At 46.5% G+C, this 72089-nt stretch overlaps 1 protein-coding gene across 1 annotated transcript; it reads right to left on the bottom strand.

Annotated features, from left to right (window-relative positions):
* Positions 1-27213: 27213 nt before the first annotated feature.
* On the bottom strand, positions 27214-71167 carry LOC143793242 (microtubule-associated serine/threonine-protein kinase 4-like). Its single transcript, XM_077280042.1, has 20 exons — positions 70926-71167; positions 58109-58210; positions 57830-57929; positions 57239-57306; positions 56247-56346; positions 55657-55724; positions 52272-52371; positions 51681-51748; positions 32573-32658; positions 32174-32382; positions 30555-30693; positions 30334-30466; positions 29241-29406; positions 29026-29124; positions 28673-28795; positions 28417-28529; positions 28231-28326; positions 27982-28055; positions 27677-27769; positions 27214-27457 (listed from the first exon to the last, which is right to left on the bottom strand). Exons 1-17 carry the CDS (start codon positions 71148-71150, stop codon positions 28231-28233), a joined length of 1995 nt encoding a protein of 664 aa, XP_077136157.1. The 5' UTR covers positions 71151-71167; the 3' UTR covers positions 27214-27457; positions 27677-27769; positions 27982-28055.
* Between the last annotated feature and the right edge of the window lie 922 nt (positions 71168-72089).

Raw genomic sequence — 72089 nt, 5'->3', positions numbered from 1 at the left:
TGGGCCCATCGAAAGTACAACAATCCCCCCCGGCATGGGATGACAGAGACGCGGTAAGGCGGGGCACTGTGTTGGCCTACCATGTAAAAAGGGGGTGGGGCCTCATACACGAGCCGGGACTGGATACAGATGTTTTTGTTGCACACTGTAACGTGAGGGCTCCCTGCTGTGGCCGAAGCGGGGAACCGTTACAAAAGGGGGATCCGGTGACCTACAGCCGCCATTTGAACCCGCTCGGGTGGTATGCACGGAATGTTCGGCGGTGTATGTCTGGAGCCACGGCACCTGCTACCCCGGACCTGGTCCCGGGAGCGCCCGATCTTGTCGCCATCGCAACGGTGCGCCTAGTAGCAGCCCCAGAGTTGGCCAGCCGAGTCCATCTGCACGTTCGAACCGCGGGCACTGGCACCACAGTGGCCGGAGTCCAGGAACCAAAGCCCCCTGAAGAAGAATAAACCTCGATACCATGAGAATGTAAATAGTTGCTATTTTATTGTTTTAACTGTTCCTGTTGCTGCTAAAACCCGTCCAGGGTAAACTTTAAAAAGGTGACCCCTTGTTGACCCGGGGTCACTATTGTTGTTTCCTTGAAGTTTTGTACAAAAGTTACACAAACTGCAGTAATCATGGACTGTGCATGATTCGAACTCTTCTTGTAAATAGTTTGCACCTTCTTAAGGGTGCTTCCTACTGGTTTTAGTTAAAAGACACTTTGCAAAGATACCTTTCCTACTGGTTTTAGTTAAAAGACACTTTGCGAAGATGCCATTCCAGAGCCTTTGCGTGGACTGGTAGGCTGAGAAGACGAGCTACCTCACAAAGGCTTGATCCCCTCTTAAAGGGGATGCGTGGAATTGAACTTGAAAGCGATACTGTTTTAGAACAGTAATATGATGATGCTTTGAAAAGAATGTAACTGTTTTACATGAAAAGTTATATGTGTTTAATTTGTTTGAATTGTGAAATCTAAAAATAATGTTTTGAGAAAGGAAGAGATGCAGAGAGCCCGTAGGGGGAGAAGTAGAGATCTGCATAGCTGAAAGTAAAGAAGTAATGATGAAGGTGAGGATAGAAGGTAAACCCCGCGTCCCCATAGAAAGTTACTTTGTTGCTAAGGACAGAAAGTGAACCCGTAGGGGTTAGAGAGTGAGTCCTTAAAGGGGCCGAGTAGAGCTGGCTCAGAGTTCTCTAAAACGAAAGGAATGTTATGTCTATACTATGTATAGTAGCGAAAGGCAGTAGGCCGCCGGCTGAACGGGGCGGTCCTGTAAAAGAAAGGAGAGGCAGTAGGTCTGGTGCCATAGGGACAGGCGGTCCTGCAGGTTCAAAGTAGGAGAATGTGAAGTTACCTTGCCCTGTAATGTGATTATAGGAAGGCCTTTGATAGACTAAGAGTGTAAGTTTCTTAAAGGCAATGTTAATTTATTGTTCCAGTAATTGCACTAAGTAGAATACCCGGTTGGGTAACAGGAGTTATGTATAGCCTGTAATTTATAAAGTTGACTATGTTTGTAACGTTAAAAGTGTCCTCACCTCCCATAAAGGGAAGCCTGTTCAAGTATGCTTATTGTCTTGCACTCAACAAAATTGTATGTCTTTTTGCTAATCTGTATTGTTGTTTTTCTTCCCAGTCCCGGAGTACTGTGTTTAACCAGGGGGGAGTGCAGCGCCCCAGAGTCCTGGTCGTTGCAGTACTGTGGCTCCGCCACTAAGGGGAGCCATGGTACGTTCGATGGCACTGAAGGAGTTCCTCCAATCAGGTATCACAGACACCAATATGTATCACAGCAGGGCCTCCGGGGGGAGCTAAGGGTGCTATTCATTAGGCCACTCCCCACCATAGTGGGTAAACTGGGGGTCAGGCAGGAAGTTAGAGAGAACGCTGACGGGATTGAATGGAGCAACACCTGGTGGCAGAGGGTGTTGTGAAGGGAGAGACGGTAGGGTCTCTGCCAGGGGTGGGATCCTGGCAGAGGCTTGGCATTGAAAGAACGTAACGGGACCGTGCCTGCTCAGCATAGCGGCGGTGCCCAAGAAAGGACTAGAAGCGAGACAGATTGTGCTGAGTGAGAAACGAGATCAAGCAGAAGGAGAATACCAGCAGGGGTTTTGTTGAAAGAGGCAGCACCTTGCTGAGGCGCATTACCGGTGGCCGGAACGCCGAGGGAGTGGAATAATATACAGCTTTAAGCCATACTCCAAACAGCGGCAGGACAGTCAGTCTCAGGCGGGCTGTCTACCACATATCACCTATGAAGTCTTGGGGGGCAATTGCGGGAGAGGGGCGTCTCTAGGGTCCCGGAAGAACTCCAGGCCTACCTGACAAACGGGTGCCGTTCTTACTGTAACATCAGGAAGGGACGGAAGATTAGCAGAAGACCAGTTAATCGAGTTGTGAGGGAACTTAAGAAACAGACACAACAGTTGTGGGGTACTTTCCGTAAGCACAGCAGGGAAGGACTACAACACTAAGCGCTAAGAAGGAAGGCACAGATTTCCACCTGAGAGGAGAACTCTGGACGTGCCATTGGACCGGCCGGACTTGCGCAGCCTGGTGAACCGTATTCTGGACTGAGGACTCAGAGATCTCCAGTAAAGAGGTAAAGAGACTGCAACCTGGTGTCCTCGTTATTTACCGCGACCTGCACCCCGTAGCTGCACCGCTACACCACCATTAGCACCACTTATTTCACCGGACGTCCCCCACTGACGGACAGGGCCACGGACCGGGTCTAGCCACCGTGACAACCCCAGGACTGAGACCTAGAGGCCCGGCTCCGGGTACCCCTCGGCCCTGCGGCGGTGTGGGGGCGCCGCAGTGTTGTCTGAACAAACACCTGATTTAATGCAATGTGATAGAATTCAGACTAGAAATGAGCGGAAAAATCATAGACGTCAGAATGGGTTGTGTTTTTACTGTGGTGATTCTACACATGTTATATCAGCATGCTCTAAACGCCTAACAAGGGTTGTTAGTCCGGTCGCCATTGGTAATTTGCAACCTAAATTTATTTTGTCTGTGACTTTAATTTGCTCATTGTCCTCTTACCCTGTTATGGCGTTTGTGGATTCAGGTGCTGCCCTGAGTCTTATGGATCTGTCATTTGCCAAGCGCTGTGGTTTTGTTCTTGAGCCATTGGTAAATCCTATCCCTCTTAGAGGTATTGATGCTACGCCATTGGCGGAAAATAAACCGCAGTTTTGGACACAGGTAACCATGTGCATGACTCCTGAACATCGGGAGGTGATTCGTTTTCTTGTTCTGCATAAAATGCATGATTTGGTCGTTTTGGGTCTGCCATGGTTACAGACCCATAATCCAGTCTTGGATTGGAAGGCAATGTCTGTGTCAAGTTGGGGCTGTCAGGGAATTCATGGTGATTCCCCGCCGGTGTCTATTGCTTCCTCTACTCCTTCGGAAGTTCCTGAGTATTTGTCTGATTATCAGGATGTATTCAGCGAGTCCAGGTCCAGTGCTCTGCCTCCTCATAGGGACTGTGACTGCGCTATAGATTTGATTCCAGGTAGTAAATTTCCTTAGGGAAGACTATTTAATCTGTCTGTACCTGAGCATGCCGCAATGCGTTCGTATATCAAGGAGTCTCTGGAGAAGGGGCATATCCGTCCATCCTCTTCCCCTCTTGGTGCGGGATTCTTTTTTGTGGCCAAGAAGGACGGATCTTTGAGACCTTGTATTGACTATCGGCTTCTGAATAAAATCACTGTTAAATTTCAGTATCCTTTGCCTCTGTTGTCGGACTTGTTTGCCCGGATTAAAGGTGCCAAGTGGCTCACCAAGATAGATCTTCGTGGTGCGTACAACCTTGTGCGCATTAAGCAAGGAGATGAATGGAAGACAGCATTTAATACGCCCGAAGGTCATTTTGAGTACTTGGTGATGCCTTTTGGGCTCTCTAATGCTCCCTCAGTGTTTCAGTCCTTTATGCATGATATTTTCCGGAAGTATCTGGATAAATTTATGATTGTTTATCTGGATGATATTCTGGTTTTCTCTGAAGATTGGGACTCACATGTGGAGCAGGTCAGGATGGTGTTTCAGGTTTTGCGTGAGAATGCTTTGTTTGTTAAGGGCTCAAAGTGTCTCTTTGGAGTACAGAAGGTTCCCTTTTTGGGGTTTATTTTTTCCCCTTCTGCTGTGGAGATGGACCCAGTCAAGGTCCGAGCTATTCATGATTGGACTCAACCCACGTCAGTTAAGAGTCTTCAGAAGTTCTTGGGTTTTGCTAACTTCTACCGTCGTTTTATCGCTAATTTTTCTAGCGTTGTTAAACCTTTGACGGATATGACCAAGAAAGGTTCTGATGTTGCTAACTGGGCTCCTGCAGCCGTGGAGGCGTTCCAAGAGTTGAAGCGCCGGTTTACTTCGGCGCCTGTTTTGTGCCAGCCGGATGTCTCACTTCCCTTTCAGGTCGAAGTGGAAGCTTCTGAGATTGGGGCAGGGGCCGTTTTGTCGCAGAGAGGCCCTGGTTGCTCGGTAATGAGACCATGTGCTTTCTTCTCTAGGAAGTTTTCGCCTGCTGAGCGGAATTATGATGTTGGCAATCGGGAGTTGCTGGCCATGAAGTGGGCATTTGAGGAGTGGCGTCATTGGCTCGAGGGTGCTAAGCATCGTGTGGTGGTCTTGACTGATCACAAAAATTTGATGTATCTCGAGTCTGCTAAACGCCTGAATCCTAGACAGGCCCGCTGGTCATTGTTTTTCTCCCGTTTTGACTTTGTGGTCTCGTATTTACCAGGTTCAAAGAATGTGAAGGCTGATGCTCTTTCAAGGAGCTTTGTGCCTGACTCTCCTGGAGTCGCAGAACCAGTTGGTATTCTTAAAGAGGGAGTTATCTTGTCGGCCATTTCTCCTGATTTGCGACGTGTGTTGCAGAGATTTCAGGCTGGTAGACCTGACTCTTGTCCACCTGACAGACTGTTTGTTCCTGATAAGTGGACCAGCAGAGTCATTTCCGAGGTTCATTCCTCGGTGTTGGCAGGGCATCCGGGAATTTTTGGCACCAGAGATCTGGTGGCTAGGTCCTTTTGGTGGCCTTCCTTGTCACGGGATGTGCGGTCATTTGTGCAGTCCTGTGGGACTTGTGCTCGAGCTAAGCCTTGCTGTTCTCCTGCCAGCGGGTTGCTCTTGCCCTTGCCTGTCCCGAAGAGGCCTTGGACACACATTTCCATGGATTTCATTTCAGATCTCCCGGTGTCTCAGGGCATGTCTGTCATCTGGGTGGTATGTGATCGCTTTTCTAAAATGGTCCATTTGGTGCCTTTGCCTAAGCTGCCTTCCTCTTCCGATCTGGTTCCTGTGTTCTTTCAGAATGTGGTTCGTTTACACGGCATTCCTGAGAATATTGTGTCTGACAGAGGATCCCAGTTTGTTTCCAGGTTCTGGCGATCCTTTTGTGCTAAGATGGGCATTGATTTGTCGTTTTCGTCTGCCTTTCATCCTCAGACTAATGGACAAACGGAGCGAACTAATCAGACTCTGGAGGCTTATTTGAGGTGTTTTGTTTCGGCAGATCAGGATGATTGGGTGACCTTCTTGCCGTTGGCTGAGTTTGCCCTTAATAATCGAGCTAGTTCCGCTACTTTGGTTTCTCCATTTTTCTGCAACTCTGGTTTCCATCCTCATTTTTCCTCGGGACATGTGGAGCCTTCTGACTGTCCTGGGGTAGATTCTGTGGTGGATAGGTTGCAGCAGATCTGGAATCATGTGGTGGACAACTTGAAGTTGTCACAGGAGAAGGCTCAGCGTTTTTCCAACTGTCGCCGCGGTGTGGGTCCCCGACTTCGTGTTGGGGATTTGGTTTGGCTGTCTTCTCGATTTGTTCCTATGAAGGTCTCCTCTCCTAAATTTAAGCCTCGCTTCATCGGTCCTTACAAGATATTGGAAATCCTTAATCCTGTGTCCTTTCGCTTGGATCTTCCGGTGTCGTTTGCCATTCACAACGTGTTCCATAGGTCTTTGTTGCGGCGGTACGTTGTACCTGTGGTTCCTTCTGTTGAGCCTCCTGCTCCGGTGTTGGTTGAGGGCGAGTTGGAGTACGTGGTGGAGAAGATCTTGGATTCTCGTCTCTCCAGACGGAGGCTTCAGTATCTGGTCAAGTGGAAGTGCTATGGTCAGGAGGATAATTCCTGGGTGGTTGCTTCTGATGTGCATGCGGCCGATTTAGTTCGTGCCTTTCACGCTGCTCATCCTGATCGCCCTGGTGGTCTTGGTGAGGGTTCGGTGACCCCTCCTTAAGGGGGGGGTACTGTTGTGAATTAGGCTCCCTCTTGTGGTTACTAGTGATATGACTCTGGGATTGTCTTTCCTCAGTTTGGCATCCACCTGGGTCGTTAGTCCAGGGGTGTTGCTATATAAACTTCCTGGGTCCTTAGTCCAGTGCCTGGCATCGTTGTAATCAGATCCTTTCTGTTTACTCCTGTCTGCTGTTCCTGGTTCGTGCAAAATTAAGCTAAGTCCTGCTTCTTTGTTTTTTGGTTATTTGCTTTGCTCTTATTTTTGTCCAGCTTGTACTAAATGTGATTCCTGACTTTGCTGGAAGCTCTAGGGGGCTGGTGTTCTCCCCCCCGGGCCGTTAGACGGTTCAGGGGTTCTTGAATATCCAGCGTGGATATTTTGATAGGGTTTTTTGCTGACCATATAAGTCATCTTACTATATTCTGCTATTAGCTAGTGGGCCTCTCTTTGCTAAATACCTAGCTCATTCCTATGTTTGTCTTTTCCTCTTACCTCACCGTTATTATTTGTTGGGGGCTTGTATCCAACTTTTGTGGTCTTTTCTCTGGAGGCAAGAAAGGTCTTTCTTTTCCCTTCTAGGGTTAGTTAGTTCTCCGGCTGTCGCGAGACGTCTAGAACCAACGTAGGCACATTCCCCGGCTGCTGCTATTTGTGGTGCTAGGATTAGATATATGGTCAGCTCAGTTACCACTGCCCTATGAGCTGGTTTTTTGTGTTTGCAGACTTAGTAGTTATTTCTGAGACCCTCTGCCATTGGGGTCATAACAGATGGCCTCTACTGTCCCCAACACTGTACGATGGCCCCTACTGTCCCCCAACACTGTATAATGGCCCCTACTGTCCCCCAACACTGCATAATGGCCCCTACTGTCCCCCAACACTGTACGATGGCCCCTACTGTCCCCCAACACTGTATTATGGCCCCTACTGTCCCCCAATACTGTATAATGGCCCCTACTGTCCCCCAACACTGTATGATGGCCTCTACTGTCCCCCAAACACTGTATAATGGCCCCTACTGTCCCCCAACACTGTATAATGGCCCCTACTGTCCCCCAACACAGTATAATGGCACCCAAAGTAATCCCCTCCACATACAGTCTGGTGGTCCCTACAGCCAATGAAAAGATTTGCATGTGGGCTGCTTTGTTTGTGTGCCAGGGCTGATTTTCAGTCCCGCCCTGGGCCCTATGGCACAACAAATCCTAAAGAGGCGAATACTACAAAGGATAGTAGGTATACAAGAAAGAATAATATATTGCACATGGCCATGTACATCCAAATACCCCAGCCCGATATAGAATGTCCCCGTTCGCAGTATACAGGCCCCTTTAAGTACGATAGGCACATAAGATAAATGACAGCCATAATCACCAAGATGCACCAACATTTCTCCAATGGGAACAAAGCAGACATCCCCAGCAAAGACTAGGAGGTCATGCGTTACAGAGGTTAAGCGCATGCGCACCACTAAGTGAAGTTACAAGAAGTTCATTGGAGTCAAGACTAGAGCCTATAGCTCCAACCAGGAATACCCAGATGAGTAAACAGGTTCTCGTGTCCCCCAATTTTATTCAATGACAAGGTAAACCATTCAGCCAATTAATTACATATCTCTATATTTCACAGCTGTGAAGGATTAGTTGTGCCTTTGTGCCACTTGTATCCCGGTACTGATGGCGCTCATGATGTAATGCACGGACGCTCCTTTCCAAGCATTACATTTAGGGTTGCTGTATTACAATAAATGCGTGTGTGTACCATAACTCAGCCGGTTTTCTTTATCTTTCTGTCATTGTGGCCAAGTTTTCCCTTGGACTTACACTGGCTGGGGTATGTGGCTGCGTGTGCCCTTTAATTGGGGACATATGCGAGAAGGTGGAATAACCTAGGATTTACGGGCTTGCACATGACGTATATGCCCCACACTTTGCTTTATTGGAGGGCGGGTCATACTATTTGTAAGCAGCGAGAACTACTATGGAGACGGCGCATGCGCATTGTCTATATGTAGCGGTAATAGATTCCCTGTAATGTTAGACCCACAAGTATCTAAAGCGTCATGCGTCTGACCTGCGCACACACTGAATGCCTTGGGCACTATCACAACATAAACAACAACTTGCTTTATTGGTGGTAACTCTGTTTATTCGTCAGCGCATGCGCCCAGGGTGCATTGCAGCTTGTTAGACGTTCTATCTCTATGGTGATTCCTGCGCATGTGCATTACAGCCTGGCCGGCTTGCTAGGTTTTCATGTGCGCAGGCGCTTATCTGGGACCTAACCGGAAATATACTCGGCTTTACACATGGTGGGGTGATCTCACACGCCGCAGCACCCTCACAGGTGATTATCATTGTATCTACTATTTGTTGATATAAAAGAGGCATGATTTGGACATGTCTCTCACAGCTCGCCCCTGATGAAGACGCTCTAGCAGCGTGGATACGCGTGGGCCCTGATCCCCTATGGACGGTAGTTGGTAACCCTTCTGTGCACTTGCAGCCCGGTTATTTGCACATGGCTGATGGGCTCCGACCGCTTGGAGAATCTTACGGGAGCTTTTGTTACATCCTTTCGTTGGATAACATTCCGTAGCGGCTGGGGTTAGGGTAACTGGTTGTTTATTTCATAGTGCATTGGTATTGACTGGGCTAGGATCTGAGTGTACTGTATGGTATACAAATAGGGGTATTTATTCTGACACTTTCTCCTATTCCTCCATGTATATTATGGGTTACTAGTTTACACATGGGCTTATGGGATGTGTCTGAGGTCAGCTGGCAGCACAGGGTAGTCATGCTTTCATTTACCCTTGTGTGTCTGGATTTGCCTTATTGTCAATTGTATATTCTATCTGTATACATTACCTCATGTATTGCCTTGTCACTCCATTTTTTCATCGGTATTTGTCCTGGGGGATCTAAGTTGGTCCATTTTGGCGTTTTAAATGTTTTTAACTGTATGTCCTTTTTTTGCCTCTTTTGTAGTGTTATGTATAATAATATTTAATATGGTTGGTTGATCCCACTAGTGCGCATATCTTTTCTCTTTTTCTGTGTCTTAAAGATACAAGGTAATCGCCACGGCCGCTGGTTATTATCTAATACTTGATAGTATATATAAGAATATTGGGCGGACAACACTCTCAGCCCCTTGTGGGGGCGACACGCGTCGGGCATCTCCTCGGGCCCCCCCATTCCCAGGCCTTTCACACATTATGTGACTTATTGGGTCTGTATCAGCCGCTCAAGTGTCACTAGAGCAGAATGTTTGATTGTTGGGCGCTGGTCTATAGATGTGCTCTCTAGGATGCCGGTTCCTCTAATGTATTATCGAGTGGCCATTTATTTATTCCAGTGATACAGGTGCAGTGGTGCCCCTTACAGATACCGTATTTTCCGGCGTATAAGACGTCTGGGCGTATAAGACGACCCCCCAACTTTTCCAGTTAAAATATAAAATCTTCTTAAAAGTCGGGGGTCTTCTTATACACCGTATGTCGTCTTATAGGGCCGTGACTAATGTGCCTTTTGGGAAGGGGGGAGTGGTCCTGATGACAACGAGGAGGCGTCTCACAGGAAAGTGAGTATCCCCCATTACCTGATCGTAGCGCTGCAGCGTGGGGTCTCTGCTGGGAGCGGCGGCTTCTTCTCCGCTTTGTGCCGCATGGGTGCTGTGGGGCGGCGGCTCCTCTTCTGCAGTGTGGGGCCTCTGTGCTGTGGGGCGGCGGCGTATCTTCATGCAGTCGGGGCTCCTCCGGCATCTCCTTAAAGCCCGGAGGCCCCGCCGGCAGCTCCATCGGTGTAATGCGGTGGCCTCCGGGAAAATGGCCGCTGCTCAGATTCAGATCTCGTCCCGAGATCTCGGGAGACGAGATCTGAATCTGAGCAGCGGCCATTTTCCCGGAGGCAGCTCAATAGGTGTTATGCGGTGGCCTCCGGGAAAATGGCCGCTGGGGGCGGCGCATGCTCAGACTCAGATCTCGTCCCGAGATCTCGGGACACGAGATCTGAATCTGAGCAGAGGCCATTTTCCCGGAGGCCACCGCATTGCACCGATTGAGCTGCCGGCGGGGCCTCCGGGCTTTAAGGAGATGCCGGAGGAGCCCTGACTGCATGAAGATACGCCGCCGCCGCCGCCCCACAGCACAGAGGCCCCACACAGCAGAAGAGGAGCCGCCGCTGCCCCACAGCACAGCCGCCGCCGCTCCCAGCACAGAGACCCCACGCTGCAGCGCTACGATCAGGTAATGGGGGATAGTCCACACACTTTCCTGTGAGACGCCCCCTCGTCGTCATCAGGACCACTCCCCCCCCCACCCACCATATACACCGGCGTACAAGGCGATACCCGGCGTATAAGACGACCCCCGACTTTTAAGAAGATTTTCAGGGGTTAAAAAGTCGTCTTATACGCCGGAAAATACGGTACTTACTGTACAGATCATTCTTTTCTATAGTACAGTGATTGTTTCCTGTATATACGGATCTAATGGTCCTCGGCCTACGCCGGCTGGGTCCTATACACTAATTCTCCGGACCTAGTGCAGTATATAGTCTGTGCACTGGCCTCGGGAGCTCGAAGCTTTAGGAGAAGCTGCTCTGGGTTTCCATTCGTCATGTTCTTTGACTTTTTACTGTTTTTATCATGTGTTGTTGGTCCTGTATTCAATACAATTATTTTGTATCTTTTTTTTGGTGATCCCCAGTTTTTGGTCTGCAGCTTTTTCTCGATATAATTGTTAATGTTTTTGTGTTGACTCTGGGTGTATCCCTTTATATTTGTTGTGGTGCCCTCCCGAACAACTATTGTTTACTGCTATTAATAGGATGCTTAATAGATGCGGGTTTTTTCATTGTTTTATCGCATTTTTATAGCAAAAAAAGTGAAAAATCCGGAACGTGTGCACAGCCTTACAATTCCCTAACAAAAAAAAACTGGTTTCAAAATTGTGCTGATAAACAGGCAACACTCACTTTTAAATCTGCTCCCACCTCTGCTAAACAGGCCTACTTCACAACTCTCATATCTTCCCTATCCTACAACCCCAAACAGTTATTCAAAACCTTTATCTCCCTCCTCCGCCCCCCACTGCCCCCTCCAACCTCCCTCATCTCTGCTGAGGACTTTGCCACACACTTTAAAAATAAGATCGACCAGACAAGGCAAGTCTTCATTGTTCAACCACAACAACCCCTTTGTATACCAGACCAATGCCCAAACCCCATAACCTCCCTATCCAACATCACTGAAGAGGAGCTTAATTGTCTCCTCTCCAAATCACACCTCACCACCTGTGCGCTCGACCCCATCCCATCCCACCTCCTCCCCAACCTCACCACCACACTAATCCCATCCCTAACCCACCTCTTCAACCTATCACTAACTTCTGGCACCTTCCCTTCTGCGTTCAAACATGCCACAATCACGCCTATCCTTAAAAAGCCAACCCTCGATCCAACAGCTATGTCCAGCTATAGCCCAATATCGCTGCTCCCATTCGCTTCCAAACTCCTGGAGCAGCACGTCCATGCTGAACTTTCCTCCCACCTCTCATCTAACTTGTTGTTCGACAATCTACAATCTGGTTTCCGCCCCCATCACTCAACTGAGACAGCCCTGACCAAAATCACTAACGACCTACTTACCGCCAAAGCTACTGAACAATACTCTGTACTCCTCCTTCTAGACCTGTCCTCTGCTTTCGACACAGTTGACCACTGCCTCCTACTACAGATCCTCTCCTCCTTTGGCATCAAAGACCTCACCCTATCCTGGATGTCCTCATACCTTTCCAACCGCACATTCAGCGTCTCCCACTCCCACACTACCTCCTCATCCCACCCTCTCTCTGTTGGAGTCCCCCAAAGCTCTGTTCTAGGACCCCTACTCTTCTCAGTCTATACACTTGGCTTGGGACAACTCATAAACTCCCATGGATTCCAGTACCAGCTTTATGCTGATGACACTCAGATCTACCTCTCTGGCCCAGACGTCACCGCTCTGCTGTCCAGAATCCCAGAGTGCCTATCAGCCATATCCTCCTCCTTCTCCTCTCGCTTCCTCAAACTCAATGTGGACAAATCGCAATCAATGACATCATGCTTTCCCCCGTACCAGAAGTCCGCTGCCTCGGAGTAACCTTCGTCCTTCAAACCGCACATCAAAGCTCTTTCCACCTCCTGTCTCCTCCAGCTCAAAAATATCTCTAGAATCCGTCCTTTCCTCAACCTTCAATCTACTAAAATGCTTGTGCACGCCCTCATCATCTCCCGCCTTGACTACTGCAACATCCTTTTCTGCGGCCTCCCTGCTAACACCCTTGCACCTCTCCAGTCCATCCTTAACTCTGCTGCCTGACTAATCCATCTCTCTCCTCGCTACTCCTCCGCTTCCCCCCTCTGCAAATCTCTTCACTGGCTCCCATTCCCTCAGCATATCCAGTTCAAATTACTAATGCTGACCTACAAAGCCATCCATAACCTGTCTCCTCCATATATCTCTGAACTAATCTCCCGATATCTTCCCTCACGTAATCTCCAGTCCTCCCAAGACCTCCTTCTCTCCTCCACACTTACTCGCTCCTCATCCAATCACCTCCAAGACTTCTCCCGAATATCCCCCATCCTCTGGAATTCTCTGCCCCAACACGTTATCCACCACATTCGGATCCTTCAGACGGAACCTGAAAACTCATCTCTTCAGGAAAGCCTACAGCCTGCACTGACCCCGCTGCCGCCTTATCACTATCGAAGCTACCGCCTCACCAACACCGGAGCTCCTGCTTCCCCCAACCTACTGTCTCCTTCCCCATAATCCTGTAGAATGTAAGCCCGCAAGGGCAGGGTCCTCGGCCCTCTGTATCAGTCTGTAATTGTTAGTTTACTGTAAGTGATATCTGTAACTTGTATGTAACCCCTTCTCATGTACAGACCATGGAATCAATGGTGCTATATAAATAATAATAATAATAATAATAATAATATAAAGTAGACATGTGGGAAATGTTAATTAGTAAGTATTTTGCAACATTTTCGCCAAATTTCCTTTTTTTTCACAAATAAAGGCAAGTCATATCAAATAAATTTTACTACTGTCATGAAGTACAATATGTCACGAGAAAACAATGTCAGAATCATCAGGATCCATTGAAGCTCCAGAGTTATAACCTCATAAAGGGACAGTGGACAGAATTGTAAAAATTGTCCGGTCATTAACGTGCAAACCACCCTTGGGGGTAAAGGGGTTAAAATAGCTGGCATGTAGGTAACTATTTCTCTTTTCAGCAAACTGGTGTCAGTAACTTGTATAAGACACTCCAACAAAATAATTATAAAGAAATAATAATAATAATAATAAAAACAAAATGTTACCGCAGCCCAGAAATGGCAGAATTTCCTGCGCTCTCAGATGTGATCCCTGTGACGGCCAAACCCCTGTATAAAATAGCTGGATTTTCACTCTGTAATACGGAAAGGATCTGGGCTGGTTGTATTCCGCCGGCCAACAATCAACTGGAGCAAAAACCGTGTTCTCGGGATTGGTTGTGAAGAAAATAAACAGGATTAAGATGCAAAAACAAATTATTCTTGGCCCCTAATTTCTGGGGCTCTGCATATACGGTAAATATCTGACAGAACAGGAATGGACCCTCTTGCTATATGCACTGCAGTCTGCCACATACACTGCCTGCCTAGCGCTGATATCTATATACCCACATACACTGCCTGCCTAGTACTGATATCTATATACCCACATACACTGCCTGCCTAGCGCTGATATCTATATACCCACATACACTGCCTGCCTAGCGCTGATATCTATATACCCACATACACTGCCTGCCTAGCACTGATATCTATATACCCACATACACTGCCTGCCTAGCACTGATATCTATATACCCACATAGCCTGCCTGCCTAGCACTGATCTCTATATACCCACATACACTGCCTGCCTAGCACTGATATCTATATACCCACATACACTGCCTGCCTAGCGCTGATCTCTATATACCCACATTCACTGCCTGCCTAGCACTGATATCTATATATCCACATACACTGCCTGCCTAGTACTGATATCTATATACCCACATACACTGCCTGCCTAGTACTGATATCTATATACCCACATACACTGCCTGCCTAGCACTGATATCTATATACCCACATACACTGCCTGCCTAGCACTGATATCTATATACCCACATACACTGCCTGCCTAGCACTGGTATCTATATACCCACATACACTGCCTGCCTAGCACTGGTATCTATATACCCACATACACTGCCTGCCTAGCGCTGATATCTATATACCCACATACACTGCCTGCCTAGTACTGATATCTATATACCCACTTACACTGCCTGCCTAGCACTCATATCTATATACCCATATACACTGCCTGCCTAACACTGATATCTATATACCCACATACACTGCCTGCCTAGCACTGATCTCTATATACCCACATACACTGCCTGCCTAGCACTGATATATATATAACCACATACACTGCCTGCCTAGCACTGGTATCTATATACCCACATACACTGCCTGCCTAGCGCTGGTATCTATATACCCACATACACTGCCTGCCTAGCACTGATATCTATATACCCACATACACTGCCTGCCTAGTGCTGATCTCTATATACCCACATACACTGCCTGCCTAGCACTGATCTCTATATACCCACATGCACTGCCTGCCTAGCACTGATCTCTATATACCCACATACACTGCCTGCCTAGCACTGATATCTATAAACCCACATACACTGCCTGCCTAGCACTGATCTCTATATACCCACATACACTGCCTGCCTAGCACTGATATCTATATACCCACATACACTGCCTGCCTAGCACTGATATCTATATACCCACATACACTGCCTGCCTGCCTAGCACTGATCTCTATATACCCACATACACTGCCTGCCTAGCACTGATATCTATATACCCACATACACTGCCTGCCTAGCACTGATATCTATATACCCACATACACTGCCTGCCTAGCACTGATATCTATATACCCACATACACTGCCTGCCTAGCACTGATATCTATATACCCACATACACTGCCTGCCTAGCACTGATATCTATATACCCACATACACTGCCTGCCTAGCGCTGATATCTATATACCCACATACACTGCCTGCCTAGCACTGATATCTATATACCCACATACACTGCCTGCCTAGCACTGATATCTATATATATACCCACATACACTGCCTGCCTAGCACTGATATCTATATACCCATATACACTGCCTGCCTAGCACTGATCTCTATATACCCATATACACTGCCTGCCTAGCACTGATATCTATATACCCATATACACTGCCTGCCTAGCACTGATATCTATATACCCACATACACTGCCTGCCTAGCACTGATCTCTATATACCCACATACACTGCCTGCCTAGCACTGATATCTATATACCCACATACACTGCCTGCCTAGCGCTGATCTCTATATACCCACATACACTGCCTGCCTAGCGCTGATCTCTATATACCCACATACACTGCCTGCCTAGCACTGATATCTATATACCCACATACACTGCCTGCCTAGCACTGATATCTATATACCCACATACACTGCCTGCCTAGCACTGATATCTATATACCCACATACACTGCCTGCCTAGCACTGATATCTATATACCCACATACACTGCCTGCCTAGCACTGATATCTATATACCCACATACACTGCCTGCCTAGCACTGATATCTATATACCCACTTACACTGCCTGCCTAGCACTCATATCTATATACCCATATACACTGCCTGCCTAACACTGATATCTATATACCCACATACACTGCCTGCCTAGCACTGATATCTATATACCCACATACACTGCCTGCCTAGCACTGATATCTATATACCCACATACACTGCCTGCCTAGCACTGATATCTATATACCCACATACACTGCCTGCCTAGCACTGATATCTATATACCCACTTACACTGCCTGCCTAGCACTCATATCTATATACCCATATACACTGCCTGCCTAACACTGATATCTATATACCCACATACACTGCCTGCCTAGCACTGATATCTATATACCCACACACACTGCCTGCCTGCCTAGCACTGATCTCTATATACCCACATACACTGCCTGCCTAGCCCTGATACCTATATACCCACATACACTGCCTGCCTAGCACTGATATCTATATACCCACATACACTGCCTGCCTAGCACTGATATCTATATACCCACATACACTGCCTGCCTAGCACTGATATCTATATACCCACATACACTGCCTGCCTAGCACTGATATCTATATACCCACTTACACTGCCTGCCTAGCACTGATCTCTATATACCCACATACACTGCCTGCCTAGCACTGACCTCTATATACCCACATACACTGCCTGCCTAGCACTCATATCTATATACCCATATACACTGCCTGCCTAACACTGATATCTATATACCCATATACACTGCCTGCCTAGCGCTGATCTCTATATACCCACATACACTGCCTGCCTAGTACTGATATCTATATACCCACATACACTGCCTGCCTAGCACTGATATCTATATACCCACATACACTGCCTGCCTAGCACTGATATCTATATACCCACATACACTACAAAACAACAGAACGGAGTATACAAGTCCCAATACGCATTTTATTTAAAAATTGTATAATTTTATTTATATTATCAAAATATATAATTCAAACTGAGTAATCAAATATAAATACAATACATATAAATAACAGGATTAGTGGAGGAGGAAACACTATAATAGTGGCGGAGCGGATGACAACACCTATCACATCATATCACAAGGACTGCTATTGTGGGAGCCATAGTATGAAAACAGTCTGTGGCAATAGCCCTAATCATCATAGCTATATTGCTCAAAAAAAAAAAAAAAAAGTTGCAACAGTGCAGGTTATATCACTAGCTAAAGTGCCATAGTGCCTACAGGACTCATCACCTCATATCATATAAAGCAGCTTACCCATTAGGTCTGAGATGTCTCACCACGCTCCACACACCACCCCCTTGACGCACGTTTCGCGGTCGCTTTCTCAAAAAGGGGTTTGTTGCTAGCTCACTCTCTCACCGGTTAAAATAGGGCGCATACAGGAAGTCTCATCAAGCGCATCGGCGCACATGTGTCCAAGGTCCAGATCCATCATACCCGGCGGTCGTCAGAGCCGCACACACAGGGGGCGGAAAACCGCTCAGTGACGTCACATGGTGTGTGTGCGGCATCTAATGATAACCGCCCAGGAAGTCAGGTGCATAGACTCTAGAGCACGTGTGCGCACAGCCTGAGACCCTCCCACCGAAGTCCATGGCGGCCGCCATTTTCTAAATGATATCCAGTATGTTACAAAGTAACATGTGAGTAAATAAAAGAAAGTCTTTGACCAGAGACCATCAGAAGCACGAATCACCGCAAAGTAAGTAATACTACTAAGCCTAAGGGTTTCCTTACTACGGGTTTCCTTACTACAAAACCAATACAGTGGCAATTGTTGACCTCTTTTTTGTGTTAATAAATTTGGCATTTACCTTTTTGCATCATATCAAATTTTGAGTGTGCGGTATTTTCTCCTCTATTAATGGAGATCATACAACCCCTCCTGCTATACTAAATAGAAACTCATACTTGGTGAAAACATAACAGTGTGCACCATGACAGGGGCCCATCAGAAAACATGATAAGTGATATACAAAAACTAAACATAAATTCATGTGTGAATACATAAGTAATTACAGACGTGTACACATACATATAAATGCAGCACAGCAGGAATAAAAAAAAAAAAAAAAAGTAAATATATAATACTAATAAATAGTATGCATAAATAATAATAGAAAAAAATATAAAGATATAATAAGACAAATACGAGAAGGAGGCATTTCGACAGTTGAGGAACAAAACCACTTACTGTGTGTTGCCCCACAGCCCTTTACAATCCTTCACTAATGAATTAGAGGTGATTCTATCCTATGCTGGGGAGTCAGGGATTATTCCAAAGAAGGTCCTTGATGGCCTGCTTCCAAAATTTCCAAAGATAGCCACCTTCTACTTACTGCCGAAGGTGCACAAAGACGCTGTTAATCCCCCTGGCAGACCGATTGTCTCTGGCATGGGAGGGTTGTGCGATAATGTGTGTAAATTTATTGACTACTATCTAAAACCACTCGTGGAAACGCTCCCCTCCTATGTCAGAGACACTACTGATGTTCTAACAAGGGTCGATGGCCTGTCCCTCGAGGCGGGTATGCTTCTGGTTACCATCGATATCGAATCATTATACACGTCAATTCGACACAGCGATGGGTTAAGGGCGGCACGCTTCTTTCTTGAGACAACCAACTGGGATGGACATTTTTCGGAATTTATTTTAGAATTATTGGAATTTATTTTGAAGCACAATTTTTTTGTATTTAAGGATAAATTTTTTTTACAGTTACAAGGTACTGCAATGGGCGCGGCGTGTGCCCCGTCTTATGCTAATCTATTTTTGGGGTACTGGGAAAGAACCATCTTCCAGGGCGACGGGGCACATGCCGCGGACCAGGTGGTGGGCTGGTTTCGTTACATCGATGATGTACTTATGATCTGGAACGGTGACGAGACCAGCCTGACCCAGTTCATGCAGTACCTTAATCAAAATTGTTTTAATTTGAAGTTTACCTATTGCTGGCACAAAACTCGGATTAATTTTTTGGATATCACTCTTTGTGTTGCCGCAGATGGCTCTATTGAGACGGACCTCTATCGCAAAGAGACGGCCGTCAATTCTTTACTTCATGCCTCTTCAGCACATAACTACTCAACTATTAAGGCCATCCCAGTTGGTCATTTCTTGAGGAATAGGCGTGTCTGCTCCACCGAGGCCCGCTTTGAGGGACAGTCCGCGACTCTTTCGGACAGATTCAAGGCCAGGGGGTACAGTCGTCGGTGCATCAAGGCAGGTTATAGACGGGCGAAACAGACCCGGAGAGAGGATCTGTTGGTACCATCTAAAAAGACCAACAAAGCACGGGATCCTGAGATACGGTTTATTTCCACAGCAAATTGCCGGTGGGATCGGATCCGTGATATTTTGACCAAACATTGGTCGGTCTTAATGACGGATAATGTTCTGGCGAAACATTTGTCTCCAGCCCCATGTATGGTACAGCGCAGGGGAAGAAATCTTAAAGACAGTCTGGTGAAAAGCCATTATGTGGCAAAATGTGATACCTTCTTGGCGAAAATAAATCCCAGACTGGGTTGCTTCCCCTGCGGGTCATGTGTCGCGTGTCCTAATATCCTTAGATGTGGGACCTTTTTATCATCTGATGGGAGCAGGGAATATACAATTCGTGATTATATTTCATGCAATTCCACCCATGTGGTATCCCATGTGGTATATTACGCTACATGTCCCTGCTCCCTGATTTATATCGGTCTCACATCTAGGGAACTGAAGGTTAGGACGCGCGAGCATGTTCGTGACATTCTGGCTGCAAAAGAAACAAAGGATATATCAACTTTGAAAACCCTACCTAGGCATTTCCGCATGTACCACGGGTCTGATCCCACCGGTCTAAAAGTGAGGGGAATTGATAGGATTCATGGCGGCATCAGGGGTGGCAATCTGAAGCAACTGCTTGCACAATGTGAATGCAGGTGGATTGCCACCCTTGACACCATGTCCCCCAAGGGACTTAATGAACAATTGAGTTTTGTTCCATTTTTATGACACGCCTTTCCCACCTCTTATGTGCGATTGCTGTTCCACCACGACTTCGTCCTCATTGGTAATACTTTTGTGCTGTCCCAGCACTCAGTACAATTCTGACTATTGTTGTTTATCCTCTTTCCAGATGATTCCTTTCTGTGTTTTTAAGTTTTATTCTAATAAGTTTGTTCTCTTGTCTTTAGTTTTTATTAGTATGGGACGCTGCCGCAATGTGACCTGTTATGCGCTCTCTCACCGGATTCGCCTGAGACCTTCTATGAATGAAACCGGATTTCAATTTTATTATTTTGTTATTTTTTATTTTCATTTTATTTTCTTTATTATTTGATGTGTTTATTTTTCTTCGTTATTATTATTATATTAGATATCGTTCTTGTATTATTTTTTTCGTATTATTCAATTACTCATATATATTTATATATTCATATTCATATATATATTCATTATTGATTTTTTGTCTTATTATATCTTTATATTTTTTTCTATTATTATTTATGCATACTATCTATTAGTATTATATATTAACTTTTTTTTTTTTTAATAATTTTTTTTTTTTTTTTTTTTAATTTTTTTAATTTTTTTTTTTTTTTTTTTTTTTAATTCCTGCTGTGTTGCATTTATATGTATGTGTACACGTCTGTAATTACTTATGTATTCAGATATGAATTTATGTTGAGTTTTTGTATATCACTTATCATGTTTTCTGATGGGCCCCTGTCATGGTGCACACTGTTATGTTTTCACCAAGTATGAGTTTCTATTTAGTATAGCAGGAGGGGTTGTATGATCTCCATTAATGACATTTCACTATTTTAATCGTGCTTATGCACGTTATATCTCACCATTATAATATAGCGATTCCCATGGTTATCCATGGGTGGGTTTTGGATTTATTTATGTAGGCAGTCACTTTGTTTACAGCACTTTAAGCACTTTTCTTGTGGTCCCCGATATGGTGATCTGGGGAGTTAAACTATGTAATTCACAGCAGGCTTAGTAGTATTACTTACTTTGCGGTGATTCGTGCTTCTGATGGTCTCTGGTCAAAGACTTTCTTTTATTTACTCACATGTTACTTTGTAACATACTGGATATCATTTAGAAAATGGCGGCCGCCATGGACTTCGGTGGGAGGGTCTCAGGCTGTGCGCACACGTGCTCTAGAGTCTATGCACCTGACTTCCTGGGCGGTTATCATTAGATGCCGCACACACACCATGTGACGTCACTGAGCGGTTTTCCGCCCCCTGTGTGTGCGGCTCTGACGACCGCCGGGTATGATGGATCTGGACCTTGGACACATGTGCGCCGATGCGCTTGATGAGACTTCCTGTATGCGCCCTATTTTAACCGGTGAGAGAGTGAGCTAGCAACAAACCCCTTTTTGAGAAAGCGACCGCGAAACGTGCGTCAAGGGGGTGGTGTGTGGAGCGTGGTGAGACATCTCAGACCTAATGGGTAAGCTGCTTTATATGATATGAGGTGATGAGTCCTGTAGGCACTATGGCACTTTAGCTAGTGATATAACCTGCACTGTTGCATCTTTTTTTTTTTTTTTTTTTTTTTTTTACTATGGCTCCCACAATAGCAGTCCTTGTGATATGATGTGATAGGTGTTGTCATCCGCTCCGCCACTATTATAGTGTTTCCTCCTCCACTAATCCTGTTATTTATATGTATTGTATTTATATTTGATTACTCAGTTTGAATTATATATTTTGATAATATAAATAAAATTATACAATTTTTAAATAAAATGTGTATTGGGACTTGTATACTCCGTTCTGTTGTTTTGTATTTATTGGGGAGTTTCCTAGACTGTCCTATTGTTTCGGACAGAAATATTGGGAGAGATATAACAATCCTTGTCTCTCGGCCACGCATATGTATTAATTTTTGTGAGTTTTGTATTGATACCCACATACACTGCCTGCCTAGCACTGATATCTATATACCCACATACACTGCCTGCCTAGCACTGATATCTATATACCCACATACACTGCCTGCCTAGTGCTGATCTCTATATACCCACATACACTGCCTGCCTAGCACTGATCTCTATATACCCACATACACTGCCTGCCTAGTACTGATATCTATATACCCACATACACTGCCTGCCTAGTGCTGATCTCTATATACCCACATACACTGCCTGCCTAGCACTGGTATCTATATACCCACATACACTGCCTGCCTAGCGCTGATCTCTATATACCCACATACACTGCCTGCCTAGTACTGATATCTATATACCCACATACACTGCCTGCCTAGCACTGGTATCTATATACCCACATACACTGCCTGCCTAGTACTGATATCTATATACCCACATACACTGCCTGCCTAGTACTGATATCTATATACCCACATACACTGCCTGCCTAGTACTGATATCTATATACCCACATACACTGCCTGCCTAGTACTGATATCTATATACCCACATACACTGCCTGCCTAGTACTGATATCTATATACCCACATACACTGCCTGCCTAGCACTGATCTCTATATACCCACATACACTGCCTGCCTAGCACTGATCTCTATATACCCACATACACTGCCTGCCTAGCACTGGTATCTATATACCCACATACACTGCCTAGCACTGATATCTATATACCCACATACACTGCCTGCCTAGCGCTGATATCTATATATATATATATATATACCCACATACACTGCCTGCCTAGCACTGATATCTATATACCCACATACACTGCCTGCCTAGCACTGATATCTATATACCCACATACACTGCCTGCCTAGCACTGATATCTATATATATACCCACATACACTGCCTGCCTAGCACTGATATCTATATATATACCCACATACACTGCCTGCCTAGCACTGATATCTATATATATACCCACATACACTGCCTGCCTAGCACTGATATCTATATACCCACATACACTGCCTGCCTAGCACTGATCTCTATATACCCACATACACTGCCTGCCTAGCGCTGATCTCTATATACCCACATACACTGCCTGCCTAGCGCTGATCTCTATATACCCACATACACTGCCTGCCTAGCGCTGATATCTATATACCCACATACACTGCCTGCCTAGCACTGATCTCTATATACCCACATACACTGCCTGCCTAGTACTGATATCTATATACCCACATACACTGCCTGCCTAGCACTGATCTCTATATACCCACATACACTGCCTGCCTAGCACTGATCTCTATATACCCACATACACTGCCTGCCTAGCACTGATATCTGTGCACTTTGATTAGTCCTCAGAAGGACTGTTTCTGTAGAAGGGTTTGTGTATGAATGATGGTAGACCCACACTAACTGTCCCAGTCTCGGCAGCACCTCTCCCTACACTGGTGATTCCGGAGCAGACTGTGACGAGCAGGGCGCTGCCAGGCCTGATGCAGAACTGATGATGCTGTGCGGCCAGCCAATCACTGTAATGCCACAACCAACATGGCCGCGGCATTACAGTGTGTGGCAGACAATCCCTGCATGCTGATTGGCTCTCCAAAGACCACCAAACATGCAGGGCGGGGACCCGAGCTCCCACTGAGCAACCCCCGAAATACTCGGTGAGCTCCGGGCATCTCGAGCAGTGAGATGCTTGGGCGAGCACCGACAACTTCCAAGCATGCCCGCTCATCACTATCTGGGAGTCCTTCATGTGTTTTTTTAGCAAACTCTATGTGCAGCGCCCCAGAGTCCTGGTCGTTGCAGTAATGTTATTCATCCACCAGGGGGAGTGATATTACGTCTGAAGGTAATAAAGGAGTTCACCTTTCCAGGTATCACCAAACATACACCACACTTCACACTCCAATCCACCAGGGGGAGCCATCTCCTATCTACTAGGGCACTCCTCACAGAAGGGTAAAACTGGTGGTTTTGGATAGAAAGTGAGAGAGACGCTGCCTGGGTTCTGACCCAGAGAGTTCCTGTCAGGGAGACAGGGGGAAAGGAGGAACATCGGAGCTGCAGACAGAGGTCCCTGACAGGGGTGGGATCCTGACAGAGGCCTAGCGAGACAGAAAGCTACAGAACTACAGGACACGAAGAGAATTGTATTGTAGAGGGTGAGAAACGAAGTCACAACACAAGGAGACAACACCGGGAGGAGTTCTGCCCTGTAAAGGCTGCCTCCTTCTGAGGCGCGTAGCCGGTGGCCGGAACACCGAGGGAGTAATTGACTCTACATATTACTTCAGAGACAGGCAGGACAGTCAATTCCAAGTTGACTGCCCGACCTTAATACCTAAGAAGACACGGTAGCAAATTGTGGGGGTCGGGGCGTCTCTAGGGTCCCTATAAACAAGCCTCAGGCCATCAGTCATACGGGTTTGTCCTATCCATATCATCTGGGGGACAGAGAGGAAGAAATAACATCTAGAATATCTACGAAAGTTGTGAAGACCTTACCGAGTTGCTCAGCAGGGAGGTACTACAACACCCAGGCGCTAGTAGGAAGGCTACTGATTTCCACCTGGGAACTCTGGATTTGCCTTCGGACCGGCCGGACTCTGCCTGCCCTGTGGTCTGTACCCTGGACTGTGGATGCTGAAGCTTCCAGTAAAAGGTAAAGAGACTGCAACCTTGTGTCCTCGTTATTTTCTGCGCCTAGCAACTTCCACCACCACCATCTACACTTCTGGGAAGCCCTGGGGACACACTTCACCTGTGGGAAGGTATGCCATCTGGCTGCCATAACATCACCCCAGCGGACCCCTTATAGCAGCGTTGGTCACCCTGACCGAATACCACAGGTGGAGTCACAAACACTTCCCCTTTTAACACGGAGTCCCTAGGGCCACGGACCGGGTCAGCCACCGTGACATCCTTATCGTGAACCGAAGGGCCCGTTACCGAGTAACCCCTTGCCCTTGGGGCACTCCATATTCAGCTTTCATATGTCTTGTACTGAGGAGAGGTTTCCGTCGGGCCGCTCTGCCATAACGGCCTGACTGGTGGATGCTGCAGTGATAGGTGACTTTGTGGAACTTTCTCCCTACTGCATCTCTGGAGCTCAGCCACAGTGATCTTGGGGTTCTTCTTTACCTCTCTCACCAAGGCTCTTCTCCTATGATTGCTCAGTTTGGCTGGACATCCAGGTCTAGGAAGACTTCTGGTGGTCCCAAAGTCATCCATTTAATTTCTTTTTTTATTAAATTTTCTGGGCTTTTTTAGTCTAGATGGGGTGCAGAGTGAACATTAATGAGAAAAAAAAATAACTTTTCTGAATTTACCAAATTGCAGTAATGAAATAAAGAGGGAAAAATCTAAAGGGGTCTGAATACTTTCCGTACCCACTGTATATGGGCAAGTGACCTAATTGCCCCAACCTGGATTCTCCGAACGTTTCTGAAGGTTCAATGATGGTCAATGGAGCAGATCTGTATTCTTACAGCCAGGGCCAGGGTCCCTTAAGCTGCCATCGACATGGGAACAGAGGCAAATTCCCCTTTTATAGTTCACAGCTCTTATTCGGGCATTTTTCCACATGATTGTCGGTGATGGTTGCAGGGCTCATTTCTCATTGTTTGAGTATTTAATCAACCTGCATAGTTTGTCCTTTGTTTTGCAAGTCCACCAGCTACATGGACTCATACAATGGATAATGAACATATTCGCAAACATTAATTATTGAATGACCCTGCGTCCCTGTCCAGCAAAGATAGTAAATAATGACCATACTCTGATAATATTCGAGTATTAATAGAGCATCTTCATTGTGCTCTGATGTGACGTTCCAGTCGCCGTGGCTGCATGTCTCGAGGCTGTTCGACGGTCACAACACATGCAGGGATTGCCTAACAAACACCTCATCAGAGTACGCTCGCTCATCACTAATAGCAAACAACAACCTGCAGCAAAATACAACTCAAGAGTCAACATCCTGACCCGTATGAACAATAGTCTATGTCTCTTGACCGACGGAAGAAAGACGTGTCTGGCACAGCATATACAAATGTAGATACATATTGTCAACGTATTTTTGCTTTTTATAACAGTAGTGCTAATATATTATTTTTATCAATTGACAAAATGTAGAGTAAAGTTTGATGAATATGTTTCTTTATTAATAATAGGATAAAAGGATAATGGAAAGAATTTAATCAATAGGCGAAATCATAGTCCAGAAGAAAGCCAGGGTTAGATACCAGGTGATCAGTATGGATACCGCGGAGCCTGGTTAGAGGCCATAGATGTCCAGTATGGATACCGCGGAGCCTGGTTAGAGGCCATAGATGTCCAGTATGGATATGGCGGGGCCTGCTTAGAGGCCATAGATGTCCAGTATGGATGCGGTGGAGCCTGGTTAGAGGCCATAGATGTCCAGTATGGATATGGTGGAGCCTGGTTAGAGGCCATAGATGTCCAGTATGGATATGGCGGGGCCTGGTTAGAGGCCATAGATGTCCAGTATGGATACGGCAGAGCCTGGTTAGAGGCCATAGATGTCCAGTATGGACACTGTAGAGCCTGGTTAGAGGCCATAGATGTCCAATATGGATATGGTGGAGCCTGGTTAGAGGCCAAAGATGTCCAGTATGGATACGGCGGAGCCTGGTTAGAGGCCAAAGATGTCCAGTATGGATACGGCGGAGCCTGGTTAGAGGCCAAAGATGTCCAGTATGGATACGGCGGAGCCTGGTTAGAGGCCATAGATGTCCAGTATGGATACGGCGGAGCCTGGTTAGAGGCCATAGATGTCCAGTATGGATACCGGGGAGCCTGGTTAGAGGCCATAGATGTCCAGTATGGATATGGTGGGGCCTGGTTAGAGGCCATAGATGTCCAATATGGATATGGTGGAGCCTGGTTAGAGACCACAGATGTCCAGTATGGATTCTGTGGAGCCTGGTTAGAGGCCATAGATGTCCAGTATGGATATGGTGGAGCCTGGTTAGAGGCCATAGATGTCCAATATGGATATTGTGGAGCCTGGTTAGAGGCCATAGATGTCCAGTATGGATACGGCAGAGCCTGGTGAGAGGCCATAGATGTCCAGTATGGATACTGCGGAGCCTGGTTAGAGGCCATAGATGCCCAGTATGGATATGGTGGAGCCTGGTTAGAGGCCATAGATGTCCAGTATGGATATGGTGGAGCCTGGTTAGAGGCCATAGATGTCCAGTATGGATACGGCGGAGCCTGGTTAGAGGCCACAGATATCCAGATAGAGATATGACAGTCAGAAGGACACAGGTAGAAGGCGAAGGTCCTTCTATGCTTCTCCAGCAGTGATGGTGGATCTGCTGGACTTCAGGGTGCTGGATGTGGAGGTTTCCCATCTTTTAGATGTCTGTAGGGGAGCGGCAACAACATGTAAACACGCGAGCAGCCCTGGATAATCCACGCCGGCAGGATGATAAGATCCGGCGCAAGATGGAACCTATGAGAAGAAAATTAAATATAATGTAAGTGATGGGACTCCATATGACATGATACTACTGTGGGGTCAAGGTGGCCAGACTGCAGAGGAATCTCATCACACAGAGGTCAGGGATCATCGTCAGCCATCATACATGTGACAACCCATCACCGACAGATGACACATGCATTCTTCTCACTGACCGACATCACACAACATGGAGATGATTCTCACACTCACCTTTTCTCTTTCTTCCCTTTTTTACATTTTCTGGGTTTTCTTGTTTGATATTCGCTTTTATTGCAGATTTTCTTTTCTCGTCAGCTGGAAATTCTGATCAGAAAGAATAAAACAACAATTGACTAAGGATATATTGTTATGGGATCTGCTTTGTGTCTCTCCTGTATATAGTAGGATTGTTCCAATCCTCAGATCGGGATCCATGGAACATGGACAACTTAAGAGACCAAAAACAGAGAAACCAAGTGGAAATATTTCAGCCTTGAAGTCAATATTCACATTATTGGTGCTAGACATGTACATACCTGACAATGGGGACGAGGATGGCAAGCGGCTTATAGCATCGTCTCCATCAGATTCAGGAAAAGATTCTTTCTGCCTGTTTGGAAGAAGAAAAATGTGTAAATCACAAGTAATCGCTGTATAAAACGGAATGGCTCAGTAGAAGACCGCCGACTATAAGGACTAATAGGACATATGAAAGTCGTAGTGGGGAAGGTCTCCTGCTTATTTCTACCATGTCCAGAACTCCCAGTATTGACCTTATAACCTACTCATATTGCTGAGATTTTCGTGCTTGAGGCTTTCGTACACTCTGGATGGGACTTTGAATCCTCATTGTTCATCGTGCTGTTAGCGATGGTGCAGATCTAAATACGGGCAAAAATAAGATATTAAATCCTTTTTTTCCTTTTAGAGGTCTTATTTACATATTCTGGATTTATTCATCATATACTTACTTTAGAAAGCCTTTCAGAGGATGAAGTAAAATTTTGGAAGTCGAGGCTTTTGATATCCTCACTTGTGTCCTCCTCATTCTCTGAGACCATATGCATGTCTATATCAGCGTGATCTACAAGACATAGATAATAAAGTGTTATTATGGGTATAGCACAGTCACTATTTGTCCTTGTTATTAGTGGGATCCGAATGTCACATATTAAGGAAGACAAGACAAACAGCCGCTTAGCCTAGATGATGTCTCCTTCTACTTACTGATAAAGAGGCTGGTGTCCAGATCTGACACAAGATGAGGAATGTACATCGGCTTCTGATTTAGAAGATTGTCAAAATCTAAGTTACTCACAAATGGATGATCCTTAATCTCAAATGCTCCACCTGGAAAAGAAAAACAAAAGTGGTGAGGACATTGTTAGAAACTTCTCCATATCTGAACAGTTTATTGTAATCTGTGCTAATGACATAACCGAGCCAACATGAAGGAAATAGAAAGTCACAGTATGGAGAACTAGAAATAGATGAGCAGACAGAGAAGTGTTGATCCTCATGGACATGAACGATATGTCCTCGGTGTAATAAGTAAATATTAATACTATTATATATGTTACCTGTCCCACGTCTATGCTCTGGATTTATTCTGAGCAGCTCAGTGATGAGGTTCTTAGCATCAGGGGGAGGAGAGCGTTTGCTATTCCAACTTATTTTTCCTGTTGTGTAGAAAATTACAGAAAATAAAACCTTTGTATTGGACTGTAAGATAAAGCAAAGGAAATAACTAAACCAATGTAACCAGTCAAAGCAAAGATCGGATCATTCTACTTACCAAGGACAATCTTTTTATTAATCTCAGGTATGGAATCCCCATCAAATGGTACAGATCCCACCAGAAATTCATGGAGGATGATCCCCATTGACCACCAGTCAACAGGTCTTCCATAGCCTTTCTTCAGGATGACCTCTGGGGCCATGTAATGCACGGTGCCACATTTCTGGAAATCAACAGAAGATCCAGATGAGAAGTGATGAAACCACTATTATGACAAGTTCTCACCATAAAATACACAATTGTTATGGTTCTCAATGGCAAGAGAACATAGCCCAGCAAACATAAGAACTAGCTCTTGGAAGGATGGAAACTTAAACTGACCATGAACTAAACCTGCCGCACAACTAACAGTAGCCGGGTAGCGTTGCCTGCGTTTTATCCCTAGACGCCCAGCGCCGGCCGGAGGACTAACTAATCCTGGCAGAGGAAAATATAGTCCTGGCTCACCTCTAGAGAAATTTCCCCGAAAGGCAGACAGAGGCCCCCACAAATATTGGCGGTGATTTTAGATGAAATGACAAACGTAGTATGAAAATAGGTTTAGCAAAATTGAGGTCCGCTTACTAGATAGCAGGAAGACAGAAAGGGCACTTTCATGGTCAGCTGAAAACCCTATCAAAACACCATCCTGAAATTACTTTAAGACTCTAGTATTAACTCATAACATCAGAGTGGCAATTTCAGATCACAAGAGCTTTCCAGACACAGAAACGAAACTACAGCTGTGAACTGGAACAAAATGCAAAAACAAACAAGGACTAAAGTCCAACTTAGCTGGGAGTTGTCTAGCAGCAGGAACATGCACAGAAAGGCTTCTGATTACAATGTTCACCGGCATGGAAGTGACAGAGGAGCAAGGCTAAATAGCGACTCCCACATCCTGATGGAAACAGGTGAACAGAGAGGATGATGCACACCAGTTCAATTCCACCAGTGGCCACAGGGGGAGCCCAAAATCCAATTTCACAACACACAATGACAGAAGATAAAATAGAAGTGGAGAAGTTCTCCAGAAATGAAGAACATAGAGAAGAAACAATAGTGATGGGATTTGTAAAGAACAAGCTAAGTTCCAGTAAGTGATGCCAACCTCACGGTCCTTGAACTCTCTGGAGATGTCCTCTGCTGATTGCTTGTAGGTGTTGGTTTTTGGTATCATGACACCAACTTTTGAAAGCCCAAAATCGGTGACTTTAATGTGTCCTGCTGTTGTAATCAGGAGGCTGTGAAAGAGAAGATGGATTTAGCCTCACAGATCATGTGATCATAAATGATAACTCCCCCCTTTATTACACTATAGGCAGCACTTACTTGTACGGTTTCAGGTCTCGGTGCACCACACCATAGCTGTGCAGGTATTCCACAGCAAGAACTGTTTCTGCAAAGTACAGGCGGGCCAAGGGGACAGATAAAGTGCCCCTTCTGTTTAGGAGGGACCCACAGTCTCCACCTATAGATGAAAGGAAATAAAAGTGATGAGGCGTTTATAGAGCAGATCCCCACGATGTATCATGAGAAGAGAGCTGAGACATTGGGGCAGAAGAGACTATATACAGATATAATGTATAGTGCACAGAATATTGGTCTGAGGTCATGGTGAAATGTCGTCCATATACAGTGATGTCACATCTGGTCTACAGCTGGAGATACTGATGTGCTCAGCGTGGACATACAGGGACACACATAAATGCCTTTCCGTAATATCTACAGTAAATGCTCAGTGGGGATGTATCATGAGAAGTGAGCGCGGAGACATCGGGGCAGGAGAGACTATATACAGATATAATATATAGTGCACATAATATTGGTCTGAGGTCATGGTGAAATGTCGTCCATATACAGTAATGTCACATCTGGTCTACAGCTCGAGATACTGACGTGCTCAGCGTGGACATGCAGGGACACACATAAATGCCTTTCCGTAATATCTATAGTAAATGCTCGGTGGGGATGTATCATGAGAAGTGAGCTGAGACATCGGGGCAGGAGAGACTATAAACAGATATAATATATAGTGCACAGAATATTGGTCTGAGGTCATGGTGAAATGTCGTCCATATACAGTAATGTCACATCTGGTCTACAGCTGGAGATACTGACGTGCTCAGCGTGGACATACAGGGACACACATAAATGCCTTTCTGTAATATCTACAGTAAATGCTCGGTGGGGATGTATCATGAGAAGAGAGCTGAGACATCGGGGCAGAAGAGGCTATATACAGATATAATATATAGTGCACAGAATATTGGTCTGAGGTCATGGTGAAATGTCGTACATATACAGTGATGTCACATCTGGTCTACAGCTGGAGATACTGACGTGCTCAGCGTGGACATACAGGGACAAACATAAATGCCTTTCCGTAATATCTACAGTAAATGCTCGGTGAGGATGTATCATGAGAAGTGAGCGCGGAGACATCGGGGCAGGAGAGACTATATACAGATATAATATATAGTGCACAGAATATTGGTCTGAGGTCATGGTGAAATGTCGTCCATATACAGTAATGTCACATCTGGTCTACAGCTGGAGATACCGACGTGCTCAGCGTGGACATACAGGGACACACATAAATGCCTTTCTGTAATATCTACAGTAAATGCTCGGTGGGGATGTATCATGAGAAGATAGCTGAGACATCGGGGCAGAAGAGACTATATACAGATATAATATATAGTGCACAGAATATTGGTCTGAGGTCATGGTGAAATGTCGTCCATATACAGTGATGTCACATCTGGTCTACAGCTGGAGATACTGACGTGCTCAGCGTGGACATGCAGGGACACACAAATGCCTTTCCGTAATATCTACAGTAAATGCTCGGTTGGGATGTAACTGTCCACATGGACAATCCTAACACTATGAGCCATGATAAGATGTCAGCAGATACGGGCTGAATATAATACATGTACATGTCCTACCTCCGACATACTCCATTACCATACACAGGTGGGATATCGTAGGGAAGGAGCAGAGCATGGAGACCACAAAGGGACAATTAGCGAAGGTCAGGATGTCCCTCTCCAGAAAAACGTCTTCCACATCTTTTGGAGTTTCCAGTTTCTTCTTCGCCATTTTCTTCATAGCGAAGATCTGCTGTGAGTCTTTGTGGCGCACTAAGTAGACGGCCCTGGAGAGAAGGAGAGTCCATGGTTAATAATGAGTCCTTATTAACAGTCCGGCTATAGAAGTAATTGGACAAGATAGTGGGGTGGACTCAGATCATGTCCCTATGACAACACTGCATGGCAGAGCACAGAGGCTGAAGCCTTGTCATATGGAACGCTGAGAAATGTGGTTGATGCCAACAGAAATCTCACCCAAAACATCCACCGCTGATCAGTTTGGATGTCTCGTAGTCGCTCATCTGCGGCTTTCTCGCCGGGATCAATGATTCCATCAAGTTCTAAAAAAGAAGAAGAAGAAATGATATTAAGATGTAGAAGCTGCTGGAGAAGAGCTCCAGATGCAGAAACGTCTCGTCCTGCATCATGTCCCATGGGGGAGCGGATGGTCTGCTTCCTGATGTTCCAAGGGTTAAAGGCATTTGTTGTTCATGTGTGTGTTAAGGTACCTTCACACTAGACGATATCGCTAGCGATCTGTGACGTTGCAGCGTCCTGGCTAGCGATATCGTTTAGTTTGACATGCAGCAGCGATCAGGATCCTGCTGTGATATCGCTGGTCGTTGGTTAAAGTTCAGAACTTTATTTGGTCGTCAGACCGGCGTGTATCGTTGTGTTTGACAGCAAAAGCAACCATGCCAGCAATGTTTTACAATGGTAACCAGGGTAAATATCGGGTTACTAAGCGCAGGGCCGCGCTTAGTAACCCGATGTTTACCCTGGTTACCAGCGTAAAATGTAAAAAAACAAACAGCACATACTCACATTCGCGTCCCCCGGCGTCCGCTTCCTGCACTGACTGAGCGCCGGCCGTAAAGTGAAAGCACTGCACAGCGGTGACGTCACCGCTCTGCTTTTAGGGCCGGCGCTCAGTCAGTGCAGGAAGCGGACGCCGGGGGACGCGAAGGTGAGTATGTAGTGTTTGTTTTTTTACACTTTACGCTGGTAACCAGGGTAAACATCAGGTTACTAAGCGCGGCCCTGCGCTTAGCAACCTGATGTTTACCCTGGTTACCCGGGGACCTCGGCATCGTTGGTCGCTGGAGAGCGGTCTGTGTGACAGCTCTCCAGCGACCAAACAGCTATGCTGCAGCGATCGGGATCGTTGTCTGTATCGCTGCAGCGTCGCTTAATGTGAAGGTACCCTTAAAGGGATGATACCCACTGGGACTGCAGCTAGCTGAGACAGGGTTAACTGTAGTGGCCGGCCCAGTTTTCGATGGGGAACTGAGAGTGGCAACTCCAGGAAGTGACAGTCAGTGTGGACAGCAGCAAGTGAAGTAGCAGGCCGAGGACGAGAGGCTGCTAGGGACAGCGGGGGCCTAATATCGGGGCAGTGGAGAAAATACCCTTCTGTGTGATTCCGTCTAATGGCCTGGGGCAACCCCGAGATGGACATCGGGGGCCTGGGGCAAAGTCAGCCTGTGAAGCTGCAGGGAAAGATGGACTCAGACTACGTGGGGCAGAACGTATTGGAAATACAGCTAGTGGTGGAGAAGGTTCTCTAGGGCTACAAAAGCCAGTGAGGGACGGGCCACCTATGCCGAGAACCAGGGCTGAAGTTGTGTCCGGAACCTGTAGAGAGATGACAACACGCTGGGCCTCATCCTCTGCATCTGCTCGTACATACTGCCATTCACACTGCGAACGTTTGGGTGTTTTTATGAACCTCACGTCTCCTGGATTAATGGCTGCCCTGGTTCCAGAGGAGGAATGCCTCGTCTCAGAGGAAGAAGCTGCCAATCACTGGTGTGGGCGGGGTTATACACAGGAAGCTGCCAATCACTGGTGTGGGCGGGGTTTGTTATGATCCTTAGTGGCTGAGGATCACAAATAGACCAGCAAGTGAATACACTTAGGACAAGCTCTAGGGAGATGGTAACTGGACTGATCGCAAATCTGAACCTATCCAACACAACTAGAGGTAGCCGGTGAACGTGCCTAAAAAATTCCTAGACGTCTCGAGCCAGCCTGAGGAACTAGCTACCCCTAAAGAGAAAGAAAGACCTCGCTTGCCTCAGAGAAATAATCCCCAAAGATATAGAAGCCCCCAACAAATATTAACGGTGAAGTAAGAAGAAGGCACATACATAGGGATGAAATCAGTTTCAGCAAAAGAGGCCCACTAGTACTAGAAAGCAGAAAATAGAGCAGGGGTCTATGCGATCAATAAAAAACCCTTACAAAATATCCATCCTGAGATTTCAAGAACCCACGCACCAACTAACGGTGTGTGGGGAGAAACTCAGTCCACTAGAGCAACCAGCAAGTGAGGGAATCACATTTTAGCAAGCTGGAAAAGAAAACATGATAAACACTGCTGATCAAAAAATGAGCCAACAAAACTTAGCTTGTCCTGGATGGACTGGGAGCAAGGTAGTCAGACGGAATCTGAGTAGCACTGATTACATCGACAGCCGGCAACAAGTGAAAGAGAAACAGAGCTATATAGGAACCTCCCAGAGGATAACAAACCAGCTGATAGCCAGAGACCAGCAGGAGAACAAACAAAGCCACCAGGGGGAGCCCAAAGCAAAAGTCACACCATACCACCAGTGACCACAAGAGGGAGCCTGAAAACAGAGTTCACAACAGTACCCCCCCCCCTTGAGGAGGGGTCACCGAACCCTCATGAAAACCCCCAGGGCGATCAGGATGAGCCACATGGAAGGCACGAACCAAATCGGCCGCATGAACATCAGAGGCGACAACCCAAGAATTATCCTCCTGACCATAGCCCTTCCACTTAACCAAATACTGGAGCCTCCGTCTAGAAATACGAGAATCCAAGATCTTCTCTACCACGTATTCCAATTCTCCCTCAACCAGCACCGGGGCAGGAGGCTCAACCGGAGGAACCACAGGCACCACATACCTCCGCAACAACGAGCGATGGAACACATTATGAATAGCAAATGATGCCGGGAGGTCCAGACGAAATGACACAGGGCCAAGGACTTCCAGAATCTTATAAGGACCGATAAACCGAGGCTTGAACTTAGGAGAGGAGACCTTCATAGGAACGAAGCGAGAAGACAACCAGACCAAGTCCCCAACAAGAAGTCGGGGACCCACACAGCGACGGCGGTTGGCAAAGAGCTGAGCCTTCTCTTGTGACAACTTCAAATTGTCCACCACATGATTCCAAATCTTATGCAACCTATCCACCACAACATCCACTCCAGGACAGTCAGAATGCTCCACCTGACCCGAGGAAAAACGAGGATGAAACCCCGAATTACAAAAAAAAGGAGAAACCAAAGTAGCAGAACTAGCCCGATTATTAAGGGCAAACTCGGCCAACAGCAAAAAAGTAACCCAGTCGTCCTGATCAGCAGAAACAAAACATCTTATATAAGTCTCCAAGGTCTGATTAGTTAGCTCGGTTTGGCCATTCGTCTGAGGATGGAAGGCCGACGAAAAAGACAAATCAATGCCCAATTTAGCACAAAAGGTCCGCCAAAATCTAGACACAAACTGGGATCCTCTGTCAGAAACAATGTTCTCAGGAATCCTGTGCAAACGAACCACATTTTGAAAAAACAGTGGAACCAACTCGGAGGAGGAAGGCAACTTAGGCAAGGGTACCAAATGGACCATCTTAGAAAAACGATCACACGCCACCCAGATGACAGATATTCTCTGAGAGACAGGGAGATCTGAAATAAAATCCATGGAAATGTGCGTCCAAGGCCTCTTCGGGACAGGCAAAGGTAACAGCAAACCACTGGCACGAGAACAGCAAGGCTTAGCCTGAGCACAAATCCCACAAGACTGCACAAAGGAACGCACATCCCGCGACAAGGAAGGCCACCAAAAAGACCTGGCCACCAAGTCTCTGGTACCAAATATTCCAGGATGGCCCGCCAACACCGAAGAATGAACCTCGGAGATGACTCTGTTGGTCCATCTATCCGGGACAAACAGTCTCTCCGGTGGACAGCGATCAGGTCTATCCGCCTGAAACTCTTGCAGCACACGTCGCAAATCTGGGGAGATGGCAGACAAAATCACCCCTTCTCTAAGGATACCAGCCGGCTCTGAATCTCCAGGAGAGTCAGGCACAAAACTCCTAGAAAGAGCATCAGCCTTCACATTCTTCGAACCAGGCAGGTACGAGACCATGAAATCAAAACGAGAGAAAAACAACAACCAACGAGCCTGTCTGGGATTCAGCCGCTTGGCCGACTCGAGATAAATCAAATTCTTGTGGTCAGTCAAGACCACCACACGATGCTTAGCTCCCTCGAGCCAATGTTGCCACTCCTCAAATGCCCACTTCATAGCCAACAGCTCCCGATTACCGACATCATAATTCCGCTCGGCAGGCGAAAACTTTCTTGAAAAGAAAGCGCATGGCTTCATCACAGAGCCATCGGAGCTTCTCTGCGACAAAACAGCCCCCGCTCCAATCTCGGAAGCATCAACCTCGACCTGGAAGGGAAGTGAGACATCTGGCTGACATAAGACCGGAGCCGAAGAAAACCGACGCTTCAGCTCCCGAAAGGCCTCAACAGCCGCAGAGGACCAATTAGTCACATCAGAACCTTTCTTGGTCAAATCCGTCAAAGGCTTAACAACACCAGAAAAATCAGCTATGAAGCGACGGTAAAAATTAGCGAAACCCAAGAACTTCTGAAGACTCTTAACAGATGTAGGCTGCGTCCAGTCATGAATAGCCTGAACCTTGACTGGGTCCATCTCAATAGTAGAAGGAGAAAAAATGAAACCCAAAAAAGAAATCCTCTGGACTCCAAAAAGACATTTTGAGCCCTTCACAAATAAAGCATTGTCACGCAGGACCTGAAACACCATCCTGACCTGCTTAATATGAGACTCCCAATCATCCGAAAAGACCAGAATATCATCCAGATACACAATCATAAACTTATCCAGATATTCACGGAAGATGTCGTGCATAAAGGACTGAAAGACTGAAGGAGCATTAGAAAGTCCAAAAGGCATCACCAAGTACTCAAAATGGCCTTCAGGCGTATTAAATGCAGTTTTCCATTCATCACCCTGTTTTATACGCACAAGGTTATACGCACCACGAAGATCTATCTTGGTGAACCAACTAGACCCCCTAATGCGAGCAAACAAATCAGTTAACAATGGCAAAGGGTACTGAAATTTGACCGTGATTTTGTTCAAAAGGCGATAATCAATACAAGGCCTCAGGGAACCATCCTTCTTAGCCACAAAAAAGAATCCTGCACCAAGAGGGGATGAGGACGGGCGAATATGTCCCTTCTCCAAAGACTCCTTTATATAACTCCGCATGGCAGCATGCTCCGGCACAGATAAATTGAAAAGTCGTCCCTTAGGAAACTTACTACCAGGAATCAAATTTATAGCACAATCACAGTCCCTATGAGGAGGTAGAGAATTGAGTTTGGGCTCCTCAAATACATCCTGGTAGTCTGACAAAAACGTAGGGACTTCAGAAGGAGTGGACGAAGCAATTGACACCACAGGAGCGTCACCATGAATTCCCTGACAACCCCAACTTGACACAGACATAGCTTTCCAATCCAGGACTGGATTATGAGTCTGCAACCATGGTAGACCCAACACGACAACATCATGCAAATTATGCAGTACTAGAAAGCGAATCACCTCCTGATAAACAGGAGTCATGCACATGGTCACTTGTGTCCAGTACTGAGGTCTATTCGTAGCCAATGGTGTAGAATCAATTCCCCTTAGGGGAATAGGGAATTTCAAAGGCTCCAAATCAAAACCACAGCGCCTGGCAAAAGACCAATCCATCAGACTCAGGGCAGCACCTGAATCTACAAAAGCATTAACCGGGTAAGATGACAGGGAACAAATCAGGGTAACAGACAAAATGAACTTAGGCTGTAAAGTACCAATGGTGACACATTTATCAACCCCCTTTTTGCGCTTAGAGCATGCTGAGATAACATGAGCTGAGTCACTACAGTAAAAGCACAACCCATTTTGCCATCTATAATTTTGCCGTTCACTTCTGGTCAGAATTCTGTCACATTGCATAGATTCAGGTGTCTGTTCAGAAGACACCGCCAAATGGTGCACAGGTTTGCGCTCCCGCAAACGCCGATCAATCTCAATGGCCAGAGTCATTGACTCATTCAGACCTGCAGGCGTAGGGAACCCCACCATGACATTCTTAATGGCTTCAGAAAGACCTTCTCTGAAATTTGCAGCCAGGGCACACTCATTCCACTGAGTAAGCACCGACCATTTCCGAAATTTCTGGCAGTACACCTCTGCTTCATCTTGCCCCTGCGAGAGGGCCAATAATGCTTTTTCAGCCTGGTTCTCAAGATTAGGTTCCTCATAGAGCAATCCAAGGGCCAGAAAAAACGCATCTACACTAAGCAATGCAGGATCCCCTGGCGCCAATGCGAAGGCCCAATCTTGAGGGTCACCACGCAAAAAAGAAATGATAATCTTAACTTGCTGAACGGCATCACCAGAGGAACGAGGTTTCAAAGAAAGAAACAACTTACAATTGTTCTTAAAATTCAGGAACCTAGATCTATCTCCAGAAAACAACTCCGGAATAGGTATTCTAGGCTCAGACATAGGACTGTGAACAACAAAATCCTGAATACTTTGAACCCTAGCAGCAAGATGATCCAGACTGGAAGCCAAGCTCTGGACATCCATGTCAGCAGCTGAACTCAGAGCCACACCAAGATTAAGAGGAGAAGAGAAGCTAGACACACACAGCAGCTAGACACACGGCAACAACAACAACAACAACAACAAAAAAAATTTCTCAAGGCTTCTTTTCTCCTGCTTCTGCCATGCAATTAACACTTTATAGGGCCGGCTGTACTGTTATGATCCTTAGTGGCTGAGGATCACAAATAGACCAGCAAGTGAATACACTTAGGACAAGCTCTAGGGAGATGGTAACTGGACTGATCGCAAATCTGAACCTATCCAACACAACTAGAGGTAGCCGGTGAACGTGCCTTAAAAATTCCTAGACGTCTCGAGCCAGCCTGAGGAACTAGCTACCCCTAAAGAGAAAGAAAGACCTCGCTTGCCTCAGAGAAATAATCCCCAAAGATATAGAAGCCCCCAACAAATATTAACGGTGAAGTAAGAAGAAGGCACATACATAGGGATGAAATCAGTTTCAGCAAAAGAGGCCCACTAGTACTAGAAAGCAGAAAATAGAGCAGGGGTCTATGCGATCAATAAAAAACCCTTACAAAATATCCATCCTGAGATTTCAAGAACCCACGCACCAACTAACGGTGTGTGGGGAGAAACTCAGTCCACTAGAGCAACCAGCAAGTGAGGGAATCACATTTTAGCAAGCTGGAAAAGAAAACATGATAAACACTGCTGATCAAAAAATGAGCCAACAAAACTTAGCTTGTCCTGGATGGACTGGGAGCAAGGTAGTCAGACGGAATCTGAGTAGCACTGATTACATCGACAGCCGGCAACAAGTGAAAGAGAAACAGAGCTATATAGGAACCTCCCAGAGGATAACAAACCAGCTGATAGCCAGAGACCAGCAGGAGAACAAACAAAGCCACCAGGGGGAGCCCAAAGCAAAAGTCACACCATACCACCAGTGACCACAAGAGGGAGCCTGAAAACAGAGTTCACAACAGTACCCCCCCCCTTGAGGAGGGGTCACCGAACCCTCATGAAAACCCCCAGGGCGATCAGGATGAGCCACATGGAAGGCACGAACCAAATCGGCCGCATGAACATCAGAGGCGACAACCCAAGAATTATCCTCCTGACCATAGCCCTTCCACTTAACCAAATACTGGAGCCTCCGTCTAGAAATACGAGAATCCAAGATCTTCTCTACCACGTATTCCAATTCTCCCTCAACCAGCACCGGGGCAGGAGGCTCAACCGGAGGAACCACAGGCACCACATACCTCCGCAACAACGAGCGATGGAACACATTATGAATAGCAAATGATGCCGGGAGGTCCAGACGAAATGACACAGGGCCAAGGACTTCCAGAATCTTATAAGGACCGATAAACCGAGGCTTGAACTTAGGAGAGGAGACCTTCATAGGAACGAAGCGAGAAGACAACCAGACCAAGTCCCCAACAAGAAGTCGGGGACCCACACAGCGACGGCGGTTGGCAAAGAGCTGAGCCTTCTCTTGTGACAACTTCAAATTGTCCACCACATGATTCCAAATCTTATGCAACCTATCCACCACAACATCCACTCCAGGACAGTCAGAATGCTCCACCTGACCCGAGGAAAAACGAGGATGAAACCCCGAATTACAAAAAAAAGGAGAAACCAAAGTAGCAGAACTAGCCCGATTATTAAGGGCAAACTCGGCCAACAGCAAAAAAGTAACCCAGTCGTCCTGATCAGCAGAAACAAAACATCTTATATAAGTCTCCAAGGTCTGATTAGTTAGCTCGGTTTGGCCATTCGTCTGAGGATGGAAGGCCGACGAAAAAGACAAATCAATGCCCAATTTAGCACAAAAGGTCCGCCAAAATCTAGACACAAACTGGGATCCTCTGTCAGAAACAATGTTCTCAGGAATCCTGTGCAAACGAACCACATTTTGAAAAAACAGTGGAACCAACTCGGAGGAGGAAGGCAACTTAGGCAAGGGTACCAAATGGACCATCTTAGAAAAACGATCACACGCCACCCAGATGACAGATATTCTCTGAGAGACAGGGAGATCTGAAATAAAATCCATGGAAATGTGCGTCCAAGGCCTCTTCGGGACAGGCAAAGGTAACAGCAAACCACTGGCACGAGAACAGCAAGGCTTAGCCTGAGCACAAATCCCACAAGACTGCACAAAGGAACGCACATCCCGCGACAAGGAAGGCCACCAAAAAGACCTGGCCACCAAGTCTCTGGTACCAAATATTCCAGGATGGCCCGCCAACACCGAAGAATGAACCTCGGAGATGACTCTGTTGGTCCATCTATCCGGGACAAACAGTCTCTCCGGTGGACAGCGATCAGGTCTATCCGCCTGAAACTCTTGCAGCACACGTCGCAAATCTGGGGAGATGGCAGACAAAATCACCCCTTCTCTAAGGATACCAGCCGGCTCTGAATCTCCAGGAGAGTCAGGCACAAAACTCCTAGAAAGAGCATCAGCCTTCACATTCTTCGAACCAGGCAGGTACGAGACCATGAAATCAAAACGAGAGAAAAACAACAACCAACGAGCCTGTCTGGGATTCAGCCGCTTGGCCGACTCGAGATAAATCAAATTCTTGTGGTCAGTCAAGACCACCACACGATGCTTAGCTCCCTCGAGCCAATGTTGCCACTCCTCAAATGCCCACTTCATAGCCAACAGCTCCCGATTACCGACATCATAATTCCGCTCGGCAGGCGAAAACTTTCTTGAAAAGAAAGCGCATGGCTTCATCACAGAGCCATCGGAGCTTCTCTGCGACAAAACAGCCCCCGCTCCAATCTCGGAAGCATCAACCTCGACCTGGAAGGGAAGTGAGACATCTGGCTGACATAAGACCGGAGCCGAAGAAAACCGACGCTTCAGCTCCCGAAAGGCCTCAACAGCCGCAGAGGACCAATTAGTCACATCAGAACCTTTCTTGGTCAAATCCGTCAAAGGCTTAACAACACCAGAAAAATCAGCTATGAAGCGACGGTAAAAATTAGCGAAACCCAAGAACTTCTGAAGACTCTTAACAGATGTAGGCTGCGTCCAGTCATGAATAGCCTGAACCTTGACTGGGTCCATCTCAATAGTAGAAGGAGAAAAAATGAAACCCAAAAAAGAAATCCTCTGGACTCCAAAAAGACATTTTGAGCCCTTCACAAATAAAGCATTGTCACGCAGGACCTGAAACACCATCCTGACCTGCTTAATATGAGACTCCCAATCATCCGAAAAGACCAGAATATCATCCAGATACACAATCATAAACTTATCCAGATATTCACGGAAGATGTCGTGCATAAAGGACTGAAAGACTGAAGGAGCATTAGAAAGTCCAAAAGGCATCACCAAGTACTCAAAATGGCCTTCAGGCGTATTAAATGCAGTTTTCCATTCATCACCCTGTTTTATACGCACAAGGTTATACGCACCACGAAGATCTATCTTGGTGAACCAACTAGACCCCCTAATGCGAGCAAACAAATCAGTTAACAATGGCAAAGGGTACTGAAATTTGACCGTGATTTTGTTCAAAAGGCGATAATCAATACAAGGCCTCAGGGAACCATCCTTCTTAGCCACAAAAAAGAATCCTGCACCAAGAGGGGATGAGGACGGGCGAATATGTCCCTTCTCCAAAGACTCCTTTATATAACTCCGCATGGCAGCATGCTCCGGCACAGATAAATTGAAAAGTCGTCCCTTAGGAAACTTACTACCAGGAATCAAATTTATAGCACAATCACAGTCCCTATGAGGAGGTAGAGAATTGAGTTTGGGCTCCTCAAATACATCCTGGTAGTCTGACAAAAACGTAGGGACTTCAGAAGGAGTGGACGAAGCAATTGACACCACAGGAGCGTCACCATGAATTCCCTGACAACCCCAACTTGACACAGACATAGCTTTCCAATCCAGGACTGGATTATGAGTCTGCAACCATGGTAGACCCAACACGACAACATCATGCAAATTATGCAGTACTAGAAAGCGAATCACCTCCTGATAAACAGGAGTCATGCACATGGTCACTTGTGTCCAGTACTGAGGTCTATTCGTAGCCAATGGTGTAGAATCAATTCCCCTTAGGGGAATAGGGAATTTCAAAGGCTCCAAATCAAAACCACAGCGCCTGGCAAAAGACCAATCCATCAGACTCAGGGCAGCACCTGAATCTACAAAAGCATTAACCGGGTAAGATGACAGGGAACAAATCAGGGTAACAGACAAAATGAACTTAGGCTGTAAAGTACCAATGGTGACACATTTATCAACCCCCTTTTTGCGCTTAGAGCATGCTGAGATAACATGAGCTGAGTCACTACAGTAAAAGCACAACCCATTTTGCCATCTATAATTTTGCCGTTCACTTCTGGTCAGAATTCTGTCACATTGCATAGATTCAGGTGTCTGTTCAGAAGACACCGCCAAATGGTGCACAGGTTTGCGCTCCCGCAAACGCCGATCAATCTCAATGGCCAGAGTCATTGACTCATTCAGACCTGCAGGCGTAGGGAACCCCACCATGACATTCTTAATGGCTTCAGAAAGACCTTCTCTGAAATTTGCAGCCAGGGCACACTCATTCCACTGAGTAAGCACCGACCATTTCCGAAATTTCTGGCAGTACACCTCTGCTTCATCTTGCCCCTGCGAGAGGGCCAATAATGCTTTTTCAGCCTGGTTCTCAAGATTAGGTTCCTCATAGAGCAATCCAAGGGCCAGAAAAAACGCATCTACACTAAGCAATGCAGGATCCCCTGGCGCCAATGCGAAGGCCCAATCTTGAGGGTCACCACGCAAAAAAGAAATGATAATCTTAACTTGCTGAACGGCATCACCAGAGGAACGAGGTTTCAAAGAAAGAAACAACTTACAATTGTTCTTAAAATTCAGGAACCTAGATCTATCTCCAGAAAACAACTCCGGAATAGGTATTCTAGGCTCAGACATAGGACTGTGAACAACAAAATCCTGAATACTTTGAACCCTAGCAGCAAGATGATCCAGACTGGAAGCCAAGCTCTGGACATCCATGTCAGCAGCTGAACTCAGAGCCACACCAAGATTAAGAGGAGAAGAGAAGCTAGACACACACAGCAGCTAGACACACGGCAACAACAACAACAACAAAAAAAATTTCTCAAGGCTTCTTTTCTCCTGCTTCTGCCATGCAATTAACACTTTATAGGGCCGGCTGTACTGTTATGATCCTTAGTGGCTGAGGATCACAAATAGACCAGCAAGTGAATACACTTAGGACAAGCTCTAGGGAGATGGTAACTGGACTGATCGCAAATCTGAACCTATCCAACACAACTAGAGGTAGCCGGTGAACGTGCCTTAAAAATTCCTAGACGTCTCGAGCCAGCCTGAGGAACTAGCTACCCCTAAAGAGAAAGAAAGACCTCGCTTGCCTCAGAGAAATAATCCCCAAAGATATAGAAGCCCCCAACAAATATTAACGGTGAAGTAAGAAGAAGGCACATACATAGGGATGAAATCAGTTTCAGCAAAAGAGGCCCACTAGTACTAGAAAGCAGAAAATAGAGCAGGGGTCTATGCGATCAATAAAAAACCCTTACAAAATATCCATCCTGAGATTTCAAGAACCCACGCACCAACTAACGGTGTGTGGGGAGAAACTCAGTCCACTAGAGCAACCAGCAAGTGAGGGAATCACATTTTAGCAAGCTGGAAAAGAAAACATGATAAACACTGCTGATCAAAAAATGAGCCAACAAAACTTAGCTTGTCCTGGATGGACTGGGAGCAAGGTAGTCAGACGGAATCTGAGTAGCACTGATTACATCGACAGCCGGCAACAAGTGAAAGAGAAACAGAGCTATATAGGAACCTCCCAGAGGATAACAAACCAGCTGATAGCCAGAGACCAGCAGGAGAACAAACAAAGCCACCAGGGGGAGCCCAAAGCAAAAGTCACACCATACCACCAGTGACCACAAGAGGGAGCCTGAAAACAGAGTTCACAACAGTACCCCCCCCCCCTTGAGGAGGGGTCACCGAACCCTCATGAAAACCCCCAGGGCGATCAGGATGAGCCACATGGAAGGCACGAACCAAATCGGCCGCATGAACATCAGAGGCGACAACCCAAGAATTATCCTCCTGACCATAGCCCTTCCACTTAACCAAATACTGGAGCCTCCGTCTAGAAATACGAGAATCCAAGATCTTCTCTACCACGTATTCCAATTCTCCCTCAACCAGCACCGGGGCAGGAGGCTCAACCGGAGGAACCACAGGCACCACATACCTCCGCAACAACGAGCGATGGAACACATTATGAATAGCAAATGATGCCGGGAGGTCCAGACGAAATGACACAGGGCCAAGGACTTCCAGAATCTTATAAGGACCGATAAACCGAGGCTTGAACTTAGGAGAGGAGACCTTCATAGGAACGAAGCGAGAAGACAACCAGACCAAGTCCCCAACAAGAAGTCGGGGACCCACACAGCGACGGCGGTTGGCAAAGAGCTGAGCCTTCTCTTGTGACAACTTCAAATTGTCCACCACATGATTCCAAATCTTATGCAACCTATCCACCACAACATCCACTCCAGGACAGTCAGAATGCTCCACCTGACCCGAGGAAAAACGAGGATGAAACCCCGAATTACAAAAAAAAGGAGAAACCAAAGTAGCAGAACTAGCCCGATTATTAAGGGCAAACTCGGCCAACAGCAAAAAAGTAACCCAGTCGTCCTGATCAGCAGAAACAAAACATCTTATATAAGTCTCCAAGGTCTGATTAGTTAGCTCGGTTTGGCCATTCGTCTGAGGATGGAAGGCCGACGAAAAAGACAAATCAATGCCCAATTTAGCACAAAAGGTCCGCCAAAATCTAGACACAAACTGGGATCCTCTGTCAGAAACAATGTTCTCAGGAATCCTGTGCAAACGAACCACATTTTGAAAAAACAGTGGAACCAACTCGGAGGAGGAAGGCAACTTAGGCAAGGGTACCAAATGGACCATCTTAGAAAAACGATCACACACCACCCAGATGACAGATATTCTCTGAGAGACAGGGAGATCTGAAATAAAATCCATGGAAATGTGCGTCCAAGGCCTCTTCGGGACAGGCAAAGGTAACAGCAAACCACTGGCACGAGAACAGCAAGGCTTAGCCTGAGCACAAATCCCACAAGACTGCACAAAGGAACGCACATCCCGCGACAAGGAAGGCCACCAAAAAGACCTGGCCACCAAGTCTCTGGTACCAAATATTCCAGGATGGCCCGCCAACACCGAAGAATGAACCTCGGAGATGACTCTGTTGGTCCATCTATCCGGGACAAACAGTCTCTCCGGTGGACAGCGATCAGGTCTATCCGCCTGAAACTCTTGCAGCACACGTCGCAAATCTGGGGAGATGGCAGACAAAATCACCCCTTCTCTAAGGATACCAGCCGGCTCTGAATCTCCAGGAGAGTCAGGCACAAAACTCCTAGAAAGAGCATCAGCCTTCACATTCTTCGAACCAGGCAGGTACGAGACCATGAAATCAAAACGAGAGAAAAACAACAACCAACGAGCCTGTCTGGGATTCAGCCGCTTGGCCGACTCGAGATAAATCAAATTCTTGTGGTCAGTCAAGACCACCACACGATGCTTAGCTCCCTCGAGCCAATGTTGCCACTCCTCAAATGCCCACTTCATAGCCAACAGCTCCCGATTACCGACATCATAATTCCGCTCGGCAGGCGAAAACTTTCTTGAAAAGAAAGCGCATGGCTTCATCACAGAGCCATCGGAGCTTCTCTGCGACAAAACAGCCCCCGCTCCAATCTCGGAAGCATCAACCTCGACCTGGAAGGGAAGTGAGACATCTGGCTGACATAAGACCGGAGCCGAAGAAAACCGACGCTTCAGCTCCCGAAAGGCCTCAACAGCCGCAGAGGACCAATTAGTCACATCAGAACCTTTCTTGGTCAAATCCGTCAAAGGCTTAACAACACCAGAAAAATCAGCTATGAAGCGACGGTAAAAATTAGCGAAACCCAAGAACTTCTGAAGACTCTTAACAGATGTAGGCTGCGTCCAGTCATGAATAGCCTGAACCTTGACTGGGTCCATCTCAATAGTAGAAGGAGAAAAAATGAAACCCAAAAAAGAAATCCTCTGGACTCCAAAAAGACATTTTGAGCCCTTCACAAATAAAGCATTGTCACGCAGGACCTGAAACACCATCCTGACCTGCTTAATATGAGACTCCCAATCATCCGAAAAGACCAGAATATCATCCAGATACACAATCATAAACTTATCCAGATATTCATGGAAGATGTCGTGCATAAAGGACTGAAAGACTGAAGGAGCATTAGAAAGTCCAAAAGGCATCACCAAGTACTCAAAATGGCCTTCAGGCGTATTAAATGCAGTTTTCCATTCATCACCCTGTTTTATACGCACAAGGTTATACGCACCACGAAGATCTATCTTGGTGAACCAACTAGACCCCCTAATGCGAGCAAACAAATCAGTTAACAATGGCAAAGGGTACTGAAATTTGACCGTGATTTTGTTCAAAAGGCGATAATCAATACAAGGCCTCAGGGAACCATCCTTCTTAGCCACAAAAAAGAATCCTGCACCAAGAGGGGATGAGGACGGGCGAATATGTCCCTTCTCCAAAGACTCCTTTATATAACTCCGCATGGCAGCATGCTCCGGCACAGATAAATTGAAAAGTCGTCCCTTAGGAAACTTACTACCAGGAATCAAATTTATAGCACAATCACAGTCCCTATGAGGAGGTAGAGAATTGAGTTTGGGCTCCTCAAATACATCCTGGTAGTCTGACAAAAACGTAGGGACTTCAGAAGGAGTGGACGAAGCAATTGACACCACAGGAGCGTCACCATGAATTCCCTGACAACCCCAACTTGACACAGACATAGCTTTCCAATCCAGGACTGGATTATGAGTCTGCAACCATGGTAGACCCAACACGACAACATCATGCAAATTATGCAGTACTAGAAAGCGAATCACCTCCTGATAAACAGGAGTCATGCACATGGTCACTTGTGTCCAGTACTGAGGTCTATTCGTAGCCAATGGTGTAGAATCAATTCCCCTTAGGGGAATAGGGAATTTCAAAGGCTCCAAATCAAAACCACAGCGCCTGGCAAAAGACCAATCCATCAGACTCAGGGCAGCACCTGAATCTACAAAAGCATTAACCGGGTAAGATGACAGGGAACAAATCAGGGTAACAGACAAAATGAACTTAGGCTGTAAAGTACCAATGGTGACACATTTATCAACCCCCTTTTTGCGCTTAGAGCATGCTGAGATAACATGAGCTGAGTCACTACAGTAAAAGCACAACCCATTTTGCCATCTATAATTTTGCCGTTCACTTCTGGTCAGAATTCTGTCACATTGCATAGATTCAGGTGTCTGTTCAGAAGACACCGCCAAATGGTGCACAGGTTTGCGCTCCCGCAAACGCCGATCAATCTCAATGGCCAGAGTCATTGACTCATTCAGACCTGCAGGCGTAGGGAACCCCACCATGACATTCTTAATGGCTTCAGAAAGACCTTCTCTGAAATTTGCAGCCAGGGCACACTCATTCCACTGAGTAAGCACCGACCATTTCCGAAATTTCTGGCAGTACACCTCTGCTTCATCTTGCCCCTGCGAGAGGGCCAATAATGCTTTTTCAGCCTGGTTCTCAAGATTAGGTTCCTCATAGAGCAATCCAAGGGCCAGAAAAAACGCATCTACACTAAGCAATGCAGGATCCCCTGGCGCCAATGCGAAGGCCCAATCTTGAGGGTCACCACGCAAAAAAGAAATGATAATCTTAACTTGCTGAACGGCATCACCAGAGGAACGAGGTTTCAAAGAAAGAAACAACTTACAATTGTTCTTAAAATTCAGGAACCTAGATCTATCTCCAGAAAACAACTCCGGAATAGGTATTCTAGGCTCAGACATAGGACTGTGAACAACAAAATCCTGAATACTTTGAACCCTAGCAGCAAGATGATCCAGACTGGAAGCCAAGCTCTGGACATCCATGTCAGCAGCTGAACTCAGAGCCACACCAAGATTAAGAGGAGAAGAGAAGCTAGACACACACAGCAGCTAGACACACGGCAACAACAACAACAACAACAACAAAAAAAATTTCTCAAGGCTTCTTTTCTCCTGCTTCTGCCATGCAATTAACACTTTATAGGGCCGGCTGTACTGTTATGATCCTTAGTGGCTGAGGATCACAAATAGACCAGCAAGTGAATACACTTAGGACAAGCTCTAGGGAGATGGTAACTGGACTGATCGCAAATCTGAACCTATCCAACACAACTAGAGGTAGCCGGTGAACGTGCCTTAAAAATTCCTAGACGTCTCGAGCCAGCCTGAGGAACTAGCTACCCCTAAAGAGAAAGAAAGACCTCGCTTGCCTCAGAGAAATAATCCCCAAAGATATAGAAGCCCCCAACAAATATTAACGGTGAAGTAAGAAGAAGGCACATACATAGGGATGAAATCAGTTTCAGCAAAAGAGGCCCACTAGTACTAGAAAGCAGAAAATAGAGCAGGGGTCTATGCGATCAATAAAAAACCCTTACAAAATATCCATCCTGAGATTTCAAGAACCCATGCACCAACTAACGGTGTGTGGGGAGAAACTCAGTCCACTAGAGCAACCAGCAAGCGAGAGAATCACATTTAGCAAGCTGGACAAGAAAACATGATAACACTGCTGATCAAAAAATGAGCAAACAAAACTTAGCTTGTCCTGGATGGACTGGGAGCAAGGTAGTCAGACGGAATCTGAGTAGCACTGATTACATCGACAGCCGGCAACAAGTGAAAGAGAAACAGAGCTATATAGGAACCTCCCAGAGGATAACGAACCAGCTGATAGCCAGAGACCAGCAGGAGAACAAACAAAGCCACCAGGGGGAGCCCAAAGCAAAAGTCACACCATACCACCAGTGACCACAAGAGGGAGCCTGAAAACAGAGTTCACAACAGGGGTTATTAACAGGAAGCTGCCAATCACTGGTGTGGGCGGGGTTATACAAGGAAGCTGTCAATCACTGGTGTGGGCGGGGTTATACACAGGAAGCTGCTAATCACCGGTATGGGCGGGGTTATACACAGGAAGCTGCCAATCACTGGTGTGGGCGGGGTTATACACAGGAAGCTGCCAATCACGGGTGTGGGCGGGGTTATACACAGGAAGCACCCAATCACTGGTGTAGGCGGGGTTATACACAGGAAGCACCCAATCACTAGTGTGGGCGGGGTTATACACAGAAAGCAGCCAATCACTGGTGTGAGCGGGATTATACACAGAAAGCTGCCTATCACTGGTGTGGGTGGGGTTATATACAGGAAGCAACCAATCACTGGTGTGAGTGGGATTATATAGAGGAAGCTGCCAATCACTGGTGTGGGCGGGTGTTATGACCTGGTGGTTAAGGAGCAACATGGACGAGCTCTGGAGGAGGTGGTATCTGTACTGACCGCAGTTCCTGAACCTAACACAACACTAGTAATAGCTGTGGGATGTTCCTGACTCTCCTTAGACATCTCGTCACAGCCGGAGAACTAACTACCCCTAAAGATGGAAACAGAAAGCTATCTTGCCTCAGAGAAAATCCAAAAAGGAAAGACAGCCCCCCACAAATATTGACTGTGAGTGGAGAGGGAAATGACACACAGAATGAAACCAGGATTTAGCAAAGGAGGCCACTTCTAACTAGATAGACAGAACAGGAAAGTATACTGTGCGGTCAGTATTAAAAGCTAGAAAAATCCACCACAGAGTTTACAAAAAATCTCCACAACGGACTAGCGGTGTGGAGGGCAAATCTGCTTCCCCAGAGCTTCCAGCTTAACTGAACATATAATACTGACAAGCTGGACTAGAGAAAACAAAATGAGCTGAACGATTAAGTCCACAACAAGTGGACAACAAATGAACAAGCAAGGACTTATCTTTGCTGAACTGGACAGACTATCAGGGAAATCCAAGGAGAGGTCTGAATCCAACCAAGAAACATTGACAGCTGGCACTGGCTGAAGATTAGAGCCAGGCCAAATAGCAGAGCCAGGAGAGACGATCAGTGGAAGCAGCTGCTAATGCTAAATCCAAGGAGCAGCAGTTCCACTTAAAACCACCGGAGGGAGCCCAAGGGCAGAATTCACAAAAGTGCCATTTACAACCACCGGAGGGAGCCCAAGAACGGAATTCACAACAGGCGGGGTTATACACAGGAAGTAGCCAATCACTGGTGTGGGCGGGATTATACACAGAAAGCTGCCAATCACTGGTGTGGGCGGGGTTATGCACAGGAAGCAGCCAATCACTGGTGTGGGCGGGGTTATACACAGGAAGCAGCCAATCACTGCTGTGGGTCATACAGGGCTCAGCGTTCAGAGCACTGCCAGATCTGCAGCAGAGAATATAGTGTAAGGTGATGGACACACGGCTGGAATCAGGGTCTCTGCCTCTACATGGTGCTGCTCTCAGCCTCCCTATAATATAACTGCTGTTATCTCCCCAGAATAGAGACGGCCCCCGTGTTATATGGGGATGGTCCTGGATGGGCCGCTCTCCCCCATCATCGGTGACGCGCAGACATCTCCCTCCATGATACTTACAGCGACAGGATCGTGGATCTCCGGGATCTCACAGATCACACTCTCAGGATCCACCAGCTCAGGGGTTTCTACAATAGAGATAAAATGTGTCAGACGCCATTAATCCTACAGACAGAATGCAGCGACATCAGGGAGGAATGACGAGACGTCTGTAGGGGGTTAATCCTCGGTATATGGGGGCTCGGAGTCTGGGGGCGGCCGCGCAGCCATAAGTGTCCTGTCAGTGATGGAGGACCCCGATCACCACGTGAGGAGCCCCCCACCCTCGCTGCACATGTGAGTGATGGGTAGAGAGCTGGAGCAGAGCCGCCAGATGCAAATTAGCCTGGAAGAGCAGAGGGGCGTGTCACTGCACGCAGACTCTTCTGCCACGCCCCCAGTGCACTTCCATCCTGATTTGCATATGACTTCCACCTCCCATTCCTCCGGACCGGCACATTGGAGGCCATAAACCGCCCGGTCCTCCCACTACTCCACATGTGACATGGCCGCCCGGGTCCCATCACTCCGAGGGGAGATAGTAAATGTGACGTTCTCGCCGTCCTGTAGAAGCTCCGGATATTTCCGGTAGACGATGGTGTGATCGCTCACCTGTGCTCAGATCGCTGCTCGGCCCCGGCTGACTCGTATCAGGGTCAGGGGATTCCGGGGGGACATTTTCCACGTCTTTGTCGTCGCCTTCTGGTGTCTCCTGATAGATAGAAAATATAGATTAAGATGTGGAACCTTCCAGTGATCCCCGAATCCGTAAATCAGAAGGACTGACCCTGCGTCTACAGATGCCCAGTGTCACCGGACAATCAGGGCCGTCATGGGAATAAGGTCTGCTTGTGGCTACTACAATCAGTGTTTTATCAGCAGGAGATTATCAGGACAGGACTATTTGTCTCGTGCTGTGTAGTCCTGCTGCCCTGAGCAACCCCGCCCCATCACTGATTGTCAGCTTCCTGTGTATAACCCCGCCCATACCAGTGATTGGCAGCTATCTGCCTGTAAATAGTGTACAAAGGAAGCAGTCAATAACTGGTGTGGGCGGGATTATTGTGAGGCAGTGACCCCTGGTACAGCTAGGGGGCGCTGTATGTGCTCTGCAGAATGTACATGGAAGCATAGTGAGGCCATTAGGGCGTACTGCAGACACAGGTGTGGCTGTAATTAGAATAGTGAAGCAGTGACTGATTAAAAAGCCCTGTAGTAGTGGGGGAGGTGTCAGTGTGTTCTTGGAAGCAGACAGGGCAGTTGTCTGCAGAGCTCTCTCTGTGTGGAGCAGCACAGAGGCTAAAGGAACCAGAGAGACGGACACCATGCACCTTGGGCTGTCTTACGTGTACCCGGCTGCACTCCAGAGGATAAAGAGTGCAGTGCGCTGAGTGAGTACAGAGACTTGTTACCGGCGTGCGATCACCCAGGGAACCTGGACAGAGGGAAGTTTGGCCTGTGTATTGACTGCGTCATATCGCCATGCATTATTAATGGACTGTATGAAGAAGCCGTATACTATATTGACTGTGTGAAGTAACACAATAAGAGAACGTTTTGTTTGAACTTGTTTGGGTCACTGCCGTTTCACTGTGTATGGTCATACCGCTGCATCACATTATACACAGGAAGCTGCCAATCACTGGTGTGGGCGGGGTTATACACAGAAAGCTGCCAATCACTGATGTGGGTGGGGTTATACACAGGAAGCAGCAAATCACTGGTGTGGGCGGGGTTATATACAGGAAGCTGCCAATCACTGGTGTGGGCGGGGTTATACACAGGAAGAAGCCAATCACTGATGTGGGTGGGGTTATACACAGGAAGCAGCCAATCACTGGTGTGGGCGGGATTATACACAGGAAGCTGCCAATCACTGGTGTGGGCGGGGTTATACACAGGAAGCAGCCAATCACTGATGTGGGTGGGGTTATACACAGGAAGCTGCCAATCACTGGTGTGGGCGGGGTTATACACAGAAAGCTGCCAATCACTGGTGTGGGTGGGGTTATATACAGGAAGCTGCCAATCACTGGTGTGGGCGGGGTTATACACAGGAAGCAGCCAATCACTGGTGTGGGCGGGGTTATACACAGAAAGCAGCCAATCACTGGTGTGGGCGGGATTATACACAGAAAGCTGCCAATCACTGGTGTGGGCGGGGTTATATGCAGGAAGCAGCCAATCACTGGTGTGAGTGGGATTATATAGAGGAAGCTGCCAATCACTGGTTTGGGCGGGTGTTATGACCTGGTGGTTAAGGAGCAACATGGACGAGCTCTGGAGGAGGTGGTATCTGTACTGACCGCAGTTCCTGAACCTAACACAACACTAGTAATAGCCGTGGGATGTTCCTGACTCTCCTTAGACATCTCGTCACAGCCGGAGAACTAACTACCCCTAAAGATGGAAACAGAAAGCTATCTTGCCTCAGAGAAAATCCAAAAAGGAAAGACAGCCCCCCACAAATATTGACTGTGAGTGGAGAGGGAAATGACACACAGAATGAAACCAGGATTTAGCAAAGGAGGCCACTTCTAACTAGATAGACAGAATAGGAAAGTATACTGTGCGGTCAGTATTAAAAGCTAGAAAATTCCACCACAAAGTTTACAAAAAATCTCCACACCTGACTAGCGGTGTGGAGGGCAAATCTGCTTCCCCAGAGCTTCCAGCTTAACTGAACATATAATACTGACAAGCTGGACTAGAGAAAACATAAAATGAGCTGAACAATTAAGTCCACAACAAGTGGACAACAAATGAACAAGCAAGGACTTATCTTTGCTGAACTGGACAGACTATCAGGGAAATCCAAGGAGAGATCTGAATCCAACTAAGAAACATTGACAGCTGGCACTGGCTGAAGATTAGAGCCAGGCTAAATAGCAGAGCCAGGAGAGACGATCAGTGGAAGCAGCTGCTAATGCTGAATCCAAGGAGCAGCAGTTCCACTTAAAACCACCAGAGGGAGCCCAAGGGCAGAATTCACAAAAGTGCCATTTACAACCACCGGAGGGAGCCCAAGAACGGAATTCACAACAGGCGGGGTTATACACAGGAAGTAGCCAATCACTGGTGTGGGCGGGATTATACACAGGAAGCAGCCAATCACGGGTAAGGGTGGGGTTATACACAGGAAGCAGCCAATCACTGGTGTGGGCGGGGTTATACACAGGAAGCTGCCAATCACTGGTGTGGGCGGGGTTATACACAGGAAGCAGCCAATCACTGCTGTGGGCGGGGTTATACACAGGAAGCAGCCAATCACTGCTGTGGGCGGGGTTATACACAGGAAGCAGCCAAGCACTGGTGTGGGCGGGGTCATACACAGGAAGCTGCCAATCACTGGTGTGGGCGGGGTTATACACAGGAAGCAGCCAATCACTGGTGTGGGTGGGGTCATACACAGGAAGCTGCCAATCACTGTTGTGGGTGGGGTTTTACACAGGAAGCAGCCAATCACTGGTGTGGGTGGGGTTATACACAGGAAGTAGCCAATCACTGGTGTGGGTGGGGTTATACACAGGAAGCTGCCAATCACTGTTGTGGGTGGGGTTTTACACAGGAAGCAGCCAATCACTGGTGACGGCGGGGTTATACACAGGAAGTAGCCAATCACTGGTGTGGGCGGGGTTATACACAGGAAGTAGCCAATCACTGCTGTGGGTGGGGTTATACACAGGAAGCTGCCAATCACTGGTGTGGGCGGGGTTATACACAGGAAGCAGCCAATCACTGCTGTGGGCGGGGTCATACAGGGCTCAGCGTTCAGAGCACTGCCAGATCTGCAGCAGAGAATATAGTGTAAGGTGATGGACACATGGCTGGAATCAGGGTCTCTGCCTCTACATCGTGCTGCTCTCAGCCTCCCTATAATATAACTGCTATTATCTCCCCAGAATAGAGACGGCCCCGTGTTATATGGGATGGTCCTGGATGGGCCGCTCTCCCCCATCATCGGTGATGCGCAGACATCTCCCTCCATGATACTTACAGCGTCAGGCTCGTGGATCTCCGGGATCTCACAGATCACACTCTCAGGATCCGCCAGCTCAGGGGTTTCTACAATAGAGATAAAATGTGTCAGACGCCATTAATCCTACAGACAGAATGCAGCGACATCATGGAGGAAGGACGAGACGTCTGTGGGGGGTTAATCCTCGGTATATGGGGGCTCGGAGTCTGGGGGCGGCCGCGCAGCCATAAGTGTCTTGTCAGTGATGGAGGACCCCGATCACCACGTGAGGAGCCCCCCACCCTCGCTGCACATGTGAGTGATGGGTAGAGAGCTGGAGCAGAGCCGCCAGATGCAAATTAGCCGGGAAGAGCAGTGGGGCGTGTCCCTGCACTCGGACTCTTCTGCCACGCCCCAGTGCACTTCCATCCTGATTTGCATATGACTTCCACCTCCCATTCCTCCGGACCGGCACATTGGAGGCCATAAACCGCCCGGTCCTCCCACTACTCCACATGTGACATGGCCTCCCGGGTCCCATCACTCCGAGGGGAGATAGTAAATGTGACGTTCTCGCCGTCCTGTAGAAGCTCCGGATATTTCCGGTAGACGATGGTGTGATCGCTCACCTGTGCTCAGATCGCTGCTCGGCCCCGGCTGACTCGTATCAGGGTCAGGGGATTCCGGGGGGACATTTTCCCCGTCTTTGTCGTCGCCTTCTGGTGTCTCCTGAAAGATAGAAAATAGAAAATAAGATGTGGAACTTTCCAGTGATCCCCGAATCCGTAAATCAGGACTGACCCTACAGACGCCCAGTGTCACCGGACAATCAGGGCCATCATGGGAACAAGGACTGCTTGTGGCCACTACAATCAGTGCTTTATCAGCAGGAGATTATAAGGACAGGACTATTTGTCTCGTGCCGTGTAGTCCTGCTGCCCTGAGCAACCCCGCCCCATCACTGACTGGCAGCTTCCTGTGTATAACCCCGCCCACAGCAGTGATTGGCAGCTATCTGCCTGTAAATAGTGTACAAAGGAAACAGTCAATCACTGATGTGGGCGGGGTTATACACAGGAAGCTGCCAATCACTGGTGTGGGCGGGGTCATACAAGGAAGCTGCCAATCACTGATGTGGGCGGGGACATACACAGGAAGCTGCCAATCACTGCTGTGGGCGGGGTTATACACAGGAAGCAGCCAATCACTGGTGTGGGCGGGGTTATACACAGGAAGCAGCCAATCACTGGTGTGGGCAGGGCTATACAATGAAGCAGCCAATCACTGGTGTGGGCGGGGATATACACAGGAAGCAGCCAATCACTGGTGTGGGCGGGGTTATACACAGGAAGCAGCCAATCACAGCTGTGGGCGGGGTCATATAGGGCTCAGCGTTCAGAGCACTGCCAGATCTGCAGCAGAGAATATAGTGTAAGGTGATGGACACATGGCTGGAATCAGGGTCTCTGCCTCTACATCGTGCTGCTCTCAGCCTCCCTATAATATAACTGCTGTTATCTCCCCAGAATAGAGACGGCCCCGTGTTATATGGGATGATCCTGGATGGGCCGCTCTCCCCCATCATCGGTGACGCGCAGACATCTCCCTCCATGATACTTACAGCGACAGGCTCGTGGATCTCCGGGATCTCACAGATCACACTCTCAGGATCCGCCAGCTCAGGGGTTTCTACAATAGAGATAAAATGTGTCAGACGCCATTAATCCTACAGACATAACGCAGCGACATCAGGGAGGAATGACGAGACGTCTGTGGGGGGTTAATCCTCGGTATATGGGGGCTCGGAGTCTGGGGACAGCCGCGCAGCCATAAGTGTCCTGTCAGTGATGGAGGACCCCGATCACCAGGTGAGAAGCCCCCGACCCTCGCTGCACATGTGAGTGATGGGAAGAGAGCTGGAGCAGAGCCGCCAGATGCAAATTAGCCTGGAAGAGCAGAGGGGCGTGTCACTGCACTCGGACTCTTCTGCCACGCCCCCAGTGCACCTCCATCCTGATCTGCATATGACTTCCACCTCCCATTCCTCCGGACCGGCACATTGGAGGCCATTAACCACCCGGTCCTCCCATTACTCCACATGTGACATGGCCGCCCGTGTCCCATCACTCCGAGGGGAGAGAGTCAATGTGACGTTCTCGCCGTCCTGTAGAAGCTCCGGATATTTCCGGTAGACGGTGGTGTGATCGCTCACCTGTGCTCAGATCGCTGCTCGGCCCCGGCTGACTCGTATCAGGGTCAGGGGATTCTGGGGGGACATTTTCCCCATCTTTGTCGTCGCCTTCTGGTGTCTCCTGATAGATAGAAAATAAAGAATAAGATGTGGAACCTTCCACTGATCCCCGAATCCGTAAATCAGGACTGACCCTACAGACGCCCAGTGTCACCGGACAGTCAGGGCCATCATGGGAATGTTCCTCAGAACGTTCTCAGTCCCGGAGGAGTAAGAGACGTGATCACTATTGATCCTTACCAGGCGTTCTGGGGAGCGGGCCGGACCTTCCAGCACACACAGGACTTTCTCGGCCGGTTCTTTAATAAAAGCCAAGTCTCCATATTGAGATCTTTCTTCAGCCTATAAAGAAGGAAGGAAACAAAAAGGGAAATCGTGAGAATGGAGGCGGCCATTGTGTAATGAGCGCGGATCTGGGCCTCATCCTGTGTAATATTGGGGGACACCAGAAGCTCCTGTGCACCATTATCACCCATCATTGTGGAGAAGCAGCCATGGTCGCAGCGGTCACCACTGTGACCGGGCCCGGCGGATCAGGGGCCCGGTGGGTCAGATGCACACCGACACCAGCAAAAGTTAAAATCTGTTACCGTGCTGGAGATCCCTCCCTATGGCAACACACAGACCCGCCCTCCAAGCTGTAGCGTAGCTACCGGGGGGCAGAGGGGATGGTGGGTCAGGGGCTCGGTGCTCTGATGGGTCCCACCCGGAGCTACGCTATGTAGCTGTATTGGCGTGCACAGCCCGGCCGATACAGTTACATTCTGCGGCAGAACAAGGAGACGCGATCTCCCTGCTCTGTCGCCCGCCCGCTGTGCGGCCCCTGAGGAGGCGGTGGGGGGCCTTGTGCCAGCAGTGGCCCCCCCACCTGACATTGCAGGGTCAGCTTGATGAGAGAGGGAGCATTACAGTCCTCCCATCATCCCCGTCAGCATTTGCTGTCACCGATGCCGACACTGACAGGGGGTAGCGATGATGTCCCTACCCGGCGCCCGCTGTCTGGAGAAGAGTGGGTGGTCAGAGCACCGTGGGAACAAGGAGGAAGAAAGGTGAGTATTGTTTTTGTTTTTTTATCGGGTGCATTATACTGTACAGGCTGCATAATGGGGGTGCATTATACTATACAGGTGGCATATTGGGGGTGCATTATACTATACAGGCCTATGGGGAGTGTATTATACTATACAGGCCTATGGGGAGTGTATTATACTATACAGGCCTATGGGGAGTGCATTATACTATATTGGACTATTGGGAGTGTATTATACTATACAGGCCTATGGGGAGTGTATTATACTATACAGACTTATGGGGAGTGCATTATACTATATTGGACTATTGGGAGTGTATTATACTATACAGGCCTATGGGGAGTGTATTATACTATACAGACTTATGGGGAGTGCATTATACTATACAGGCCTATGGGGAGTGCATTATACTATACAGACCTATGGGGAGTGCATTATAATATACAGGCCTATGGGGAGTGCATTATACTATACAGACCTATGGGGAGTTTATTATACTATACAGGCCTATGGGGAGTGTATTATACTATACAGGCCTATGGGGAGTGCATTATACTATATTGGACTATTGGGAGTGTATTATACTATACAGGCCTATGGGGAGTGTATTATACTATACAGACTTATGGGGAGTGCATTATACTATACAGACTTATGGGGAGTGCATTATACTATACAGACTTATGGGGAGTGTATTATACTATACAGGCCTATGGGAAGTGCATTATACTATACAGACCTATGGGGAGTGCATTATAATATACAGTCCTATGGGGAGTGCATTATACTATACAGACCTATGGGGAGTGTATTATACTATACAGGCCTATGGGGAGTGTATTATACTATATAGGCCTATGGGGAGTGTACTATACTATACAGGACTATGGGGAGTGTATTATACTATACAGGCCTATGGGGTGTATTATACTATACAGGCCTATGGGGAGTGCACTATACTATACAGACCTATGGGGAGTGTATTATACTATACAGGTCTATGGGGAGTGTATTATACTATATAGGCCTATGGGGAGTGTATTATACTATACAGGCCTATGGGGAGTGCATTATACTATACAGACCTATGGGGAATGCATTATACTATACAGGCCTATGGGGAGTGTATTATACTATACAGGCCTATGGGGAGAGCATTATACTATACAGGCCTATGGGGAGTGTACTATACTATACAGACCTATGGGGAGTGTATTATACTATACAGGCCTATGGGGAGTGTATTATACTATACAGGCCGATGGGGAATGTATTATACTATACAGGCCTATAGGGAGTGTATTATACTGTACAGGCCTATGGGGAGTGCATTATACTATACAGACCTATGGGGAATGCATTATACTATACAGGCCTATAGGGAGTGTATTATACTATACAGGCCTATGGGGAGTGCAATTTACTATACAGACCTATTAGGAATGTATTATACTATACAGGCCTATGGGGAATGTATTATACTATACAGGCCTATAGGGAGTGTATTATACTGTACAGGCCTATGGGGAGTGTATTATACTATACAGACCTATGGGGAATGCATTATACTATACAGGCCTATAGGGAGTGTATTATACTGTACAGGCCTATGGGGAGTGTATTATACTATACAGGCCTATGGGGAATGTATTATACTATACAGGCCTATAGGGAGTGTATTATACTGTACAGGCCTATGGGGAATGTATTATACTATACAGGCCTATGGGGAGTGCATTATACTATACAGGCCTATGGGGAGTGCAATTTACTATACAGACCTATGGGGAGTGTATTATACTATACAGGCCTATGGGGAGTGTATTATACTATACAGGCCTATGGGGAATGTATTATACTATACAGGCCTATAGGGAGTGTATTATACTATACAGGCCTATGGGGAGTGCAATTTACTATACAGACCTATGGGGAGTGTATTATACTATACAGGCCTATGGGGAATGTATTATACTATACAGGCCTATAGGGAGTGTATTATACTGTACAGGCCTATGGGGAGTGCATTATACTATACAGACCTATGGGGAATGCATTATACTATACAGACCTATGGGGAGTGTATTATACTATACAGACCTATGGGGAGTGCATTATACTATACAGGCCTATGGGGAGTGTATTATACTATACAGGTCTATGGGGAGTGTATTATACTATACAGGCCTATGGTGAGTGTATTATACTATACAGACCTATGGGGAGTGTATTATACTATACAGACCTATGGGGAGTGTATTATACTATACAGGCCTATGGGGAGTGTATTATACTATACAGGCCTATGGGGAGTGTATTATACTATACAGGCCTATGGGGAGTGTATTATACTATACAGACCTATGGGGAGTGTATTATACTATACAGACCTATGGGGAGTGTATTATACTATACAGACCTATGGGGAGTGTATTATACTATACAGACCTATGGGGAGTGTATTATACAATACAGACCTATGGGGAGTGTATTATACTATACAGGCCTATGGGGAGTGTATTATACTATACAGACCTATGGGGAGTGTATTATACTATACAGGCCTATGGGGAGTGTATTATACTATACAGACCTATGGGGAGTGTATTATGCTATACAGACCTATGGGGAGTGTATTATACTATACAGACCTATGGGGAGTGCATTGTACTATACAGGCCTATGAGGAGTGTACTATACTATACAGACCTATGGGGAGTGCATTATACTATACAGGCCTATAGGGAGTGTATTATACTATACAGGCCTATAGGGAGTGTATTATACTATACAGACCTATGGGGAGTGTATTATACTATACAGGCCTATGGGGAGTGTATTATACTATACAGACCTATGGGGAATGCATTATACTATACAGGCCTATAGGGAGTGTATTATACTATACAGGCCTATGGGGAGTGCAATTTACTATACAGACCTATGGGGAGTGTATTATACTATACAGGCCTATGGGGAGTGTATTATACTATACAGGCCTATGGGGAATGTATTATACTATACAGGCCTATAGGGAGTGTATTATACTGTACAGGCCTATGGGGAGTGCATTATACTATAGAGACCTATGGGGAATGCATTATACTATACAGGCCTATAGGGAGTGTATTATACTATACAGGCCTATGGGGAGTGCAATTTACTATACAGACCTATGGGGAGTGTATTATACTATACAGGCCTATGGGGAATGTATTATACTATACAGGCCTATAGGGAGTGTATTATACTGTACAGGCCTATGGGGAGTGCATTATACTATACAGACCTATGGGGAATGCATTATACTATACAGACCTATGGGGAGTGTATTATACTATACAGACCTATGGGGAGTGCATTATACTATACAGGCCTATGGGGAGTGTATTATACTATACAGGTCTATGGGGAGTGTATTATACTATACAGGCCTATGGTGAGTGTATTATACTATACAGACCTATGGGGAGTGTATTATACTATACAGACCTATGGGGAGTGTATTATACTATACAGGCCTATGGGGAGTGTATTATACTATACAGGCCTATGGGGAGTGTATTATACTATACAGGCCTATGGGGAGTGTATTATACTATACAGACCTATGGGGAGTGTATTATACTATACAGACCTATGGGGAGTGTATTATACTATACAGACCTATGGGGAGTGTATTATACTATACAGACCTATGGGGAGTGTATTATACAATACAGACCTATGGGGAGTGTATTATACTATACAGGCCTATGGGGAGTGTATTATACTATACAGACCTATGGGGAGTGTATTATACTATACAGGCCTATGGGGAGTGTATTATACTATACAGACCTATGGGGAGTGTATTATGCTATACAGACCTATGGGGAGTGTATTATACTATACAGACCTATGGGGAGTGCATTGTACTATACAGGCCTATGAGGAGTGTACTATACTATACAGACCTATGGGGAGTGCATTATACTATACAGGCCTATAGGGAGTGTATTATACTATACAGGCCTATAGGGAGTGTATTATACTATACAGACCTATGGGGAGTGTATTATACTATACAGGCCTATGGGGAGTGTATTATACTATACAGACCTATGGGGAATGCATTATACTATACAGGCCTATAGGGAGTGTATTATACTATACAGGCCTATGGGGAGTGCAATTTACTATACAGACCTATGGGGAGTGTATTATACTATACAGGCCTATGGGGAGTGTATTATACTATACAGGCCTATGGGGAATGTATTATACTATACAGGCCTATAGGGAGTGTATTATACTGTACAGGCCTATGGGGAGTGCATTATACTATAGAGACCTATGGGGAATGCATTATACTATACAGGCCTATAGGGAGTGTATTATACTATACAGGCCTATGGGGAGTGCAATTTACTATACAGACCTATGGGGAGTGTATTATACTATACAGGCCTATGGGGAATGTATTATACTATACAGGCCTATAGGGAGTGTATTATACTGTACAGGCCTATGGGGAGTGCATTATACTATACAGGCCTATGGGGAGTGCATTATACTATACAGGCCTATAGGGAGTGTATTATACTATACAGGCCTATAGGGAGTGTATTATACTTTACAGGCCTATGGGGAGTGCATTATACTATACAGGCCTATGGGGAGTGCATTATACTATACAGACCTATGGGGAATGCATTATACTATACAGGCCTATAGGGAGTGTATTATACTATACAGGCCTATGGGGAGTGTATTATACTGTACAGGCCTATGGGGAGTGCATTATACTATACAGACCTATGGGGAATGCATTATACTATACAGACCTATGGGGAGTGCATTATACTATACAGACCTATGGGGAGTGTATTATACTATACAGGCCTATAGGGAATGTATTATACTATACAGGCCTATGGGGAGTGTATTATACTATACAGGCCTATGGGGAGTGTATTATACTATACAGGCCTATGGGGAGTGTCATGGTTCCCAATGGCAAGGGAACGTAAGAAACATATAAATAACGAACGAGCTCTCGGGTGATGGAAACTCGAGTTGACCGTGAGCTAAATCTACCACACAACTAATAGTAGCCAGGGAGCATACCTACGGCTTCCTAAATGCCACGCGCCAGCCGGAGGACTAACTAAGCCTGGTAGAGGAAGAAACAGACCTGGCTTACCTCTAGGGAAATACCCCAAAAGATGATAGCAGCCCCCCACATGTAATAACGGTGAAATAAGAGGAAAAGACATACACAGTATGAAAGTAGATTTAGCAAAGAGAGGTCCACTTACTAGATAGCAGAAGGATACAAAAGAGGACTTCACGGTCAACTGAAAACCCTTTCAAAAAACCATCCTGAAATTACTTTAAGACACTTAAGTGGCAATTTCAGCCCGCAAGAGCTTCCAGCTACAGAGAATTACAAAAACTGCAAACTGGACTAAAGATACAAAACAAAAGGACAAAGTCCACTTAGCTGATCAGCAGACTAGTAGCAGGAACATGGAACCGAAGGCTCTGGTTACAATGATGACCGGCAAGGAAATGACTGGAGAGCAAGACTAAATAGGAAACTCCCAAACGCTGATGGAAGCAGGTGAACAGAAGCAGCAAAGTGCAAACAAGTCACCAGTACCACCAGCAACCACCAGGGGAGCCCAAAAAGCGGATACACAACAGTACCCTCCCCTTAAGGAGGGGGCACCGAACCCTCACAAGAACCGCCAGGGCGATCTGGATGAGCCCTATGAAAGGCACGAACCAAATCCGAGGCATGAACATCAGAGGCAGTTACCCAAGAATTATCTTCCTGACCATAGCCCTTCCATTTAACCAGATATTGAAGTCTCCGTCTGGAAATACGGGAGTCCAAGATCTTTTCTACCACGTACTCAAATTCACCCTCCACCAGCACAGGAGCAGGAGGTTCAGTAGAAGGAACCACCGGTATCTCATATCTCCGCAACAGCGACCGATGGAACACATTATGGATAGCGAAAGATGCCGGGAGGTCCAAACGAAAGGAGACAGGGTTAAGAATCTCCAAAATCCTATAAGGACCGATGAACCGAGGCTTAAATTTAGGAGAAGAAACCCTCATAGGGACAAAACGGGAAGACAACCACACCAAGTCCCCAACACGAAGGTGGGGGCCAACACAACGACGGCGGTTAGCAAACTGCTGAGTCCTCTCCTGGGACAATTCCAAATTATCCACCACTTGTCCCCAAATCTGATGCAACCGATCCACTACCGCATCCACTCCAGGACAATCCGAAGATTCAACGTGACCAGATGAAAAACGCGGATGAAACCCTGAATTGCAAAAGAAAGGAGAAACCAAAGTGGCAGAACTAGCCCGATTATTAAGAGCAAACTCCGCCAACGGCAGAAAGGCAACCCAATCATCCTGATCCGCAGACACAAAACACCTCAAATAAGTCTCCAAAGTTTGATTAGTTCGTTCCGTCTGGCCATTGGTCTGAGGATGGAATGCAGACGAAAAAGACAAATCAATGCCCAACCTGGCACAGACTGCCCGCCAAAATCTAGACACGAACTGGGTACCCCTGTCAGAAACGATGTTTTCCGGAATACCATGCAGGCGAACCACATTTTGAAAAAACAGAGGGACCAACTCAGATGAGGAAGGCAACTTAGGCAATGGCACCAAATGAACCATTTTAGAAAAACGGTCACACACCACCCAGATGACAGACATCTTCTGAGAAACAGGGAGGTCCGAGATAAAGTCCATAGAGATGTGCGTCCAAGGCCTCTTCGGAATAGGCAAGGGCAACAACAACCCACTAGCCCTAGAACAACAAGGCTTGGCCCGAGCACACACATCACAAGACTGCACAAAAACACGCACATCTCGAGACAGGGAAGGCCACCAGAAGGATCTAGCCACCAAATCTCTGGTGCCAAAAATTCCCGGATGACCTGCCAGAGTAGAAGAATGAACTTCTGAGATGACTCTAGTGGTCCACTCGTCAGGAACAAACAGTCTACCAGACGGACAACGATCAGGTCTATCCGCCTGAAATTCTTGCAAAGCACGTCGCAAATCAGGAGAGACAGCAGACAAAACCACTCCATCCTTAAGGACACCAGCAGGTTCAGAATTCCCAGGAGAGTCAGGCTCAAAACTCCTAGAAAGAGCATCTGCCTTCACATTCCTAGAACCCGGTAAGTACGAGACCACAAAATTAAACCGGGAAAAGAACAACGACCAACGTGCCTGTCTAGGATTCAGGCGCCTGGCAGACTCCAAATAAATTAAATTCTTGTGATCAGTCAAAACTACCACCTGATGTTTGGCACCCTCAAGCCAATGACGCCACTCCTCAAATGCCCACTTCATGGCCAAAAGCTCCCGATTACCAACATCATAGTTACGCTCGGCGGCCGAAAATTTTCGCGAAAAGAACGCACAAGGTCTCATCACTGAGCAGTCGGGACTTTTCTGCGACAAAACCGCCCCCGCTCCAATCTCGGAAGCATCGACCTCAACCTGAAAGGGAAGGGAAACATCAGGCTGGCGCAACACAGGGGCAGACAAAAAGCGGCGCTTAAGCTCCCGAAAGGCCTCCACGGCAGCAGGGGACCAATTGGCAACATCAGCACCCTTTTTAGTCAAATCCGTCAGAGGTTTAGCAACGCCAGAAAAACCAGCTATAAATCGACGATAAAAATTAGCAAAGCCCAAGAATTTCTGGAGACTCTTCAGAGAAGTAGGCTGTGTCCAGTCGTAAATAGCCCGAACCTTGACAGGGTCCATCTCAATAGAAGAAGGGGAAAAAATGTACCCCAAAAAGGAAATTTTTTGAACCCCAAAAACACACTTTGAACCCTTTACACACAAAGAATTCTCCCGCAAAACCTGAAAAACCCTCCTGACCTGCTGAACATGAGACTCCCAGTCATCAGAAAAAATCAAAATATCATCCAAGTACACTATCATAAATTTATCCAAATATTCACGGAAAATATCATGCATTAAGGACTGAAAGACAGAAGGTGCATTAGAAAGGCCGAAAGGCATTACCAAATACTCAAAATGGCCCTCAGGCGTATTAAATGCGGTTTTCCACTCATCCCCCTGCTTAATTCGCACCAAATTATACGCCCCACGAAGATCAATCTTAGAGAACCACTTAGCCCCCCTTATGCGAGCAAACAAATCAGTCAGCAAAGGCAACGGATACTGATATTTGACTGTAATTTTATTCAGGAGTCGATAATCAATACAAGGCCTCAGAGAGCCATCCTTTTTAGAGACAAAGAAAAAACCGGCTCCTAAAGGTGATGAAGAAGGACGAATATGTCCCTTTTCCAGGGACTCCTTAATATACTCGCGCATAGCAGCATGTTCAGGTACAGATAGGTTAAACAAACGACCCTTTGGAAATTTACTGCCAGGAATCAGATCTATGGCGCAATCACAATCCCTGTGAGGAGGGAGTAAACCAATTTTAGGCTCTTCAAAAATATCACGATAATCAGACAAAAATGCCGGAATCTCAGATGGAATAGATGACGAAATGGACACCAAAGGAGTGTCCCCATGAGCCCCCCGACATCCCCAGCTTAACACAGACATAGCTTTCCAGTCAAGGACTGGGTTATGAGACTGTAACCATGGTAATCCAAGCACCAAAACATCATGTAAATTGTACAACACAAGGAAGCGAATCACCTCCTGATGGTCTGGAGTCATACGCATAGTCACTTGCGTCCAGAACTGTGGTTTATTACAAGCCAAAGGTGTAGAATCAATACCCTTCAGAGGTATAGGGACTTCCAGAGACTCTAAATCAAACCCACAGCGCCTGGCAAAGGACCAGTCCATAAGACTCAGAGCGGCGCCAGAGTCCACATAGGCATCCACGGTAATAACTGATAATGAACAAATCAAGGTTACAGACAAAATAAATTTGGACTGTAAAGTGCCAATTGAAATAGACTTGTCAACCTTCCTAGTACGTTTAGAGCATGCCGATATAACATGAGCAGAATCACCACAATAGAAGCATAACCCATTTTTACGCCTATAATTCTGCCGCTCGCTTCTGGACATAATTCTGTCACATTGCATTTTCTCTGGCGTCTCTTCAGAAGATACCGCCAAATGGTGCACGGGTTTGCGCTCCCGCAAACGCCGATCAATCTGAATTGCCATTGTCATGGACTCATTCAGACCTGTAGGCGCAGGGAACCCGACCATAACATCTTTAACGGCATCAGAAAGGCCCTCTCTGAAATTTGCCGCTAAGGCGCACTCATTCCACTGAGTAAGCACAGACCATTTACGAAATTTTTGGCAGTATATCTCAGCTTCATCTTGCCCTTGAGATAGGGCTATCAAAGCTTTTTCAGCTTGAATCTCCAAATTAGGTTCCTCATAAAGCAACCCTAAAGCCAGGAAAAACGCATCCACATTGAGCAACGCAGGATCCCCTGGTGCCAATGAAAATGCCCAATTTTGAGGGTCACCTCGCAGCAAAGAAATTACAATCTTAACCTGCTGGACAGGATCTCCTGAGGAGTGAGGTCTGAGAGAAAGGAATAATTTACAATTATATTTGAAATTCAGAAACCGAGATCTATCTCAGGAAAACACCTCTGGTGTAGGGATTTTAGGTTCAGAAATAGGAGTATGCATAACAAAATCTTGTAAGTTTTGAACCTTCGTAGCAAGATTATTTAAACCTGCAGCCAAACTCTGAGGATCCATCTTTAAACAGGTGAGCTCAGAGCCATTCAAGGATTATAAGGAGAGAAAGGCAAAGGCTGTAATTAAAGCTGAAATACAACAGATCCAACTATGAAGCAAGCATAGGGAAAAAGAAAAAAAAATAAAAATTTACAGACTTCTTTTTTCTCTCCTTTCTTCTGCCAATAAGTTTAACACTGGCCGGTCATACTGTCATGGTTCCCAATGGCAAGGGAACGTAAGAAACATATAAGTAACGAACGAGCTCTCGGGTGATGGAAACTCGAGTTGACCGTGAGCTAAATCTACCACACAACTAATAGTAGCCAGGGAGCATACCTACGGCTTCCTAAATGCCACGCGCCAGCCGGAGGACTAACTAAGCCTGGTAGAGGAAGAAACAGACCTGGCTTACCTCTAGGGAAATACCCCAAAAGATGATAGCAGGCCCCCACATGTAATAACGGTGAAATAAGAGGAAAAGACATACACAGTATGAAAGTAGATTTAGCAAAGAGAGGTCCACTTACTAGATAGCAGAAGGATACAAAAGAGGACTTCACGGTCAACTGAAAACCCTTTCAAAAAACCATCCTGAAATTACTTTAAGACTCCTGTGTCAACTCATGACACAGGAGTGGCAATTTCAGCCCGCAAGAGCTTCCAGCTACAGAGAATTACAAAAACTGCAAACTGGACTAAAGATACAAAACAAAAGGACAAAGTCCACTTAGCTGATCAGCAGACTAGTAGCAGGAACATGCAACCGAAGGCTCTGGTTACAATGATGACCGGCAAGGAAATGACTGGAGAGTAAGGCTAAATAGGAAACTCCCAAACGCTGATGGAAGCAGGTGAACAGAAGCAGCAAAGTGCAAACAAGTCACCAGTACCACCAGCAACCACCAGGGGAGCCCAAAAAGCGGATACACAACAGGGGAGTGCATTATACTATACAGACCTATGGGGAGTGTATTATACTATACAGGCCTATGGGGAGTGTATTATACTATACAGGCCTATGGGGAGTGCATTATACTATACAGGCCTATAGGGAATGTATTATACTATACAGGCCTATGGGGAGTGTATTATACTATACAGGCCTATAGGGAGTGTATTATACTATACAGATCTATGGGGAATGCATTATACTATACAGGCCTATGGGGAGTGTATTATACTATACAGACCTATGGGGAGTGTATTATACTATACAGGCCTATGGGGAATGTATTATACTATACAGGCCTATAGGGAATGCATTATACTATACAGGCCTATAGGGAATGTATTATACTATACAGGCCTATAGGGAGTGTATTATACTATACAGACCTATGGGGAATGCATTATACTATACAGGCCTATGGGGAGTGTATTATACTATACAGACCTATGGGGAATGTATTATACTATACAGGCCTATGGGGAGTGTATTATACTATACAGGCCTATGGGGAGTGCATTATACTATACAGACCTATGGGGAGTGTATTATACTATACAGACCTATAGGGAGTGCATTATACTATACAGGCCTATGGGGAGTGTATTATACTATACAGGCCTATGGGGAGTGCATTATACTATACAGACCTATGGGGAATGCATTATACTATACAGGCCTATGGGGAGTGTATTATACTATACAGGCCTATGGGGAGTGCATTATACTATACAGACCTATGGGGAATGCATTATACTATACAGGCCTATAGGGAGTGTATTATACTATACAGGCCTATGGGGAGTGCAATTTACTATACAGACCTATGGGGAGTGTATTATACTATACAGGTCTATGGAGAAGAGTGACTGGTTACCTTCTTCAGTCCCATAGACATTGGTATAGCGGTAGCGCACAAGATACCACCGCTCCATTCAATGACCACCGCTCCATTCAGATAGGCGGTCTGGCGGTGGGCCGCTTCTGCCCACGACACTCATAATATAAGGAGGACTATGGGGGTGCATTATACTTCTTATATCGGTCCCCATGACTTCTATGTAAGCCCCTGATGAGTATAATGGTTTATTTTCTCTTATACATTACATAACGGCAGTACGGGGGACAAATATATACCAGGATGGGGCACCGGATAGGAACGCCACTGAGGTCAGACTATACAACATTGCAATAAAGTCATAGTGAGCAAAATGAATAGGGAAAACGTGAATTTGGGTGGAAAATATTTTGGCATGGGGGGGGGGCCCTATTTGAAAGTTCGCACCCGGGGCCAATAGCTTGTAGTTACACCGCTGTGGAGAAGGTTTGTGCGGAGCGTCCGCCATGTACCTGCTGTAGTAACGTCCTGATGTTCTGGAGTAAATCCGTCAGATATTCTGAGGTGAGATGACCTCGGTGGTATTTGGTCAGGCAGTCCCTCACTAGCTCCACCACCAGCCGGTGAGTGAAGCTGAGGACGCCATCGGGTGGTAGAAGCTCAATGTCGGGGCAATGGATGGTAAGAATCTCCGATAAGGCTTCTACTTGAAGGTTGTCTAGAAGAAATTCAGCCATAGCGAAAAACTGCAAATGCGCTCAGTCACTATGAAGCCAAGAATGGCAGCCGGAACCCTGTGCGCAGGGCAGAAGTGGCTGCGAGCGGTGAGGTCACAATGGCCGACCATCTGTGATGTCACAATGGCCGACTATCGGTGATGTCATCATGGAACGTGGTGATGGAATCTTCAGGAGCAGCACAGATCCAGGCTGTAAGACGGATAGGGAAACCAGGGGGTTACAGACGCCTCCATGTTTTCATGGCCGTCCTCTGCTAGGTCCAAGAAGAACACAACCAGGATAAGGGGATGTTCACACGTTGCGCTTTTGCGGCATTTTTTCTCGTGTGTTTTTTCCATTCATTTGAATAAGTGAAAAACGCTGCAAAACCCCTGAAAGAACGGACATAAAGCAGAAATAAAAACTGCACCAAAAAGCTCCATGTGAATGAGGCTCCAGAAGTCTCCTGTCCTAGCGCTAATGGAAATGTCCAAAGACATAGTGATAGGGAATGTAGATTGTGAGCCCCAGCAATGATGATGTCTGTACAGCGCTGCGGAATATGTTAGCGCTATATAAAAATTATTATTATTATGTCTCAGCAATGCTTTTTAATGGCGCTGAGAAATAAGGTTATAGCGCCCCCCAGTGTTGGAAATTCTTCAGGGTCTCATCTACCGGGGGCAGCTGAGACCCCAGAGAGCATGATTCGGGTAGGTTTTACCATCCCCAGTGTTGCAATCACCATTAACAAAATAACAGCGACCAAAAAAAAAGTCTGATTTCCCATTTACAGTTATATGGAAAGTTTGGGCACCCCTATTAATCTTAATGTCTTATAACAATTGGTTTTTGCAGCAGCTATTTCAGTTTCATCTATCTAATAACTGTTGGACACAGTAATGTTTCTGCCGTGAGATGAGGTTTATTCTACTAACAGAAAATGTGCAATCTTCT

This window comes from Ranitomeya variabilis, chromosome 1, assembly GCF_051348905.1.
Source record: "Ranitomeya variabilis isolate aRanVar5 chromosome 1, aRanVar5.hap1, whole genome shotgun sequence".
Lineage (NCBI taxonomy): Eukaryota > Metazoa > Chordata > Amphibia > Anura > Dendrobatidae > Ranitomeya > Ranitomeya variabilis.
Note: the sequence above shows the minus strand (reverse complement) of the source record. Positions and strands in the feature narration are given on the sequence as shown.

What these genes read in the sequence shown, in the direction of transcription:
- LOC143793242 (XM_077280042.1), bottom strand. Translation starts at nt 71,150, where the DNA reads ATGGCTGAATTTCTTCTAGACAACCTTCAAGTAGAAGCCTTATCGGAG. An exon ending in AGATCCACGAGCCTGTCGCT is followed by an intron (nt 56,347 to 57,238) that starts GTAAGTATCATG and finishes TCTATCTTTCAG; the next exon opens with GAGACACCAGAAGGCGACGA. An exon ending in GGTAATGGAGTATGTCGGAG is followed by an intron (nt 30,694 to 32,173) that starts GTAGGACATGTA and finishes TTTCATCTATAG; the next exon opens with GTGGAGACTGTGGGTCCCTC.